The 72,089-nt window shown below is 38.9% G+C and overlaps 1 protein-coding gene across 1 annotated transcript; it reads left to right on the top strand.

The window, feature by feature from the left end:
* The first annotated feature begins 25,542 nt into the window (after positions 1 to 25,542).
* Positions 25,543 to 66,554, top strand: LOC110543005 (T-cell receptor-associated transmembrane adapter 1). Its single transcript, XM_060370993.1, has 6 exons — positions 25,543 to 25,664; positions 34,823 to 34,930; positions 51,791 to 51,827; positions 57,709 to 57,770; positions 60,746 to 60,834; positions 65,832 to 66,554. The coding sequence occupies exons 1-6, from the start codon at positions 25,658 to 25,660 to the stop codon at positions 66,075 to 66,077; spliced, it is 549 nt and encodes a 182-aa protein (XP_060226976.1). The 5' UTR covers positions 25,543 to 25,657; the 3' UTR covers positions 66,078 to 66,554.
* Positions 66,555 to 72,089: the final 5,535 nt, after the last annotated feature.

The raw sequence follows: 72,089 nt of genomic DNA, 5'->3' as shown, positions 1-72,089 counted from the left end.
TCTGTTGCGAATTCTCTGTTTAGTTCAGTGCCCCATTTTCATATTGGGTTATTTTGTTTATTGGTGGTTGGTTTCTTGAGTTCATTATACATTTTGGATATTAGCCCTTTGTAGGATTTAGGGTTGGTGAAGATTTTTTTTCCCCAACCTGTAGATTGTCTTTCATTCTCTTGACAGTGTCCTTTGCTTTACAGAAGCTTTTCAGTTTCATGAGGTCCCATTTATTAACTGCTGATCTTAGAGCCTGAGCTGTTGGTGTTCTTTTCAGGAAGTTGTCTCCTATGCCAATGAGGTCAAGGCTTTTCCCTACTTTCTCTTCTAATAGATTTAGTGTATCTGGTTTTATACTGAGGTCTTTGATCCACTTGGATTTGAGTTTTGTGCAGGGAGATTTCTCTCTGCAACTATTTTCCTGTCTTTTGTTACACATTGTTGAAAACCAGATGTGCTATTGAAATGTAGTCCAATGGGCCTCTAGAATGAGTATGTGTGTGGTGGTAAAGTTGGGCTCATTTTAATGTTTGGTGCATTCATAAGGAACAGAGGCAACCAAGTTCTCTAATTTCATTTCTCATCTCCCCTTTTCATTTCAAGCTCATTGGCATTAATCGTCAAAGTGTGTGTGTGTGTGTGTGTTGCAAGACATCCAGCTGTGGTCTCCTGATAGTCTACTGGAATCTGCTGGGTGCCATAGAACAGTACAAATAAAGGAGAGGGATTACCAGTCTTCAGTTTTAAATCTCAGTCTTTAGTGGTCTTGTGTCTTTGACCTTTTATTTCTTCAAGTAGTTCAAGTGGATCTTGCTGTTGTTGTTAGGACTAATACAGTAAGAGATTTAATGAAGAAAGGAGAAAATATACAGAAACACATGAATAAAAAATACATCGATTTTCTAATGAAGATTCATAGAAAATTTTAGAAAGGTCTTGCATGATTAAAGAGTGAGTATGTTCCCAACCCACCCACAAAAAGACCTGGAGAGGATAGGAGCTCCAAAGGAGACCAACAAAGGCAAAAAAGTGGGTGGGGGGCCTGCAGAGACTGATGAATTAACCAAGGACTATGCATGGAGAGGACCTAGGACCCCTGCTCAGATGTAGTCCATAGGCAGCTCAGTCACCATGGAGGTTCCCTAGAAAAGGGAGCAGGAGCAGTCACTGACATGAACTTGGTTACCTGCTCTTTGATCACCTCCCCCCTGGTGAGGTGGCCTTATTAGGCCACAGAGAAAGAGTATCTAAACAATCCTGATGAGACCTGATAGGTTAGGGTCAGGTAGGAGAGGAGGACCTCCCCTATCAGTGGACTACGAGAAGGACATAAGGGGGGAAGAGGAAGGAAGGAGGTACCTAGGAGGAGATAAGGGAGGAGTTCTACCTTCAAGATGTGCAAGGATAAAGGTAGGGCAGATAGACCAGACACTGAGGGAATGACCAAACAACAACTGGCCCAACCAAAGACCCTATTGAAGACTGCCAACCCCTGACACTATGAAAGATACTCTGCTAAGCTTGCAGACAGGAGTCTGACAGAGTTGTCCTCTGAGATGTTCTACCCAGCAGCATCTCAAAACAGATGCTAAGATTCACATTGGGCAAAGTGTAGAGAATCTTATGGAATAATGGTAGGAAAGAGAAAAGGACCTGGAAGTGACAAGATCTCCACAAGAAGACCAACAGGACAAACTAACCAGGGCCCAGAAGGGCTGACTGAGATTGAAGCATCAACCAAGGACCATGCATGGACTGGACCGAGGCCCCTTACAAAGATCTAGCAGATGGGCAGCTTAGGCTTCATGTGGGTTCTTTAGTAAGGGAAGTGGGGACTGTATGGGACCAGGACTCACTTGACAGGTTTTGGTCACTTCTCCCTGGCAGGACTGTTTTACTAGGCCACAGGGGATGAGGACACGCTCAGTTCTGATGCAACTTGATGAGCTGGGGTGGATGGGAAAGGGAACTCCCCTTTTCTGAGAAATAGGGAAAGGGAGAGAGAAAAGGTGGGGCTGGTAGGGGAGAAGGCATGGGGCTACAACAAGGATATAAATTAAATAAAATATAAATAATAAAAATGTTCTGTATGAAAAAATGTCAGTGGGTTCAAAGACAGGTCAATACAAAATTTCTAGACTGAAATGTAGAGACAGGTAAAAAATCATAAAGGGAAAGAACAGCTAAGGATTGTAAAGACAATTTCAGGAACAGAAGGAAAGAAATAGGAGAAACAGGCATTCAAGCAATATCGCTGAGAATGTTGAGAAGCAGGTGGCTGCGTTGCCTTTGCTCTACTCAGATGAACACTGTCCGTCGGCCAGGACCAGCGATTCTAGTGCTGACCATCATGGGGCTCTGAGTGCCCACAGCTAGACTGGCAGAGGCAGAGCCTTATTTTAATCATCAGTTGCAATTACTGTAATCCTCAGTGGTGAACTTGTTGCAGTAGCAACAAGTACCTGCTGGTCTCACAGCTAACAAGCCTGCCATGGTGTTGGGAACTTCAACTTTTTCCAGCACCTGGTGTTACAGCTATTGGGCCTAGTGTAGAAAGCCTCAGCCTTGGTAGTGGCTACTATCATATCTCTTAGACTACTGTCACAGCTTTGCGAGTAAACTCTTGGCCCTTAGAAGCTGGCACCTCCCAGGAGCCTTTGCTAACTAAGGCTTATAGTTTCTTTATCCTTTGACTTTTCACAGCCTTCTGTCTTTTTCAGCCCCTTCTCTCCACTCTCCCATTTTCCTTCTTCTTTCATTATTTTTCATTGCCTCACCATCACACTGCTGCTATGCCTCTAACTCTGTCACCACCTTCGCTACTGCTGCTGTTTCTGCTACCTCCTCTTGATCATACCAACTTGACCCACTCTACAAATGATGAGGCTCAAAAGCAAGCCAAATAAACAGCTTATTTAAGAGAAGCTTCTTATGTGAATAATATTGCAACACCAGGGGGCAGCTGACTCAGAAAATGATGTGGATAGTGTGCTTATATATCCAGAAGGAGGTGGGGCAAGGGTGTGTGTACCAATCAACCACTTATTTGTGCACATGAAAGGCTGCCCCTCCACTAAGTCCTATGTGGACCTTTTGCTGGGTCAAGTGAGAAACTGTGTTACCAACCTAGCTTGGCTGACTATGACACAGGTTAAAGTTCACAGAGGCTTGAGGCAGCAAGACAACCGGGTGTCAGTAGCTTTACACAGCTGTGGCCAAGTCTCTGACTTGGACTCTGTTGTTTACTTTTAGATCACTTCCCTGTAACAGGGGTGCCTTACCTGGCCTCAGGGGAAGAGGATGCACCCAGTCCTGACGTGACTTGATGTGCAGGGGTGGGTTAGGACAGGGTCAGGAGGATCCCTTTTTCTGAGGAGAAGGGGTGGGGGAAAAGGGAAGAGGGTGGGAGGATGGGACTGGGAGGAGAGGAGAGGGTGTCGGAGATTGGGATGTAAAGTGAATAAATAAAAACCAAAACAGAACAAAAATTGTGGCCAGGACTGTCTTTCTGGAGCTGGAGCTGAGCTTCTATAAGTGTCTGTGGTTGCAATGTAGCTTCCTCCAGCAAAGCTGAAGTGATCAAAGCAGCTGTGCCGAGGAGAAAGCATCCCAACCAGTTGCTTGGTTGAGAGATTCATGCTCAAGGTGGCCATAGTTCCAAGAAACAATGTAACTACTTTCAATTAGGAAGTCATATCACCTGGGATACCAGCTTGCTTTATGGAAAAATATTAGGTTGGTGGAAAATAAATTGCAGCTTCAGACCATGAAGACCATGAATTTAAATCAATTGTACCCATGCTCAAGTAGATCTTTATTTATCAAAATAGGAACCACTACAATCAATACATTTTTTGCCAATGAGAAATAAGTTTATTCCTGTGCATAAAAATCCATGCTTTAAAATTTGAAAGACCCTGGAAATAATTTTCTGCATCATGCTGACCATAGGAGCATGTACTCTGCATTATGGAAAAGTGCCAGAATGCATAAGCTGTAGTTTCTGCTCATATATATCAGTTCAAGAACCTTCACATGCAATTTCTATGATTTTATCCTATAAATCTACAGTTTTTTAAAATCTTCATAAAGTGAATCAGATGGACCTTTGCCATGTGGGGTTTTACTGAGCAGAACATTCATGCATTTTGCTTATTAACAGCCTTGTTCTCTTAACAACCATGTAACAACGCACTGGGCATTGAGCTAATAATTTCATTTTTAAGGTTTATAAAACTAAGTCTAGAGAGATCACTCAGTAGTAAAAAGCACTGGCTGCTCTGCCTGAAGACCCAGGTTCAATTCTCAGCACCTATATGAAGGCTTCCAACTGTCTGTAACTCCAGTCTCAATGATCTGATGGATTCCCTTTTCTGTTTTTTTGTGGGCATAAAGTGCATACATGGTGCCCCAATAAACATACAGTCAAAAACCATATTCACTAAAGAGATAGCTAGCTAGCTAGCTAGCTAGCTAGCTAGATAGATAGATAGATAGATAGATAGATAGACAGACAGATAGATAAATAGATAGATAGATAGATAGATAAAATTTTAATAGGCTTATAAAACTTCTCTACATTTTCTTACCTACCTTAAAACATTTTCTCATGTTTCCTTTGGATACAATCAACTCAGTGTTTCAATACATTGCAGTTCTCTCTCTTTGTCTTTCTCTCTCTCTCTCTCTCTCTCTCTCTCTTTTTGTTTTTTTTTTTTTTAAGATAAGGTTTTCTCTGTGTAGCCTTGACTGTCCTGGAACTCTCTCTATACTAGATCGGCCTCGAACTCACAAAGATTCACCTGTCTCTGTCTTCCAAGTGCTGGGACTAAAGGAGTAAGCCACCATTGCCTGGCTGGCAGTTCCTAAATAAGCTGTAAAATACTAATATTTTTCCTTGATCACAATTCTCATGGTGATTCATTAGCCTTTTCTCTTGCCTGGAAGGTTTTAAATGCTTCAATCTGGCAGGGGTTTATTTGTTTGTTTGTTTGGTTGGTTGGTTGGTTGGTTTTTGGTATCAAATAGGACCTGGATTCCTGAGGAAAGTCTCTTTGCTGTGATTTCCTCTGCTTGGTTCCATTTTTTTCTAATGACTGAGCTCTCTGTGCGCCCCTGGAGTGCTAGCAATTTATTTGGATATTTCTGACATAAACATCACTGATAGAAGTAGGAGCAATCTGTATAGATACTTGTTAGGTCGGGTTAGCAAGGTAAGACTCTCAACACGGAAATCAAAATAGGGACTATCTTGTGAGTAGGACACTCAAGTTGAAAGGGTTTGTTCCAGTGTGTGCACAGTCATTCAGTAAGAACTAAGCAGGTAGCAGCAAGTGCATAACACATACGCTTCTCCCCTCCCTACTTCCCCCCTGCTAAACGTGAGTGCTTGAAAGTTTTCACCTTAAAAACCTGCAAACTGCAGGGCATCCTTGGAAGTTGAAGCAGTTAACACTCGGTGGTGGGAGAGGGTGAGTTTTGTTTGAGGAACATAGTGGTTTTCCACAGGAAATCCATTTTGCAGTTAAACTGACTTCAAGAGCCAGTTAATGAGGTGACAGTTTGCTTAACATCCTGAGTTCCCACACACACACACACACACTTCATTTCCAAGCAAGATGGCAATTGCCAAGCAGTTTCATTGCTATACCATCAAGAATAATTCCACTTTGCAACCCAGCCACTGTGAATACCAAGAAAAATGTTTCAAGACATACGAGTTCACTGTATGTTTAACAGCATAATCACACCCCGTTTCTGGCAAAAATCATTCAGTAGCATTTGTTACATTTGTTGCAGATGAAATCATCAGGAAAATTCTATCTTGAAAATTGTTCTTTCAGTTTTTTTTTCAACAATATTTCAAAAAATACCATGTGAAAGTGGCTGAGTTAGACAGGTATGCTAGGAACATAAGCTAGGATTCCGCAAGAGAGACCTGATAAAGAGCTAAGAGAACTGATAAAATGGGTTACTGTGGTAGATAGAATTGTCACACATTCAAGGTAGAAAATTTATGTCTTTGTTCTTTCTCTACTTTAATATTTGTTTATTTGAGACAAGCTCTTGCTATGCATTCTAGACTGGCCTGAAATGGCCCCACCCACTTGGGCTTGCTAGTGCTGGGATTACATGTGTGTGATATCACACCCAGCTTTTCACTACTTTGTAAAGAGCCCTTATCTTTTAGTGCCCATTTGACTTATTTTTATTTTTCCATAAAATCTGTTCAAAGTGTTCTATTACATAGTTGCATTTCAACTGAATATTGCTACCTTTCAAAAAGGTCCTCCATTCTCAACCTCTTCTCCTCCCATAGACTGCAGTGGATGTTTTGGTTTCTTTATAAACTCAGTTATGTTATATAAATATGTTTTTGTTGTAAACCCAAGGGGGGGACGCAGAAATGCTTTTAGTTTATCCATAGCTGATAACAGCCTCTTGAGAAGGCATCTTTTTCAGCTGAAAACTGCTTTGTGTGGTGGTGGAGTGGGTTGGGGGCATTCGTGGTTTTTGCCAGCTGGAAAATATCTTTGTATAGACTCTGAGAGGTTATAAATGGCAGCAGAGAGAGAGAGAGAGAGAGAGAGAGAGAGAGAGAGAGAGAGAGATGATTCTAGAGAGAAATGCTTCAGAGAATGCTTCAAGGAGGCTGTTGCTGTTCGCTATTTGCTGGACTGTTGGAATCCTGATGACAAAGAGTAGAATCGCCTCAAGGAACTAAGTCTAAAGAGGTCTATATACCATGTCCCTACTAACCTTCTTTTCCTCCTACCTAGAGTTGGGGATATGAAGAGAGGAAGATGTGTTTAAGGACCCCAAATAAAGTAAGTTTAAAAATCTAAGCCTACATATAGATGATACTTCATTTAAGTCTGTCTAAATGAGAAGGGCTAATCTACAGTGTCTACTGGGGCTAAGAAGACTGTTGTTGAGAGGAGTTTTGGTCCTATGATTAGCAGCAAAGTCTCCAGGCATGACTGAGGCAGTGGTTCTGGGAGACTACAATGGTGGGCTAGAGGAAATCTCAGAATGACACCCTTCTAACTTTTGAGATCTCTTAGTCATACGGTGACAGTATTTGTCACACATCTGACAAATGGATGGTCCTAGCAAATCCTGTATTTCATGTTTTCTAGAGGGTGAAGTCCCTATGTGAACGAATATGTGAATAAATGAAAACCAACAGCCACGTGACTTTCTCTAGATCAGAGCTACAGTCATAAACTTGTTCTTCTTTCATGTATCGTAATAGACCGTTTTGAAGAGAGAACAATGTATTTTCTGGGGAAATTTTATACTGTAAAAGAAACTACATGACTGTATACCCTTCAGGAACTGGCTACAATAACTATTTTTTTCTAAATCAATAAATATATTGTGAGCATTTATAATGTGCAGGCCTGTCCCAGGCACAAAGACTGCCAAGACTGTTATGTAAATTTTTAAGTGTGACCATGTTTCAATACAGCTCATTTGAAACAAGCAGATGGCAGAGTGGATTTGGCAACTCTTGTTCTAGAGTATAGAACCAAAAGAAAAGGGGCCAGTGTTAAGATTCAAAAGTTGTGTGCAGTCCAGGCCATAGCCACCCTTAATGGAAGTAAGAAATTGGTATTTTATGCATACCTTAATCATATAAATCTGTTGTGAACTCCCGTTAAGCAAATATGTGACATAATTTTGTTATGAAAGCATGATGTTGGAGACTGTCTGAGAAAAGGTTCACAAACTCCATCCCATGTTAGAAGTGTTAGAAGTAAGGAGGTTATTTGTACTAAGCTGGGCAAAAAAAATAATTGCGCTCAGTCTGGAGGAGCAGCAGAGATGTGATATGAGTGAACAGATAACTCGGATCTTCCGTGTTAAGACATGGAGATGGGAGATTTGCCAAAGTAGCAATATGGATTTTGATTTCTTTTGAGCTACAGATGATAGCACATTTATCAAGATATGGAAGATGGAGATGTGGATCGTTTGGAAAGATTTTATGTCTTCAACTCTGTTAAGATATCCCGTGAGACTACCGAATAAATAAACACAAGTGAAAATGGGCACTTCAAAAGAAAAGCAGAAGAAAGATTGAAATATGACTTCATTTATTCAGACTAGATTACACTTGGAGGGGACGCTCTTGAAAGAACATGATGTATAGATACCATATCTCACAGACAACTCGGGACTTGTCTATATGAACCATAAATGTCATTTTCTCCCTTTTCAGTGTAGAAGGCAGCATATCTCTGTCATGTGTCTCTGCTGCAGCCTGTGGCCTTCCCAGCGAGCATGACAGTGCAGGGGGACTGATTGCAGACAGATAAAAATAACAGGTGGAGAGAGACAGGATGTCAATTGTGACCAGCAAACAATGCTGCAAACACGCTGCAATGCAAGTTTCTCTTGCTGCGCTCTGACCACATCCTAAAACACAGCACATGTCATTATTTCCAAAGCTCGTCACCTTGAGGGAGCGATCTCTCTTTGGCATGTGGAAAGAGAAAGCACTGCCTTTCTTATTTGATGCAATTCAAAGCAGATACTCCGAGAACACTGCTCTCAAAAGCTATCCCAGCAGTAGGAAGTGAGTTAATGGACTCTAAGGTGGGCCACAGCTCAGTGACGCTTCCCAGTCCATCCCATGTTAGTAGGCAAAGTTTCAAGGAGTACATTTTAGTAAAATTATTTAATAAGGTTTTTTTTTCTGAATGAGAAATTTTGATGAACTAGATGGCAGAACACATCAAGGCTTGTCAGTAACACTAATAAGGCTAAGATGCAATATGAAATTCCTGGATGGTAGCGCTTGGGTATTTTCAAACTTATTGAAAACAAATCACAATTTGATAAACCTACACATACATGTACAACACACAACATATACCTATTATAACAAAATCTCCAGGAGAGTGATCATCTCACTGGATAACTCTGAGGCCCGTTTCGATTATGTTTTGTTGTAAGCAACAGAATGTTCAAGTTTGGCCACTTTAGCCTATAAAGCAAGAGACGTAAGAGCAGGTTTATGGCTTTACTCAATTGCTCGACAATATCAGAAAAATAAATCAGAATTTCTGTTGATCATTTCTTCTTATTTGCTAAAAGAATGCTGCAACGTTAAGTGCTATATCTGTAATATGTAATAGTAATAGTCTCAGCATCTGCTCTGATATCACCACACCCTCTGTGGTGGCTCCTGTTCTGTTCCCTGTTTTCTCCTTTTTCCAATGTCCATCCAGTTTGCCTTTCTGAGTGAGGACTGATCATCTTACCCAGGGTCCTCCTTCTTGTTTAGCTTCTTTAGGTATACAGAGTTTAGTATGCTTATCCTATATTATATGTCTAATATCCACTTATGAGTGAGTATATACCACGTGTGTCTTTCTGCTTCTGGGATACCTCACTCCGGATGATCTTTTCTAGTTCCCACCATTTGCCTGCAAATTTCATGATTTCCTTGTTTTTAATAGCTGAGTAGTATTCCATTGTGTAAATATACCACAATTTCTGTATCCATTCCTCTGTTGAGGGACATCTGGGTTGTTTCCAGGTTCTGGCTATTACAAATAAAGCTGCTACCAACATGGTTAAGCAAATGTCCTTGTTGTGTACTTGAGCCTCTTTTGGACATATGCCTGGGAGTGGTATAGCTGGATCTTGAGGAAGAGCTATTCTTAATTGTCTGAGAAAGCACCGGATTGATTTCCAGAGTGGTTGTACAAGTTTACATTCCCACCAGCAATTCCCTTTTCTCCACATCCTCTCCAGCATGTGTTGTCACTTGAGTTTTTGATCTTAGCCATTCTGATGGATGTAAGGTGAAATCTCAGGGTCATTTTGATTTGCATTCCCCCGAGGGGGGAGCAGCCTTACCAGGCCACAGAGGAAGACTATGAAATACAGTCCTGATAAGACCTGATAGGTTAGGGTCAGAGGGAAGAGGAGGAGGATCTCCTCTATCAGTGGACTTGATGAGGGAGGGAGGGTCAGTTTGGGAGGGAACAAAGGAGAGTGCTACAGCTGGGATACAAAGTGAATAAACTGTAGCTAATATAAAAAATTAAAATTCAAAAAAGAAAGAAAAATAAATAAGAAAGTAATAGAAAAAACAGGAAGGATAAGGGAGTCGTCATCTTCATTTGTTCTTTGTAATAAGAAAAACAAAGTGTTTTCCAAAATCCTTATAGCAAATACTGTCTTGGACACATTATCTAGAATCAGGCAATATGGGACACATGAATATAGCAAGGGAGGACAGAGAGAGGCTTTTGGGAATCTGAAAATAATATTTCCATAAGCAGTTATATTATAAATATATATTATAAATATACATATATAATATTTCTATAAGAGTCTTGCAATTTTTCACATCAGCTGAGCACATGATTGTCTCAACAAACCAGACCATCAGAGAAGTAGTATCTCTGCTCTGCAATTGATCTAGTCTGTTATAAACTTCAGTACAAACAAAGGTGTGTGTGCTTCGCTTATTATGCTAAAATTGCAATGGAGACTGTAACATACTTCCCATATCTCTTTCAAAGAATAAAGGACAGATGACCAGTTGTTGGGAAAGTTAACTAAAGTCAGGCCTTGACTTTTCAGCTCCCTGTAGACAATGGTCTACTAGAGTCAACCATCTTGTTGACCTTTTCCCAGGCCACCAATGTTAGGGTAGGATTGTAAAGGTCTTAACACCTTGTTTCTCTTTCCTGGCATTTCCATTCTCTTATTTCCCTTCGTTTTGTCAACGTTCCTCACTGACATGCAAAAAAAAAAAAAAAAAAAAATGGCAGCAGTTTGAGGTACCATGCCTCTACAGTCCTGGTGGGCAGTTGGAGCTTCTGTTGAGACAGCACTGAAGTTTGGCTTCTCACTTCTCCCAACTCGTCCTTCTTTGCCTTCCACAGATGCTGAGCCCTTTGTCTTTATCAAATGTCTTGTGCATGTGCACTCTGCCTGAAGTTTGGCTGTGAGTCTCAGAATCTGCTTCAATACCTCGATCAGTAGAGTCTTTCAGAGGCCCTCTGTGGTAAGCTCCTGTTCTTTTCCCTGTCTTTTCTTGCTTCTGATGTCTATCACATTTACCCTTCTGAGTGAGGATTGAGCATCTTCCCTCGGATCTTCCTTTATATTTAGCTTCCTTAGGACTATAGATTTTAGTATGTTTATCCTAATTATACGTCTAATAATCCTTATGAATTAGTATATACCATGAGTGTGACAACACATGCTGGAGAGAATGTGGAGACAGGGGAACCCTCCTCCGTTACTGGTGGGAATGTAAACTTGTACAACCACTTTGGAAATCAATCTGGCGCTTTCTCAGAAGCACAAACTAAGGCATTTCATTATCAACAATCTAGTACTACAGAAAATACTTAAAGGTATACACAGAGAAGGAAGGATAATGGCCTCACCCACCCAAGAGCACTGGAAAAAGTGAATTTTATAATGATTGCTGAACAGAGACACAAGGAAGGAATCACAGTAAAGCAGAGAATACCTGGCAATATGGTGTTCCCTGCTTTGTAAGTTGTGTGCAAAAGCATATAGTTAACCAACTATCAAACAAAAATCAACAAAATTATAGAAATTAGAAATATATGTCAATATTAACTTTAAATGTAAATGGTCTCAATTCACCAAAGAGATGCAGACTGGTTGACTAGATTTAAGGAAAATAAAACCAAAAAAAAAAAACAAAAAACAAAAAAAAAACAAAACAAAACCGGAGGCAACTATATTTTTGTCTCTAGGAAACACACCTTATTAGTAAAAGTACCAACAGAAATCAGGGGGTAAAATCCTAGTCACAATAATTGCCAAAGAAAACACAGAAAAATAATAAATACCTAGAACTGAACTTAACAAGGAATAGAAAATATTTACAATGAAAACGGTAAGACACTGAAGAAAGAAACTGGAGAAGGCACTGGAAGATGATCATGGATGAGCAGAATTAATGTCATGAAAATGGTTATGTTAATTAAAATTATCTTTAATCTATATTTGAATATTCCTGTGTCTTTTGTTTTATCTCATTCAAATTCCATGAAAATTCAATTGATATTCTTCACAGAACTAGAAAAAAAATCTCCAAATTTATGTGGAACTCCTCTAATCCCAAATGGTTACAAGAATAAAGGGCAATGTTGAAACATTCACAAAAGTTGATCTCAAATTTTATCAAAAAACAATAGTAACAAAACCCATGTACTCCTGGCACAAAAATAGAAATATAGACCATTGTAATAAAGTAGAGAAACTAAAGGTAAGTCCACAAAGCTGCAACTACTTAAATTTTGACAAACTGTAAAAAAAACATTTTTAAAAAAAAAAAAAAAGAAAAAAGCCCAAAACCATACATTGGAGTAACAGAACTTCTAAAACTGGATTTCACTATGTAACATCATTAAACTAGATCCACTCCTCTAATTGTAAACAGAAACTAATTTAAAAAGGGTCAATACTTGAAACTTTCAAAGTGCTGGAGGAAAATAGAAAGAACACGGGACATGAGCAATAGGCAAGGACTTTCTGAGAAGGAACCAATAGCACAGGGAATGAAGTCAGCAAACTGAGAAAATAGCGTAAAACATTCACAGTACAAGAAATAGCCACAGAGGAGGACATTGCAGCCACTCCTGAAGAAACCTGATAAGCTAGGATCAGATGGAAGGGGAGGAGGACCTACCTATCTGTGGACTTGGAAAGGGGCAGGGAGGAGAAGAGGGAGGGAGTGTGAGATTGGGGGAGAATGAGGGAGCAGGTACAGCTGGGATTCAAGGTTAATAAACTGTGACTAATATTTAAAAAATAAAAATAAAATAAAATAAAATAAAATAAAAAAGAAAGAAATAGCCTGCTGAGTAAAGGGACAGCCTACAGATTGGAGAATCATTGTCAACTCCACATCAAACATGGGATTAACATCGAAGGTATATAAAGGGTTATAAAAATAAAACCCCAAACTCAATTCATACAACCCACAGTTCTCAACAGAAGAAATTTTGGGAAAATGTTCAACATCTTCAGAGATCAGGAAAATGCATATGCAAATTATCTTGTTCTAGCCAACCTCATTCTAAGTGGCTATTACCAAGAGAAATATAGCTTCAGTTATTCACAACAGCAGGAAATGGAACCAGGCTGGACATCCATCAATGAGTGAATAAAGAAAATGTCGTACATACATGTAATTTAATTTTGTGGTGCCATCAACTCATGACATCTTCAGGAAAATGGATATAACTGAAAATCATATCAAGTGATATAAACAGATGGAGAAAAACCAATGCTGCATATTTTATATGTAAAACCTAGATTTAAGGTTATAGGTGTTCTGTGTGTGTATGTGTGTGTGTGTGTGTGCGCTTGCGTGTGCACGCTAGCTAGTTTTTTTTTTTTTTTCCAATGCAGTTTATTCAGGAACCTTGAACAATCATCTGACCCTGGGGAAAGCCAGCCCACAGCTTAAATAGCCTCTGGTAGCCAACCCCAGCGTGCTACGTGGGCAATGCAGATAGGTCCACATACATGGAAGCAAGCCAGATCTTCAGCCTTAGCCAAATGTGGAGTTGTTTGTGACAGAGAGCACTCACCATCGGGAAGGTGGAAGGCGGAAACCAGCTCCATCTTTAAGGCACGGCATTACACAGCTCTCTACAGTTCCCCCTTTTTGTTTTAGACCCATCAGGCAAGAGTAGAGGTCTGATCTCTGATATTAGAAATAAATTGGGACTTTGTACTGATGTTCATTTAGGTGTCATCCACCCAAAGAGCATCAGACCAAACCGATACCTTTTTCTCAGAGGTAGGACCTGGGGCATCAACCCGCATGCAATCAGACATGCTCTTCTCTGGGTCCAAAGCGGCTGACCCTGAGTGCAGTGCTTAGCCTCGCATCCTGAGCGTAACATTTTAGCTTTTTATGGTAGCCAACCATGCTTGGGGAGACTGTCCTGCTTCAATGGCTGTAAAGGCCTGAATGGTCATGGCTGCATTACGCTGTTGTGAGACTCTAATCTTGCATATATACCACAGGCAAACCAAGGAGACCAACACCAGAAGGCCTGCTAACGCTCCCATGCCCGCCCATTCCTTCAGATGATTAATGGCTGCAGCAATCCATGATGATAATCCTGTGGCTAGTCCTGTGTCCACTCTGGTAGAATTTACTGTGACAATGGCCACTCTCAGCTGCTCCATCGTAGTATCAAATTCTCCAGTCCAATTACCTAAAATATAGCTAGACAATTGTTTAGACAGATTTGCAGCACAGGAAAAATTCTCATGTTATATGCTAGTGACTCAAAGTCCAGCATATTTTCATTGACAGCCAAGTTGAGCGATTTGCCATAGGGTATCAATTTGCTCCTGCACGAGGTCAATCCTCTGATTGAACACCATCAAGCTTCCTTTTAGTTGAGCATTAATTCCTTTTTGTACAACTAAGGCATGAGCTACATTGGCTAAATGATTATTCAGGGTCTGAGCAGTCTGCCCAGTATGACTCATGGCTAATGCCCCGGTGGTAGCTCCAACAGCCGCCAATGAGATGGCAGTAACAATGGTGGCTGTAGTTCCAAGATCCCTTTTCTGTCTGAAGAGAGTTATAGCGTGAGGGGCATCAACGGGCACAGGCACCCAGCGAGGCATGCGAGTAACCAGGGCATACCTAAATTTACTAGCATTCCAGCATTGGGCAAAAAAGCAAGTATCATTACCACAATTACTTGGCTCTATCTGGCTAATAATGAATAAAAATTGGGGATATAAACAAACAGGTGTGGGCTTATAGGAAATATTATGAGAGTGCTAGCTAGTTTTATGTCAACTTGACATAAGTTATCTGAAAGGAGGGAACTTTAATTGAGAAAACGCTTCCATAAGATCTGACTGTCAGGAATTTTCTTAATTAGTGGTTAATGGGGGAGGGCTCAGCCCATTATGGGTAGTGCCACCTTTGGGTTAGCGATCCCAGGTTCTATAAGAAAGCAGGCTGAGCAAGCCCGTGGTGAGCAAGCCAGTAAGCAGCACCTCTCCATGGTCTCTGTAAGTTCTTGCCTCCAGATTGCTGCCCTGTTTGACTTCCTGCCTCAATTTCCTTCAATGATGAGCAGTGATATGGAAGTGCAAGGCAAATAAACCTTTTTCTCCCAAGTTGCTTTGGTCGTGGAGTTTCATCACAGCAGTAGTAACCCTAATGATGAATTATGAGGGAAGAAGAGGGGATTTCAAGGGAGGCAGGAAACAGAGAGATTAATGGAATGCATAGAAAGCAGAAAGGGTGGTTAAGCTGAGGGAGGAAACCGCCTTGAGGTAAGGAACGGATGGGAAGAAAGTATGATGATACACATGCTAACCTAAAAGTATTAAGCAAAATAAAAAGTGTCAAAAATTTAAATGTAGCCAAGGACATGCCTGAAGGAACACAGGAAGTAATTCTCCATGCTAAGCTACCCTGTGAGATTCTCTTCCCTAACCACCCCTAATACCCACCTCAATCTCTCTTTCTTACACACACACACACACACACACACACACATACACACACATGCCAGAATGTACTTTTTAAAAATTGTGGCTTGCCAGTTTGCCAGAGAAGTGTTGTTATTGCAACATTGGCAAGTGCGGAAAAACCATTTGCCATCTGCACCAACTGTTTGTATCCTAAATTGAATAAACATCTGATTTTATTTATAAAGATTTGGGGTTTTTTGGAAGTAGTTTTTAATTAAAAGTTAATTACTACTCATTGCAAAAATTCAAATCAAGTAAAAGTTTAAATGAGAAGAAAAAAAATCACTTATTCCCTAAACGCATGCCCGTTGTTAGCCTTTGAATGATGTCTGTCCAAACTTCTAGAGTTATCTGTTCCTTTGGACTTTGGTTTAGCCTCCGAAGCGCCTAAGAATTGCATCATGGTCTATCCTGTCTGCAGTGTTAAGGGAAGTCGTTTTTAGGAATTTAACAGTGTAATACATATGGAAAGAGAATTAAAAGGAACATGGGCGGGACTTCCTAATGAATGAATAGCTACCATTAGTGGGGTGAAACTGGGCCTCCACTCCACTGGACTGAGTCTGCACTCACGCTCCTGCATGACTGATAAAGAATGGGCATGTCAGGGAACCCAGAGCTAACGGTTTCCTGAGTTGAGATATTTGGAACATTTCTCAGCCTCATTTCTCAAGTTGGGTGTGGGCAGGATGAGATCACACCTGTGATGCTGCTGTGAATAGCTGTTTCTTGCACGCTTTCTTCAAATTAAATAAATGCCGTGGGTGAAGACTAACGTGCCTCACATGTTGGTTAAACTGAACTAAGAACTACCGATGTTGTTGAACTAAAAACAACATGTCTGTTATCACACAAATAATTCAATACCAGATATTGGTTGTAGCAGATTTAGATAACATAGAATACTATAGTATTTCCCCAGAAACTTCGTACTTCCTCATTTACAATTTGAATTTAATTTTCAGTTTATATATATCTAGTAAGATTTTCTCTTCTAATTCAGGTTTGGCAATTTGCATAATTTTCACAATTTCATTTGTCTAAGTATTATCATTATATGTATTCAGTTGACCATATTTTAATCAATATTTATTTTCTGTAAAACATGTATTTAATATCTATCAGTTTTGCTGATCATTACAAAGAAAGCACAGCTTTTCATTCCTCTGATTTTTCTCTTCTTTTTCCCCTGTTTTCTTTTTTGACCTTTATTTTGTCTTAGTATTAGCATTGTATGCATCAAATTGATCATGTATCCTTGTCAAAATTTATTCCCCATGTATTTAATTTCTATCGGTTTTGTTAATCATTACAAAGCAAGTAGAGCTTTTCACTTCATTGACTTTCCTCGGTTTTCTTTTCTGGCTTTTATTGTTTACTCTTACTTTCAAGTTTTATTTCTTTTTTTAGTTGCATTTTATTTTATTTGCATTATTGTTTTGCCTGCTTGTAGGTATTTGTACCGTGTGCCTGCTTGATGCTCGCAGGGGCCACAAGAGAGCATTGGATCTCCTAGGACTGTAATTACAGATGATGGTGAGCCACTGCTATAGGTGCTAGGAATAAAACTTGGTCCTCTGAAAGAGTAGCTAGTGCTTTTAAACACTGAGTCATCTCCTCAGCCCCGTGAGTTTTCCTCTTTTATTGCTTATCACATAGAAGACAAGATTTTGACTTTTCTTCCTTTGTGATGTAAGTATTTTATGCTATGCAATTTAAAACTTACTTATCTAGAAGTAGAACCTTACTACACTGTCTAGTACATTCTGGGATGATGTAATCCTTCTCTTTCAGTCTCTCTAGAGGGTTGGAGCTATAGAAAGGTACCAACATATACAGTTATTGAATTTTCCATAAAGCATTGTTTTTAGGTGCATTCCATAAGCTTTAAACGTTGTTTTTCCTTTTATTTATTTTTTTTCACTTATACTGTGGTTTGTCATCTAGAAAGCTCTGACACTTGATTGATTGCAATTTTCACAAAAATACCAGAATAAGTACTTCTCTGTGCCTTGTTTTAGGAGATAGATGATTCTGGTTTATTCCATCATTTGTGGTACTGATGCTTAGTTATGATTAGATTGGTGATATTGGATTCTTAGTTACGGTTACATCCACCCATTTTCTCTACCCTGAAGCTAGCAGATTTTCCTTTCAACATTATACATAATTTTAAGAAGAGATTTTGAGATTAAGTATTTCTTTGTTCATCCATCATTCTTCATTTACTACTTTAATGTCTACTGAAGGCATTCCTTTGCATCAGTTATTAGTGTATAGTTGTAAAATGGTGAACTCTTTAACTCCATCATTTCTTCTACAACTATTAGCTAACATTCTATTCTAAAAAAAATAGCATTTCCTTTTCAATTATTCCTTCATTTATCAACATGAACTCTTAGGAAAGAATCTGAAATATGAAAAGACAAAAATAGTCTGAGAATTCATGTTGATAAATGAATGTATATTTTCCTTTTCTCCTTTCTCCCCACCTTTCCCTTTCCCCTTTCCTCTTCTTCTCCCTTTCCTTCCTTTCCTCATTTTTTTCTCTTTTTTCTTCAGTGCTAGACAATGAGCTCCCTGTTTTGTGCTTGATAAGCAAGTATACTGCAACTAACCTAATTCCTCACTTCTCTCTCTGTATTTTTAAGGTGAGATTTATTGAGATACACTATAAAATTTAGCCTTTAAAGATACAACCTCCACATTTTTAAGCAATGGGGTAGTATTCAGCTGTTTAAATTATGAAATTTATAGGTAAATGGGTGGAGCCAAAAAAAAAAAAACATCCTGAGTGAAGTCACTCAGACCCCAAGGACAAATGTGATATGTATTCACTTATATGTGTTTGTTAGCTTTTCAGCTTTTCCGTGGGCATGCTACAACCTGTATAAACACAGAAGTTAGGTATAGAGTAAGGGACTGTGGAGGAGGAGATGATTATTCCAAGAAAAGGAAAATAGAATACATAGTTGTGGAGAGACAGGATGAGAGGATTAAATGGGGAGATGGTGAAGCCCTAGGGCTGAAGACAACACTTACATAGCTAATTGAACATGGAGAAGTCAAGTTGGTACCTAACTAGAGCCTTTACCTACTGAGTAGTGTAATACCATAAAGGAGATTACACGTTTTTAGTTCATCTAGCAAACGACAGTGATTGGTTTTGAAATATTATTTTTTTTTGCATTTCAGGAATAATCCTCATTTAGTCACGACTATCTTTTTAACATGTTTCATGATTGTAGTTGCTAAAACTTTACTAAGAATTTTCTGTCTGTGAAGATGAGAAACAATTTATGCTTAATTTTTTGTTGTTGTTGTTTTGTTTTACAGTGCCCTTTAGAATTTGAGATTAGGCTAACAGCATCAATGTCCTATGCTAAGCATTTCATTGCTACTAGATGGTATCCTAAGTAGTTCACATGTTATGTTCAAACTTCTATTTTGACATAATTTTGGACTTTAGAAAACTACTGTAATAATAATATTAGTTATTCTCATATACTTGTATTGATTCCACACATTTAACTGCCTGCTACCCAGATACTGTTTTCTTATTCCCTCACTCTGATGCTTTTTGTTTTCATGACTCATATTTAAAACCCAGGAAACCCATTGTATATTTTCCTTATAGCCCCCTTTTATCATTTTTAGAGTCATGGGGTTCTATCCTCAGTTTTTCTTGTTTTTCTATGCAGAACCGTGTTCATTATTTAAGGCAGCTCGGATCTTATTTGAGAGTCCATAAAAATTTACCCGATGAATTTGACTGAAAATCTCTAGGTGAATTACTGTTCTTTACTCTGTGGTGCTCTTGAAGATAGTTCTGTTTATGACACTATGAAGTCCATATCTGACAGGACACATAACAAGTATTTAAAACTAACTTTCTCACTGAAACCGCCTCACATTTTTATCTCGCTAGACTCATTGTCTTTTCCTCCTTGTCTCTCAGAGACAAGGCTGAATTCTAAGGACTACAACCTCATGACTGCCATTCTCTGACTATGAGTTCGAAAGGCTGAAAGCAGAGGAAAGCAGTTCTCTTTTTGCCTGGTCATAGCATGGCACTGAGTGTTTGTTACTCATATCTATACCTCCTGCCAGGCAGCTAGGAAGCTCACAGGGCGTTCTTCACTGACATTTCTCTGATACTTTCAAGCCCAGGATTGGCGTGTACTTTTGCTAACTCAGAAGTCTTTTACTCTCCCTTACCCTTTTCTGTGTGATGATTAGTCTGGTCCATTTGACTGGCTCGAACAGTGCTTTGAAGATTTCGGTAGCACACCTCTAGGTGTCCTTGTAACAATATTTCTGTTGACAAGTTGTATCATAAGTGCTCTGATCTCATGAATGGATTCTTCCACTTGATAGGTTAAAAAATTGGCCAGAATATTGGAAAATGATAAATTATGTTTAGTAGGCCTGGTTAGAGGAAGTAGGTTGCAGGAGGTTATGTGCTTGAGAATTAGTCCTGTCTTTACTATCCCTGCCCCGCTGTTGTGAATTCCTCCATCATTTCCTCCTTGCCACAATGGACTGAAACAACGATCAAAGTAAATCTTTCCTTCCTTAGGTTACCATCATCCCATAGTGACAATAAAACTGACTAATGTCCCCTACCTACACCTCACTAGTCTCCTTATTTAACTCTTTTGACTCCCCTTTGATGTTAGCACTGTTCCCAGCCAGGACTCTTGTGTGCCTATCAGTTCTCCATGCTGCTTTTGCTCTCCGCTTCCCCGCTCAAGAGTCCTCCCACTAGCACTGCTTTCCTGGGAATACTCTAGATCCAATCACCTCTTATTTTGATCAAAATTTAATCTACTGCATGTCTTATTTGGTTAAAGATCAACCAAAAGAAGATTTGCTGCTTCAGCTGCTCTGAAGTTGCTACTTATGTTGCAGATGTCCTGAGGCATTTGGAGTTTGGGGGCTTATTCCTTTAATCTCAAGAAAACTGTTTTTTAATGAGGAAACTTCGTATTCAGATGATAAAACATATATTATCATACTGTCCTTCAAGTAAGCCAAGCCCTGCATGTGAACGCAGCTCAGGAAAAAGAAAGTGCTCAATCTAGTTTTTCCTAAAATATACTCTTCAGAACAATAGCCTTGCACAATGGTTAAGAATAAAATGATGGTTACTTTTGCTCTACAGTTTTGAACTTGGTTTTGATTTCTTGTCTGAATGAGTAAATTTGTCAGAGGATCGCAATCTAAATCTAATGAAGTTCAATAGAAATGTGAATGATCAATATGATCTAACCAGATACAATTGTAGCTCTGTAGGAGTTTTCAATAATTTAACGTTTTGAAATTGTATGATTGCAAGTAGAGGGCGCTCTCCCTTCCTGTTTCGCATAAAGCTGTGTTTGTACTTTGCACCAGCTTCAGTGTGGCTGAGTGAGTTTCAATAACAAAGAAAATTTCACAGAGAGATAAATTTTATTTCCATAAAAGAAAGTAAGCTAAAGAGCTTTTTATTATTTTAAAAAACTTTTTTTTAACAATTTATTCATTTTTATATCCCGATTGTAGCCTCCTCCCTCATCTCCTCCCGGTCCTATCCTCCCACCCTCTCTCCCCCCATTCCCTTCCCCTAGTCCACTGAAAAGTGGACGACTCCTCCTCTGCCACCTGACCCTAGCTTATCAAGTCTCATCAGGACTGCCTGGATCCTCTTCCTCTGTGGCCTGGCAAGGCCGCATCACCAGGGGGAAGTGATCAAAGAGCAGGCAACCAGGTTCATGACAAGAGGCAGCCCCTGCTCCCCTTACCCTGAAACCCACATGGAGCCTGAGCTGCCTATCTGCTATATCACAGCAGGGGGTCTAGGTCCTCTCCATGCATGGTCCTTGGTTGGCTAACGATCTTTTAAAATAGGAGATATTACACAGTGCATTTTATTTTAAACACTTTAAATGAGAAGTGCAACTCTAAAGTTACCATAATGCCTATTTTTATATATTTAGAACCTCTTGAGATAGATAGATAGATAGATAGATAGACAGACAGACAGATAGATAAACAAGTTTAGAGATATGTGAAAGTATGTATACATTCAACATAAATATAAATATACCATGCTAATAAGGGAAAATTAATTATAGAAATGATAAATGACTATAAAAATAACCTAGCCAAAGTAGTCCTATTTATTTACCTTATGACCTATTTTTCGAATGTTCTGTGTATGGAACTTGAGCAGCATCTGTCATTGTATGTTTTTCACTTTTGGCAGCAAAACTTCAATTTTCTCCATCTTAAAATTCTCATTTCTTGACAGGTACTCATCAAAACTTTACCTATTCTTATAACAGGCTTGGAGTGCATCAGGACATTTCTGCTTAGTCAGGCTATCTTTTAAACTTCGTTTTGATAACCCATCTCATTAGAATGGAGTCCAGAGTCCTCATGTTTATTTATTATTTGAACACAGCTCATGAAGCTATTATTCAAATCTGACTATACCCACTAATATACTTCACAATATACATATATCCATGGACTTTTTTGGTATTCTAGTAATGTCTCTATTAGCTATCCATCTTTTAATGAAAAGCTATTTATTTTCCTGGAAATTAAAAAAAAATGTAGCACTCTCTGCTGCACAGTTGTAGGCTTTCCCTGTGGTTTTGTTAACTCTGTTATATTGTCCTACTGCATAAATTTAAGAAATGGGTCGCATTGAAATACAGATCACATTTCAAAGATATTGCAGTCATTAGAAACTGTCAAACAGAATTTTTTGCTATCTTTTTTACTTCCGAGGTCCCAGTCATGCTTTTGGGAGATATATTTACTCTTTTAAGCCATTATGTGATTCTCTTCTTGAGCTAGAGCACATCTGCCTGGGTCTGGTGCTCCTGGTTTTCAGTTCCATTTAGATTTATAATGTAAAGTCACAAGGTTGAGCCCAGGAAGCCCCAAGGCAGCCACAACAAAGGGTGAGTTTCGTTGGAGTGTCTTTTAAGTTGTTTTGTGTGTCTAGCTCCAGCAACAGAATTCTAGCATTCTTGCCCGCATTATGCTTGCTGTTGACCTGTGAACCCAAAGCCCGAACACTGTTGTTGTTTCTGGAACTGAAATTTCTGGATGACTCAGGGTGTGAACATCTTTCTTTTTTTCCCCTCTTCCTGTGTTCAGGAATGTTTGTTCTGGTAAGGGATGTTTATACCCAAATGTCCAAATCTGAGACTTTTTCCAGTGTCACTTTTATAAATCACATAACAAATGCTTGTTTGGTCAACTTGTGCAGTTCTGACTTGGACCCATAGCTTCAACCCTCCCTGCCTGTTATCTCCCTTGAGGACTGACTCCTCAACACCATCCCACAAAGGCACCCTGTCCTTTCGAACTGAAGTTTCATGTAGATGCCTGGGTTCTATCCCTTCAGCTGTCTTGTCTACATCCTAATGTTCCCTCTAGTTCTAGAAGAAACCTTCTAATTCTTCAGTGCTTTCTGAACTCTACATGAACCAAATACTATTATTTTCCTGAAGTATTGGACTGTGGGCATCCAGGTCTGCTCCACAGAATCTATCATCCTGATCGTGGCTGATGAAATAGTTCTCTGGTCAAATGAGTCTGGAAGAAGCACTGATGGAAAGATTAGTTTTCCTTTACGCAGAACTGTCCAGCCTACAATAACCTAATATGCATCCATACAGGCGAAAATAAGATTTTTCTCCAGATACATTTTTTTAGGAATATTGTTTTCTGAGTGTTAGAACCACCCCAACCCCCACCCCTGCCCAAGCCCACCTTCAGTAACCCAGCAACATTGGCTGCCAAAATGCAACACCTTTCCACTGTTGCCACAAGTCTCAGATTCTCCAGTGAGCATGCTCTATACCCCTTTATTAAGAGGCAGTGCCTTCACTGCCCATGCTTCCCCCTTCCACCTTCACTAAGAGGCAGGCTGTGTATAAACCTCTTGCCTGAGATCTGTTGCATGATGTGATGTTGTGGCATTCGTTGGCTCCAATCAGCCAAGGTCTCTTCCACCTCAAAACCCTAACACCAAGAGCTCCTTAAAGCTGAGTATTCGGTAAAACATTTGCAAAATTGTCGTTGTTGTTATTTGTGTGCATGGGTGCACTGTTACATGCCCATGGGTAGGTCATGGGGGCAAATATTGGGAGTCGGTTTTCCTTCGACTGTGAGTTCTAGCAGAGCAGTTGAGATGGGGAGGCCTGTGGGACAAGTACATCTACACACTGAGCCATCTGGTCCACCCTAGAACATACCTTCAAGGATTAAATTAGAGAACCCTTCAGTGTTATTCTTCGGTTTTAGAGACTGGTTCAATTATTCATAGTAAGTATTCTGGAGGAAAGGAAATGAAGTGAAAAGAAAAAAAGTTCCTAGTGTTTAGTCAGCTCCACCCAAAGAAGCAAGAACCACAAACATGATACTTTGGCTCCTGTGGAGTTATGATATATAGAGGAGCAAAGATGCTTCAGAAGACTCCACTCCTTCGCTATGTTTTTCAACAGTGTGGTGATATTTATTGAATTCTGAAGAGGGTCAAGCGTAATTCTAGGTTCTAAAGTTGTAGTGGTTAATTAGGTTAATTCTCTCTGGTATGTATGAATTTCTCAAAACATCATCCTGAGAACCTGTATTCAAATTAACAAGGACATGGAATCCACCAATAGGTCCACAAACAACTGAGCATATATGCAGATGTACTGTATACTAAACTGAATGTTCCATCCGCAATTAAGAAAAGTGAACATCCTGTATGTGGACACAATGGTGTTACTTTGTAAAAGAGAATGAAATATTGTCTTTTATGACAACAAGCTATAGGAAGGTATCACACACATTTAAATAAATAAGTCACAGAAAGACAAATACCCCCCACATACATTCATAAATGGTAAAAATAGAGTCACAGAAGTAGAGGTCAGTGGTCACTGGAGGCTAGAAAGAGGAAGGGACAGAGTATGGCTAAATAATAAGAAGCAAGATACGTTTAGTTAGAAGATATTAGTGTTCTATGTCACAGTAGTATGATTGTAGTCTGTAACAATTTATGATGTATTAAAAAATATCTGGACAAATCAGAAATGATAAATGTTGGGAGAGATGAAAGCTAATTCCATGGATCTTATCATTATATGTTGCATATGTGTGCTGAAATATGCCATATCCCATAAATATGTGTATATACTATGACAGTTACATTGCTTTTTTTTAAAACTGAAGAAACCATTTTTAGATAGTAAAAAATACTATCAATTAAATCCATTTAAGATAAATCTTTCCTTTTTTATGTTAACAGACTCATATAAAAATATAACAAAATAGCCAGGGCTGCTCCATGCCGAAAGTTCTGATTCCATGGGGTTCAGGATTATGCACCTTAATTACTGCTACACAGCACACTTACAGACAGATGTTTAAGAAATTCTGATACTGAGGTCAGGGTGGCGGTAGAGCTTGTTTTTTTGGTGACCTTGACTTACATGGAGTGACTCATTCTGGTTCCAGTGACGGCTGTCGGGAGTAAGGCAGGCACCTGGTCTCCTGGTATGATGATGCCTTTCTGACAGGCCTCTGTTACTCAGTGAGCACACAGAATTTGATAATTCTTTTCTATTCATCAGGTCTCAAAGGAAGGAGTGAGAAGCTAAGCACACACCAGGGCTTGCTTACGACTGACTCCTAAGTTTGCTGGATTTCATTTCATTTTCATGTGCATTCAGATATGAGGAGACCCCTGGGTTTTCTCAAGAGATATGGTGGGTTTCGTCTTCATTCGTTCACACCTTTGCTTTAATTCTTCAGTTTTAAATTAGACTTGGGTAGTGATAAAAATTCACCTTTTGTCATACAGAAGCACAGGGGATTTTTCTTCCCGCGTTTCACAGCTGTTTAAGTCGACTTGTTTCAGACCTAAAGTCTAGAAGCCTCCATCACCACATTTCCTGTTTATAACTGAACAAAGTACACACAAAAGAGTTAAAGAAACAGAGGAGAAAAACCAAGTACTGATAAAGACATATGCCAGTGCTATACTGCTTCTAACATAACAGAGCAACGGTGCTTAGAGGGAAAAAAGCTGGTGGGAGAATTCTTAGCCTCCCCGTCTGTTTCATGGCTGCACGAAGGGGCTTCTGAAAAGACAAGCATGGGAGGTGAGTGGCACTCTCAGTTCTTTTTGGATTTATTTGTTTTGTTTTCACTCCTATGCCTAACAGTTCATTTAGTAATTTCTAAGTCTGAACAAAGAGATTTATTTGTCCAAATTTACTTGTAGGGAAGTAAATTGGTTAGCATGGTATTTTTTATTAATGCAAATGATGTTTATTGTGATCAGAAAGTGATTCCAAATTGCATTAATGGGTATGTTGATTATTTGCTCTTGAAAGAAAAAAGTAGGCAGTGTTTTCTAAAACTAAACCACAGTTATTGATGAATGTTCATCAATAATTGTGTCATTTGAAGATTTACTGTTTTTACAGAATCTTTTGTTGACTGTGTGTATTTCTCTTCACTTGGTTTAGATAGAAAACAGGATAGGAGTAGTTAATTGCTATTGTCTAACAATTAGACATCATAGTTTCCCCACAGGAATTGGTAGAACTGGAGATGAAAACTTTGAAAAAGCCAGTAGAAATCTCATGGTGAGATCGAGATGGGAGCTTAGATCAGTTTGCTGCTATAAGTCCAAGTCTGTTCTGTCCTTCATTCCCCCTCTATTCTTGATATGCTCTTTGTTTCTTTAATAAATGTTTTTTACAACAGAAAAAAGTATACATTATATAAAGAAAGGGCATTCTGAAATAGAAAAATTATCTTACAATCAAACATTTAATTACTTTAAAATGCAAAATATTGAGATGAATTTTCTTCAAATTTTCTATGCATTCCATACAGTTTACCTTTTATAACTAGAATATTAGCATGCTTTAAATCATAGATCCAGCTTTGTGACCAGCTCTGCAACATAACCATTTCTTTTTTCCTTATGGCATCTGCCTTGTCACATTAAGCAGATGCAGAATCCATTCATTGCACTAATTAGAATTTTTCCATTCATTCATTTATTGATAGATACTTCTGTTGTATCCAGTATTTTTTAAAAACAATATTTTAAATGGCAGGAAAATGAATGTCTCTTAGGCCATTGTGTATTGAGAGCTATTTTCCAAAAATTATATCTAGAATTAAAATTGCCGAATAAGATATTATGGGTATTTTCAGTCTTGTTCCTAAATTGCTTCGTCAAGGCTGATGACAATTCCTTCACATTCTGGAGTGTTGTTTTTTTTTAATAGCTGCTCTCATTTAACAATCTTCATGACCACAACATACTAGCCCACTGCCTAATACCCACGACTTTGGTTACAATGAACTTGAACTCCAAATAGTCTGCATAGGCTTTTAGGCTGTTTGTAATTCTTTGGTTTTTACCTTTTCTGATCATATCTTACACCTAAATGTTAATGTTGTTGCCATGTTTAATAGCAGTGTGTTTTGACCAGGAGTAGAGTAAAAGTATCACATACTGTAATTTCTGAGGGTTTGCTTCCCAGAATGTTACCCGAAGGATTTTTTAAAACATCTTTTGTTTTGGTAAAGCACAGGAGTTGCAAGCTAACACATGATGTTTATACATGCCTTCTTTTTCCCGGTTCATAGGAGAGCAAAAATGAAGAGAATAGTTCTCATTTTGCTAGGATTGTTTAAGAAATGGACAAAGCAGTATTCTGCCCATGCTGCTGCTGGAAGCTTGGGAAAGGGGAAGTTCAATGAATGTGATGTTCAACTCTCTGTGGAAGTTACTAGTTCTAAATTAGAAGAGTTGTGATACATACACTGCACAGTTCAGCACTCAGGCACAAGGCAGCAGTGCTCTCCTTTCCAACAAGGCCTTCCCAAAACAGAGGTGAAAGCGTTTGCCATTAAAGCCTCCTTAAAAGCCAAAATGATCCCCACCACACAAAGTGCAATATGAACAAAGGGAATCCGGTGATAACATTTTCTACGTTTAAACAGATGAAATAAACATGTTGATACAATAACTATGCTTCTTCCTCTACATAAAATGAGTATTAACTGGATTAAATGGAGAAATATGTTCCTCTGGCCCATCATTTAACTAACAATGGTGTTCACCTATTTAGTTCACAGAACTAAATGTGTTCATTCAGAACACAACACTTTGTTGTGTTTCACTGTGAGCTCCGCAGGGTTCCCACTGTCTTTGCTCACTGGAGCGTCAAGTACATCTCTGAGTGGAGTGAGACTCTTGTAGAGACTAGGGCTGACTAATTGTGAATGGCCTCTTAACTTCAGGCATTCTTTCAAAGACCCAAAGTCAGTTTCTTAACCACATAGTTTAAGTAATAACTGTCAGTAAATTTAAGACAGGCTATCAAAAGGAAAAAAACAAAACAAAACACACCATCACTTGAGGGTCACAATTATGAAAAAGCAAATGCACTCAATTAATAGTTAATAATGGGTCATTATTGTACAATTCGCTACACATTTTAAATTTTATTTAATAATCACATCATTTCTTAATTGAAAGAAAATAGAATAGGCCTTTACAGAACTTTTGACTCCAGTATTTGATGGGTTATAAGGTCCCATAAGGCCATGCTCCTCTCCACAGTCCTTTCACGTTGGTTCTCTAACAAGAGTGTGTGTACAAGATGAAGTAAGTAAGCGAGGAGGAGCAGCAGCTCATCTACAGCACTTCAACCCCAACAGCATCTGTGGAGTTTACCAGTCTCAAACAATGTTTAATTGCAAGTTTAACTGCAAAAGCAACCAAGCAATCTAGCACTGGAGAAATCTGTGGCATGCAATCTTAAAATCTGCCATATATTCATAGGCATCTGTGCGTTTTCTTCAGTTAATTTAAATGCTGACTAGGAGGAATCCACATGAGTTAGAAGGAGGTGGGCCTGATGCAACAAGGATGAAGTCGGACACTCTAGTTTGACAGCTGGCTTACTGAGAATCAGTGATTTGCGCAGGGGAAGTCACACAGCTTCCGGAGGCCTACTCTTGTTCTCATTCTCATGTTGTGCAAAAGTAGACGTCTCAAGGGTTATATTGCTGTTTTGATTCTCCCCCATGACTCTGTGATTGATACCATTCAAATCTCAGATACCCTCTACATTTTGGGATTGGTGAGTTTCAAATTTTGCAATAAAAACAAGTTATTTACTTGGAAACCTGGAACTAATGTGAGAACTCTCCTCATGCTAACATCTGTAATTCTCATGCCCCTTGTTGGAGATGCAGGGCCTAGGTGGTGGAAGTTTAGAATATAGACATGGTGATAACATGCTATAGCCGCCAAATAAAAATATGCTGTATTCAACACAACTACCACCACACTGAAAAAATAATTTCATGAGTAGACACATGGGGATTGTAATATCAATTCATTTTTTTCAAAACATTTAGATGTGTCAAATAAATGTGCACATTTGTGGAATGCAAAAAAGATGTTCATTACTCTAACAGAGTTTATAAGCCAAAGGAAGGCACCATGAGAGGATGGCTCTATGTGTTAAATACACATACTTGTCCTAGTTAAAGATAGTCTGAAATATGTAAAGAATTATGTTTATTTGTTTAAGTGAAGGTTTCTGCACTAATAAAGTCTGCTAATAGAAAAATATTACATTTGCTTAGCCAGATCTTCTTCTAGAACACATGCAACTATGAATTCCATATACAATGCCTGCCAATACCTGTTGGCTTTAAGGGAATCAGAGATCTTGCAACTTAATCCGCCATTATTAACCCTTGGAGATTGAAAACTAGTTAGAGATTCATGTAATTTTTTTGTATTTGTCATTGCCTCACAAAAGATTTTTCCTGAGCCCTTTGGCTTCTCAATGATGTAAGTAGCCAAAGTAGGAGTTCTTTTTAAGTCAATAAAACTATATAAATGAGAGTACAATTAATAAATAACTCTACTAAAACATGCTCTTGTTGAACAAATGTTGTTGAGTACAAGAGTGAGCACTCTGCACACATAGAAACTCAGGGAGATAAGGAGATATTTGCACTGCACAGTAATAATGGAGAATTACTAGACAGAGGAGGGCATTGTGTGTGTGAGTGTGTGTGTGTGTGTGTGTGTGTGTGTACACATATGAAGATCTGTTAAAATGGTCTGCTTAGTTACTTAATCTCTACTCTTCCATGTGTGTGTTTTATTTTTCAAAGTGACGGTAGTTATTGCTAGCAATCAAGAAAATGTTTTCATTCCATAGGGTGGCCGGAACCTGAAAACTTAAGGTTTTTAGGTTCAAATGCTGAAAAGAGAAGAGCGAATCACTTGACAGGTTTCTCATCTTATTACGTCACTCATCAGGAGGTCATTTCCACTCACAGTGAACTCTTCAAGACTTAACACGCTGGCTTTATACAAGTAGACCTTTTCTGTCCTTGCAGCTGGCTTCACGGCCTAGCTCTACTCGTAACAGTGTTCAAACCCCCTTTTCCAGACCTTTTATTACACCAATCAAACTCCCTAAAGGAAGCAGATTGTATGTTGTGGTGGACCCACCTATCTGTTTGATCAGATGACTAGACATCAGCACTAACTGCTTGTTCCAAGTTTTCTGAGAAACACCAGCACGTTTCTTAGTAGTGATAGACTCAGAGCAGACAGAGGTCCTTAGTTCTGTGCATTGTTGATGAACGCTTTTATCAAAGCTACAGAGGCCAGGCTTATTACGGTCTCTAGCACTGGGTCTGGTGCTGCTGGGAGGTTGGGCCTTCTCAGCAGAGTTAGTGTTAAGCAGAACAGAATCTGTGGCATCTCTTCCTGGGTTGTGGGTGTGTCTAAACCTCATACTCGGTCAGAACCTTTCTGGGAGGGGGATCTGGGGCATTATGTTAATTACCCTTTCATTTTCCAGTTATTGAGTGAGCTGAGAGTGCTTGAGAGAAATGACATTCTCCCGAATTTATAGCAGAAATAACAGAATACTCAAACAGTGAGATAATAATGTAGCAAAGATAATATTAGTATCAACAGCTAACATTAATTGATTATTTTAATAGTAACACTGTTCTGAAAACCTTCTCAAATGTTTTAAAACAAACCCCATAATAATAACCATTATTACTTTCCTTTTACAAATGGAGAAATTGAGGTATAAAGATGACTAGTAAGTTCACAGTGTAGATTGGTAGTGAAATTAGTGCACAAATGATAACAGAATGTTTGTTAAAGTGTAAAGAGATGAATAAAAGCCTCAGAGAAAAGAATGTTTATTTGGTTTTGAATTAATCCCAGGAGAAAGCATTTCAGGTTAAGGAATTATACAGAAACACAAGAACATAACAAGGTATGCTATCTATTGATGACTCTAAGTACTTCAGCATGATTGGAGCTAAGTACCAAAAGAAGTGCACGAGATCTGAAGTATCATTTTGTGTGAAGAGTTAGTGATAAAGAATAAAAGTCGATGCCCTCTACTTTTGGCCAGAGACAGGGACAGATGTTACCCTGTGTCTTAGACTGTGGAGAGCATTCAAGAAGAAAAGGCTGGAACTGGGGAGAGTGCTCAGAAGGCAAAGTGCTTGTTGCTCACACATGAGGGTCTGAGTTAGGATCCCCAGAACCCAAGTAAAAGGTGGGTGTGATGCCATGTATCTATCTGCTACAGGGCAGAGAAAGACAGAACCCAAAGGCTTGCTGACCAGCCAGTTTAGCTGAAATAGTGAAATTCTGGTTCATGGAAACCCTGTCCCAAAAACTTAATGTAGACCAACAAGAGAAAGACAGCTGAAGCCAACCCCTGGACATTACATCCCCACATTGACAAGTACAGTAACATATACATCTACTTGCAGGTATACAGCACGCATACACAACATGAAAAAAACCCACCGACTTTATCCAGAGGTCAGTGGGGAGGAGAACATGTGGGGCCAGATGGAAAGCTGGTGTTTCTGCCAGGAGTGTTGGGTAACATGGTGGGATCAGCTGAGACAACAGTAAACCCGATGCTGCCTTCAAATGAGCACACACAGTAACAGAGCCGAGCTAGAAGATGGGATGTTGTGTTTTAAAACCTTGGGTGTTAGGATATAAAAGTCCTTTCTATTATATATACATAACTTTAAAAACTTTTTTTTAAAAAATCATGTTTATTTATTTGTGTATAGAAATCAGGAGACAGCTTGCAGGAGTGGGTCTTTCCTTCCACCATGTGACTCCAGAGATGCATCTCAAGGTGGCGGGGCTTGCCAGCAATCTTTCTAGCCTCAATATTATACACACTTTCCCTTGGTCATTCATCTAAACAATTTTGAAGCTAAATATATTAAGAGTGTATAGTTTTAGCAGCCAATACTTCACCAATCTCTCCAGACTCTTTGTGCCTTTATTTTTCAAGCAATTGCCTATATAGAAATCAATAAATGCTGAGCATGGTAGCATATTCCTGTAATTCCAGCACTAGTGAGTTCAAGGTCAGCCTGGATTACACAAGATTGTTTCAGACAAACAAAAGCAAGCAAGTTTCATTATATATATATGTGTGTGTGTGTGTGTGTGTGTATGTATACACAATGTCATGTGACATGCAGAATTTCTTAGTTTATTTGATGTAGTTAATATATTTTATTAATATATTATTATAGAATGCTTATAAATACTTGGAGTTTTCTTCATGAGGAATATATTGGTTCATGTATCACAACAAAATTTATTGTTTTTAATAAAATCATTGCACAGGGGATAACATTATTAAGGCTTATAATGTTTTTACCTTTTATGAAAAATAAATATTCTCTCAAAAGAAAAAAGAAACCCACATATTTCACTATAATTATCAGTTATTATTTTTCCATTATTAATTAATCCTTGAAATTCATTTTGTAAAGAACACATTAGAGGTTGTCACCAAAGGAAGTCAGAAGTAGCCTTATTCTCAATTGTTTATGGTGTCCTGAAGATATAGAAACAATAACAGTATGAAATTAAGTAGCAAGTAACAAACAGACAAATACTTCTGGCTTTAAATGAAGTTCAAAACAATAGATGTGAACGAGTACGTAATAATCAGGGCTGGAGAGATGGCTCAGTGGGTAAGGAAACAGGAATACCTGGTTCTGATCCTAGCATCCTCAGTAAGAGGCAACAACAACCTAACAATTGGGTGTGGACTCATGCGAGTCTGTAAAGCCAGCACTGTTGAGACAGGAGGATAACTGGAGCTTGTTGGTTGCCAGCCTAGCTCAAAGTCTAGTGAGAAATTCTTCCCAATACCCCCTCTGGTCTCCATGTGCCCATCCACACCCATTCATGCACATATACCACTCTCACACATACAAATAAGTTATATGTGTGTATGAATGTTCATGTCTATATCATAATACATATGAAGTACATCTAATTCTTAAACACAGGAGCATCTGATGGTGACTAACTAGCTCTCAAAGTGTCAATAAGAAGGCAAAGAAATAGTCAAGATCCAAATGTCATATCTGAGATACAGAAAACATTAGAAAAGCAAACATGTTTTCATTGACATCCTGAATTCTCTAAGTACTTAAAGATAGCCCAGGGAACAAAACAAATTTCTTTTCTGTGTTAACTAGGTGTTTTGTGGAACTCTTATCGGTAGTAGTGGGTTGTCTCTGACTCTTTTGTCTGCTTTTGGGACTCTTTTCCTCCTACTGGGTTGTCTTGTCCAGCCTTGATATGTGCCTAATCTGATTGTATCGTGTTATGCCACATTTGTTGGTGGATATCCCTGAGAGACCTTCTCTTTTCTGAATGGAAACAGAGGAGTAGGGAGCAGGAAGGAGTATAAGGAGTGGAGGTCAGAATGTATTGAAAATAAAAAATAAATAAAAAACAAAAAAGTTAATTTTTTAAATTATTTATTTATTATGTATACAATGTTTTGTCTGCATGTGTGCCTGCAAACCATAAGAGGGCACCAGATCTCATCACAGATGGTTGTAAGCCACCATGTGGTTGCTGGGAATTGAACTCAGAACCTCTGCAAGAGCAGCCAGTGTGCTTAATCTTTGCGCCATCTCTCCAGCCCATAAATTAATATTTCAAAAAGTTTTTAACACTGTTTATTGTGCTTAGCTAAGTGATATTTTATTTTCCTGAAAGGTTCCAAAATGGCCTCTGACCTGGTCTCACAGTGAGAAAGTAGGGACTCTGAAGGTCTGTGATTGCTTGTGGCTACTCTCACATGCAGGCTATTTACAGCCTGATGTTCTAATTATACACGTGATATTTGTATTCCCCACAAAAGAGCTTCTTGAAGGCAAAGCTGCTGTTGCTTGGTTGTTTTTTGTTGTTTGTTTGTTAGTTTTAAATCTTTGATTCTTTGGTATCGGGCATAAACTCTACACAGTGAAGATATCTAACTGATACTGGTTATAATCAGAGAATTACAAGTTGCTCTTCTGGGATCAGTGTATGACATGAGTTATGTTGGCATGACTACCAAGAAGTACCGAGATATACCAGAATATGTAGGTTGTCTTCATGGTTGCTCATGAATGTGTGGAGGTAACCGTAAATCATCTGGGGTAATTGACTAGAAATAACCTAACTCATTTTATCACTCAGAAACAAACTGAAAGGAGAGGCCTTCACAGCAGTGACCTCTCCCCTGTCCATTAATAGGACGTTCAGTAGAATGAGGAAAGGTCCTTGCAGCCCGTTCTAATAAAACTGCTACAATGATTCCAGAATAACTGTTTCATGCCAATATCTAGCATGTTACAGTCCTGGGGCTGATGAAAAGGATGAAGCAATTTTTCTTAAAAAAAAAAAAATAGCCTGAAGAATAAAGTCTGGGAGAGTCTAAGAGAAGAAGACTAGGGACTAGGGGTGACCATGAGAATCCTGACTTGGACTGAATAATTATAACCAGTCACCACTTGTCACCCTTAAATAGCTGAATTTATCTCTCATTTTATTAACACTAAAAATATAAAAAGCTTTCTATAACCGCTCTGAATTCAAAACTTATCATCACTTTGAAATCTGCAAAAATCCGGTTGTCGATGCTTACTAATCTCACACATCTGTCATTCATTGCAAGTAAAAGAAATTAATTAATTTATTTCTCAATCTTGAGACAAACCCTTATTTACATAGCCCAGGCTCGCCCAGACTCCTAGTATTTCTAGTGTTTTAGCCTCTCACGTGCCTCACTGTCTGGTGTGAACTGCCTGCCACACTCCGCTAAGCATAGTGGTTCCAACTGTGACATTAGCTGAAGTAAAACTGACGTGTAGTAAGCCGTGGTATCACAGACATATCTACTTTTGTTCCCAGGAACTGAATGCCCCTTTTTCTTCTGGGGACTTCTAGCCTTCTTGGCCACAGCTCTGATCATGTCCTTGATCTTCAATATTTCCCACTGTGTAGAGAAGCAGCGACGAGGTAAGACCTGACAAATCATTTTACGGCACCTGCTCCAACGTAGACCCTAGCAAACCTCTGGCGTAGACCGTTAGGAAATGTTATTAACTGCTGTTGTAACCAGGGGAAATCTAGTATTGTTTTCACCCCAAGGGCTCTCTTAATTTAAGAATTAAATCACTTTAGAGATGTGAGAAGAACCTCCCAAACTCAGTTTTATCTCTGTCTCAGGACTGACAGCTAGAAGGAATTATTCTGGTAAATAGGCTTTTCTAAATGAACAAATCAGGAAATGGCGATCTCTTGAGACAGTGACAAAAGGGAAGAGTTGCTCCCTAAGGCTCTACTGAAGTCCTTCTGTCCTTCCAAGCTTTAGCCATGGGAGTCAGCACTGATTAGAAAAGCCACAGGCTGAGCCTGGGCCTGTCATCAAGTCTAAAGCAGGTCAGAGCATCTGTCAGAGCCACTGCTAGTTAGGTCTTATTTTAGCCAGGTGACCTTGACCTACACATGCCATTTTTAAATCAGTATAATGTGCGCAACCTGTCCACAGTGAGCATGTCTGAATACATGGATCAGTGCACAATAAAACCAAAGCTCAACCATTTCTAGGAAGTGCCTTAATATTCAAAGGGAAATTGCAGCAAGACTGCAGTAAAGAAAAGTCAGGAAAGATTTAAAAAAAAAAATGATAAAAGTACTTTCACCCAACTGATGAAAAGAGCTAAGACTCAGTTAGCACACTAAAGTTAAAAACAGCACATGTCTAAGAAAGCCTGCATGGAGCTGATGTAAATGCTGATCAAGTTGTAGGGAGTGTCCTTGATCCACTTAGGAGACACTTCCTATGTGCTGATAATGCAGCAACAAGTGTGGCAAGAAAGACGTTGTCGTGCAGATTTTAAATTCTGAGAGGTACTTGACAATGAGTGGCGTAGCTGAGGTCACGTAATCATCCAATATCAAAACTGTGCCTGAGTCCCCAAAGTGTACATACACTAGTTTTTCATATTTCGGTGTAAGCAGGTTATATAATTTTCACTTTTGGTGCTTTGGGCCATTGGATTTTATTTGTTCACGTCCAGATCATTTTCCATCATAGAAAAAGAAGCGGACCCTTTCCATTTAGTTGTGCGTGATAGATTGGGGTTGCCTTTTTTTTTTTTAATTATATAAGCCATTGTTGCTTAAGCCTTGCCATATATGGCTCTGTTGTTTAAAAGTAGTATGGTGGAGAAGAAAGGTCGAAAACAGGAAATAATAAACTCAATGTATGATGTCTTTCTTTTGATTAATACCAGACATTTGATTCTTAACAGCACAATTTAAAGCAAATCAAATCCAATGTGAATGAAAATTCACTTTGATTTTGGGTTTTGGCTGTCAGATCTCATGCAGATCACACATTTTCTAAGCCTGGAGAACACTGAGCAGACTATGAGAGTCTTGTGAGAAAAAGACATGTGTGGATATCTTAGCAGAGTGCTGGGGACTTAGCAGGTTGGTTGTGTATCAGGTGCGATCCACATTACCCATACCTTATGGACCTGCTGCTTTTTTCCCTCTTTCCATGGTAATTCCTTCCTTTTTTCTGCAGTAATCACTAAGGGTCTTCCATGGCCCCACATCACGCCCTTTCACATTCTGACTTTTTGTCAGTAGGTGGCAGTTCTTCAGCTTCTTTGCTGCTCCAACCACGTCTCTGTGCCTGTGGATCCTCTATAACTCCCGGTTCACTCGCTTTCCCCATCTTCATATTATTTAACAAGTTAACAACACCCAGGTCTTCATCAGTCACTACCATGTTCCTGTAAGTCATGTTCAGCCCCATTACAGCAGGTTTTCTGGAGCTTCTGTGAGATTGGTTCCAAACATCAGTGGCTTACAGATTATTTTATTTGATACACACATCTTAGGTGGAACATACTTTATAGATTCCTGAAGACTCGAGGTGATTAGCCTTGAAGCAGCTTCATCAGCAGACTAAGAATGCCAGCAGTTCTCATTCCACCTTCCCGCCTGTACAACCCCTCCCGACAGCTTTCCCTGACTGTGAATGTTTACCCTGCCCTCTTTTCCAACTCACGGGAACAAATAATACTGTTCTTCTCTCCCAGAGACTGCAGGCAGTTTGAGTATTCTCTGCAAATGATCAGAACCTTCCTGATCCTGAGGATTCTATGTGTCGAGCAAGACAGGCTAGGAGAGAATTTGTCACATCGGGCAGCTTTCTCCCACGTGGTCTGCAATTTTAATGCTGCTGCATTGGGCCTCATGTCACTTTTATGTTCGCATCTTTGTGCTCCTTTTTTGTGGCTAAGAAATTTGCAAGATATGACTCCTCCTTGGCCAACAGTCAGTGAAGAAACTTTGGGGGTGTATTAAATAGCTTACAAAAGGAACTCTCCTTCCAGTGACAGTGTAATATCTACACATTTAATCAGATAGACAAGCCTTTTCTTTATGCTTTCTGTAGCAGCTAGGTAGAAGCTTTGAAAATGAGTCCTCTCTCTGCTTTCCAAACTAAATCTTTATTTTTACTCAAGGCATTGTCTAGATCTATTCTTTAGGAGGAGTGTGCTCATTTCTTTTCCTAATCAGAATGTATTTTCTTTTTCTTCCACTAAATCCAAAGAATATTACTTATTCAACTATTCCTCTTTGACTTGAGAAGAACGAGAAAGTATGTGGTTTGTATGTGTATCCATTTTACTGGTGAAACTTCTTTCCACTAGACTGCAGCATGATTGGAAATGAATCAGAAAGATTCAGTATTAGAGTTTCAGCCAGGTGCTGCTGTTTCTTGCTGTAAGAGAGTGTGCTGTAAGAGAGAAGAGAACAACCTAAAGAGGAAACAAAAAAAGCAAATGTCTTTGCATCATACCCTATCAGATACACACCAACCACAAGCCTTGCATTTGTGTCACAGAGGAGCATGGAGGAACCTCAGCTACTTCTGGCTCATGATCCTGCACTCTTTGCTGCTCTGTAGCAGAGCACAGTTTTCAATTTGGTCATGTAGCACTGAGAACCAGGCAGCATTTAAATCATGCCATTTATTCTTAAATAAGCTTCTAAGTCTTTGGGACAGAGAAGGTCTTTGCAGGTGCTGAGCTTGCTCACCTTCATGCTTAACAAGAGATCCTTGTCTATTAACCTGCTTAGGAAGGAGTGTAAAACTAAAATTACCCAAGTAATGATGGGTTAGCTCCCATCTAAATACACATCTATTTCCTAAGACCCATGCAGTATGTGGTGTCCTTGGACTTTCAAAGTCGTCTTTCATAGTGTTTCTTCTGCAGTTTGTCTGATGCATAATGTCTGCTCTCTGTTCTTTTCATATTGTTTTGGTCCCCTTTCGTTTTATTTAAGGGCCACATGCTATTAGATACTATCTTGTACATAGTTGTCTTTGTTCAACTTTTCTCACACTTTATGGACTTGTTTTCCTTTTTATCCTGGGGATGAAACATCCAAATGTATTTCCCTACTTCAGAGTTATTCTTTCAAACGTTACATGAGTATGTTTTCTAGGCACCAACATTCGTATTACAAGTATAACATTTTTGCCTTAAAAGTACTTGTCTTATAAAGATATTTGTCAATTTGAGAAAATATTTTATGGGACACCTAATTATCCTTATTCTTATTACTAAGTGGAATTCTTTTTCATTTAGTTTGGTGTTGAGATCAAGTTTCACGTAACTCACGCTGGCCTCAAACTTACTATACAGTACAGGATGACCTTGTTCTTCTGTTTCTATTATTTTGACCATCAAAATGATGGGATTAGGACATGCACCACAATGACCAGTTTATATGGTGCTAGGAGCTGAACCAAGGAATTTGGGTGTGCTAAGCCAGCACTCTACAGACAGAGCTACAGCAAACCCAATATTTTGCATTTTTATTCTCAAATGCTTTATTATAAGCAAAATATGTTCAACTAGTGTCAATCCCCTCTGTAAAGGTGAAATTTCAGTGATTTCCTTTCAAGTCAAACCTTTCTGGCATTATGTATTTCACTTCACTGACTGAGTAATATTAGTTTATTTCCAGTTAACTTCTTTATGAGGAAACTTTCCAATTCAATGAGCACAAATTGTGGTTTAAATTGATATGGATTTAGACCACATGACATTGATAAGTTGCTTTGTCATTTTATGAAATATTCTGACATTGTTTTAATTATTGTCTGTATCCATTCCATGATGATAGGTTTTGTTATTCTATTCCTTAGATGGACTGATAAACACAGCTTTAGAATAATTTTCATACTGTCACATAGTAAGTACCCTGCAGAGCTGGTACCAAATCCAATATTAGCTGATTCCTAGCAATGAATATGTTCCATGATACATCATCCTGGAGTTTACTTTCTTATATATCTACTTAAATTCCAAGTGTACTAGTTACTTTTTCTCTTATTGTATAAAACATCATTACCAAGACAACTTCTAATAAAAAAAGAAAGAGTTAAGTTAGAGAAATTCAAGTCTGTCATGGTGGGGAGGCATGTCAGCAGGAGCATGGAAACCCAAGCATGAAGCTCACATCTTTCTTTTTGTTATTTTTCCAAGGTGGGGTTTCTTTGTGTAGCCTTTGCTGTCCTGGAACTCACTCTGTAGATCAGGCTGGCCTTGAGCTCACTGAGATTCACCTGCCTCTGCCTCCCAAGTGCTAGGATTAAAGATGTGTGCTGCCACCACTGGGCCTTGAAGCTCACGTTTTCAAAGGCAACTACAAAGCAGAGAGAGCTAGTTAGAAGTAGGTAGGGTTTTTACTCTAAAAAGCGCACTCCAGTGACATATTTCCTTTAGGGATGCTGCACCTCCCAAACCTCTTAAAACAGCGTGATCAGCTGGAGACTGAGTATTTGAATGCCCAAGACTTTAGGAGACATTGCTCATTGAAACCATGACACCAAGCAAATCTTAAAAGTAGCTAGTTTAGGGGGAGCCAAGATGGCGGCGCCGGGAAAACAGCGCATCTGAGCAGCAGGACATCACTTTCCGTGCAGAGACCAGGAGACTGAACTCGGGGCCCTGAAACTACATCGATCGTGTTTCCCAGGTGAGGGGAGGCTCCCACAGCGGGGGAATCGGTCCGGTCCACTCACTGCTACCCAGCCAGAACCCGAAGAAATCCCGGGTAACGCGGGCTTTAGGTCTCCGGGCTGGAGCTGCAAGCAGGCGGGTCCAAGCCACTTTCCCAGGCTGATCCGTGGGCACAAGGGTACCTGAGACTGGGAGTCCCAGTCGCGGGGGGACCCCACAGGGAATCCGGGTTGCGGGTCTGATTGCAGGTCACCTAGTCTCTCCCCGGAAAGTCTCTGCCGCCATCACAGCCGAGCTCCTGCCGCTCGCAGAGAGCTTTGCGCTCAGCTCAGTGGTACAGACAAGCTGTGCGCCCCAGTACAACAGGGACTGGGAACACCTGTCCGGAGAGGACCCCACAGGGAAGGAAGAAACCGTGCTGCTGGGGTCACCTAGGGAAAGTCTAGCAGACTGCAGATTGCAAACAGAGAGAACTGAGTGCCCCAAGACACCAGAGAAGTACTCACCCGCCACAGATTACCGCAGCTGATCACTAAATTTACAGCAAGAAACCCAGAAGGAGGGCAGCTGCCCCCAGGACTTCTCCCGGCGAGAGGAGAGCCCTCTTGACTAATCAGGACCACAGTTATCACCCAGGTCTCTAGGCCTGAGGTGAGCTGTAGCAACTCCTAAAAACAGCGGACATCCAGGGACTATACCCAAAAAGCTGGGAAGGCTTCCTTCAGGAAAAAACATCTTCCTGCCAAAGGGATTCTCTCCACTACAAGAGTCCAGGAACAACCAGAAACTAAATTCAAACAACTAAGATAGCCCAATGGGTAGAGGACAGCGTAAAAGTTCAACCAACAAAACCCAGAGCATTATGGCATCTCCAGAACCCAGTTATCCAGGGGCAAATAGCCCTAGACACCCCAGCATAAATGAAATTCAAGGAGACAACCTAACATCTATGCTCAAGAAGATGATAACAGAGGAAACAAATAAAATACGAAAAGAAATAGAAGAAGCTGAAGCCAAAAAGTATGTGGCCTTTAGAGAGGAAATGCTTAAATCACTGAATGAAATAAAAGAAACAGGGGATTGTTCAAACAAACAGCTGAAGGAATTGACAGAAAAACATGAAAATACAGTCAGACAGGGGAAGGAAACCAACAAAATAGCTCAAGACCTGAAGATAGAATTGGAAAAATTAAAAAAAAAAAAAAACACACACAAATGGAAGAAATTGTGGAGAGAAAGAACTTAGGGAAGAAAGCAGGAACTACAGAGGTTAGCATAACCAATAGGCTATAAGAAATGGAAGAAAGAATCTCAGGTGTGGAAGATACATTGGAAGAAATAGATGTATCTGTCAAAGAAAATGATAAATCTAAAAAATTCCTGACACAGACCGTCCAAGAAATTCAAGACAACATAAAAAGACAAAACCTAAGAATAATAGGAATAGAGGAAAAAGAAGATTCCCTGCACCAAGGCCCAGAAAATATTTTCAACAAAATCATTGAAGAAAATTTCCCCAACTTAAAGGAGAGGCCAATAAGAATACAAGAGTCCTATAGAACACCCAATAAATTAGACCAGAAAAGAAAATCCTCCTGCCACATAATAATCAAAACGGTAAGTATACAGAACAAAGAAAAAATACTAAAAGCTGCAAGGGAAAAAGGCCAAGTAACATATAATGGCAAACCCATTGGAATCACACCTGACTTTTCAACAGAGACTATGAAAGCCAGAAGGGCCTGGACAGATATCATGCAGACCCTAAGAGAACACAGATGTCAGCCCAGGCTACTATACCCAGCAAAACTCTCAGTCCTCATAGACGGAGAAAACAAGATATTCAATGACAAAAACAAATTTCAACAATACCTACAAACAAATCCAGCATTACAGAAGACACTGGGAGGGAAAATACAACCCAAGAAAGCTAGCTACATTCAAGAAAACACAGGAAATAAATAACCTCACTTCAGTAAAACAAAAAGCAACCAAGCACACAACTGTCTGACCACAACCAACATCAAAGTCAAAGGATTTAACAGCCACTGGTCATTAATCTCTCTCAATATCAATGGGCTTAATTCTCCAATAAAAAGACACAGACTAACAGAATGGGTGCGTAAACAAAACCCAGCAATCTGTTGTATACAAGAAACACATCTAAGTCACAAAGATAGACATTACCTGAGGGTAAAGGGATGGAAGACGGCTTTTCAAGCAAATGGAACCAAGAAGCAAGCAGGAGTAGCCATTCTAATATCTGATAAAATAGTCTTTCAACCAAAATTAATCAAAAGAGATGGGGAAGGACACTTCATACTCATCAAGGGAAAATTTCACCAAGAAGACATCACAATCCTGAACATCTATGCCCCAAATACAAGGGCACCCACATTTGTGAAAGAAACATTGATAAAACTTAAACCACATATAGATCCCCACACACTAATAGTGGGAGACTTCAACACCCCACTATCAACAAAGGACAGGTCAACAAAACAGAAATTAAACAAAGAAACAATATCTCTGACAGAGGTCATGAATCAAATGGACCTAACAGACATTTACAGAACCTTACACCCAAACACAAAAGAATTTACCTTCTTCTCAGCACCTCATGGAACCTTCTCCAAAATAGACCGCATAGTTGGTCACAAAGCAAGCCTCAACAAATACAGGAAGATTGAAATAATCCCTTGTATCCTGTCTGATCACCATGGAATAAAGCTGGACCTCAGTAACAACAGAAATAGCAAAAAGCCTACACATACATGGAAACTGAACAACTTGCTACTAAAAGACAGCTGGGCCAGGGAAGAAATAAAGAAAGAAATTAAAATCTTCCTAGAACTCAATGAAAATGAAGACACAACATACCCGAACTTGTGGGACACAATGAAAGCAGTGCTAAGAGGAAAGTTCATAGCACTAAGTGCCTTCAAGAAGAAATTTGAGACAGCGCATTCAAGCAACTTAATGGTTCACTTAAAAACCCTAGAAAAAGAAGAAGCAGACACACCAAGAAGTAGCAGACGGCTGGAAATAATCAAACTCAGGGCTGAAATCAATCAATTAGAAACAAATAAAACAATTCAAAGAATCAATGAAACCAAGAGCTGGTTCTTTGAGAAAATCAACAAGATAGACAAACCCTTAGCCAAGCTAACTAAAAGGCAGCGAGACACCATCCAAATCAACAAAATCAGAAATGAAAAGGGGGACATAACTACAGACACTGAGGAAATCCAAGCAATCATGAGGACTTACTTCAAAAGTCTACACGGAACAAAATTTGAAAATTTAAATGAAATGGACAATTTTCTTGATCAATTCCACTTACCAAAGCTAAATCAGGACCAGGTAAATCAATTAAATAGTCCTATATCCCCCAAGGAAATAGAAGCAGTCATCGAAAGTCTCCCATCCAAAAAAAGCCCATGACCTGATGGTTTCAGCGCAGAATTCTACCAGACCTTCAAAGAAGAGCTAACACCAATTCTCTTCAAACTATTCCACAAAATAGAAACAGAAGGAACATTACCAAACTCATTCTATGAAGCCACAGTCACCTTGGTACCTAAACCTCAACAAAGAAAGAGAATTTCAGGCCAATCTCCCTTATGAACATTGATGCAAAAATACTCAACAAAATACTCGCAAACCGAATACAAGAACACATCAAAGATATCATCCACCATGACCAAGTAGGCTTCATCCCAGGTATGCAGGGATGGTTCAATATACGGAAATCCATCAATGTGATCCACCATATTAACGAATTGAAATAAAAAACCCACATGATAATCTCCCTAGATGCTGAAAAAGCCTTTGACAAAATCCAACATCCATTCATGTTTAAAGTATTGGAAAGATCAGGGATACAAGGCACATAGCTAAACATAGTAAAGGCGATATACAGCAAACCTATAGCCAACATCAAACTGAACGGAGAGAAACTTAAAGCAATCCCACTGAAATCAGGGACAAGACAAGGCTTCCCACTCTCTCCATATCTCTTCAACATAGTTCTGGAAGTCCTTGCTAGAGCAATAAGACAGTTGAAGGAGATCAAGGGGATACAAATTGGAAAGGAAGAAGTCAAATTATCACTATTTGCAGGTGATATGATAGTATATGTGAGTGACCCCAAAAACTCTACCAGGGAACTCCTACAGCTGATAAACACCTTCAGCAAAGTGGCCGGATACAAAATTAACTCAAAAAAATCAGTAGCCCTCCTGTATACAAAAGACAAAAGGGCTGAGAAAGAAATTAGGGAAACAACACCCTTCACAATAGCCATAAATGACATAAGGTACCTCGGAGTAACCATAACCAAGGAAGTCAAAGACCTGTATGAAAAAAATTTCAAATCTCTGAAGAAAGAACTAGAAGAAGATATAAGAAGATGGAAAGATCTCCCATGCTCATGGCTTGGTAGGATTAACATAGTAAAAATGGCCATCTTACCAAAAGCAATCTACAGATTCAATGCAATGCCCATCAAATTACCAACACAATTCTTTACAGATCTGGAAAGAAAAATTCTCAACTTCATATGGAATAACAAGAAACCCAGAATTGCTAAAACAATCCTCTACAATAAAAGATCTTCCGGAGGTATCTCCATTCCTGATCTTAAGTTGTACTATAGAGCAACAGTTTTAAAAACTGCATGGTACTGGCATAGAAACAGAATGGTGGATCAATGGAACTGAACAGAGGACCCAGAAATAAACCCACACACTTATGGACACCTGATCTTTGACAAAGACGCCAAAACCATACAATGGAAAAAAGATAGCATCTACAACAAATGGTGCTGGTCCAACTGGATGTCTACATGTAGAAAAATGAAAATAGATCCATACTTATCACCCTGCACAAAACTGAAGTCCAAGTGGATCAAAGAACTCAACATAAAACCAGACACATTAAATCGGCTTGAAATAAAAGTGGGGAATACCCTAGAACTCATTGGTACAGGGGAAAACTTCCTGAACAGAACACCAACAGCACAGGCTCTAAGAGCAACAATCAATAAATGGGACCTCATGAAACTGAAAAGCTTCTGCAAAGCAAAGGACACTGTCATCAAAACAAAGCGACCGCCTACAGATTGGGAAAGAATCTTCACCAACCCTTTATCTGACAGAGGACTCATATCCAGTATATATGAAGAACTAAAGAAGCTGAAAAGCAGCAAACCAAGTAATCCACTTAAAAAATGGGGAACAGAGCTAAACAGAGAATTCTCTGTAGAGGAATACCGAATGGCAGAGAAGCACTTAAAGAAATGCTCAACCTCACTAGCCATTAGGGAAATGCAAATCAAAACAACCCTGAGATTTCACCTTACACCCATGAGAATGGCCAAGATCAAAAACTCAAGTGACAACACATGCTGGAGAGGTTGTGGAGAAAGAGGAACCCTTCTCCACTGCTGATGGGAATGTAAACTTGTACAACCACTCTGGAAATCAATCTGGCGTTTTCTCAGACAACTAGGAATAGTGTTTCCCCAAGATCCAGACATACCACTCCTAGGCATATATCCAAAAGAGACTCAAGCACACAAAAAGGAAATTTGCTCAACCATGTTTGTAGCAGCTTTATTTGTAATAGCCAGAAGCTGGAAACAACCCAGATGCCCCTCAACTGAAGAATGGATGCAGAAAATGTGGTACATCTACACAATGGAATATTACTCAGCAATGAAAAATAAGGAAATCATGAAATTTGCAGGTAAATGGTGGGATCTGGAAAGGATCATCCTGAGTGAGTTGTCCCAGAAGCAAAAAGACACACATGGTATATACTCACTCATATAGACATACAACATAGGACAAACCCACTAAAACCAGTGCATCTAAAGAAACTAAGCAAGAGAGAGGACCCTAACTAAAATGTCCAATCCCCATCCGGAAAGGCAAAGAGGATGGACATCAGAAGAAGAAGAAAACAGGAAACAACCTAGGAACCTACCACAGAGGGCCTCTGAAAGCCTCTGCCCTTCAGACTATCAAAGCAGATGCTAAGCCTGATGGGCAACTGTTGGGCAGAGTGAATGGAATTTTAGGTAAGAACTGGGAAATAGTAAGAGCTGGAGAGGACAGGGTCTCCACAAGGAGAGCAACAGAACAAGAAAATTTGAACACAGGGAACTTCCCAGAGACTCATACTCCAACCAAGGACTATTCATGGACATAACCCAGAACCCCTGCACAGCTGTAGCCCAGGGCAGTTCAGAGTCCAATTGGGTTACATCATAATGTGAAGAGGGACTGCCTCTGACATGAACTGACTGGCCTGCTCTTTAGTCACCTCCTCCTGAGGGGGAGCAGCCTTACCAGGCCATAGTAGAAGACAATGCAGCCACTTTTGATGTGAACTGACAGACTAAGATCAGAAAGGAGAGGAGAACCTCTCCTATCAGTGGACTAGGGGAGTGGCATGCATGCAGAGGGAGGAGGGAGGGTGGGATTGGGAGGGGAGGGAGGGGCTTATGGGGGGATGCAGAATGAATAAAGTGTAATTGATGAAAAATTTTAAAAAAAAGGGAAAAAATAATTTAAGAACCTTAAATGACTTTCAAAAGTGGAGGAAAACATGGAGTTAGTCAATTTACATGGAGCACGTTTCGCCCCTGGGGGCAATGGTCTCCTGAACCTACTCAGACCTCGGACACCAACACTGCTAGTTCTAGAACTGATGCAGGATGTTCCAACGAGGGGGTTAAGGCTTCTCATAATATTTCCTATAAGCCCACATCTGTTTGTTTATATCCCCCATTTTTATTCATTATTAGCCAGATAGAGACAAGTAATTGTGGTAATGATACTTGCTTTTTTGCCCAATGCTGGAATGCTAGTAAATTTACTAGCTGGTTACGCGCATGCCTCGCTGGGTGCCTGTGCCCGTTGATGCCCTCATGCTATGACTCTCTTCAGACAGAAAAGGGATCTTGGAATTACAGCTGCCATTGTTACTGCCATCTCATTGGCGGCAATTGGAGCTACCACCACGGCATTAACCATGAGTCATACTGGGCAGACTGCTCAGACCCTGAATAACCTTTTAGCCAATGTAGCTCATGCCTTAGATGTACAAAAAGGAATTAATGCTCAACTAAAAGGAGGTTTGATGGTGTTCAATCAGAGGATTGACCTCGTGCAGGAGCAAATTGATACCCTATGGCAAATGGCTCAACTTGGCTGTCAATGAAAGTATGCTGGACTTTGAGTCACTAGCATACAACATGAGAATTTTCCCTGTGCTGCAAATCTGTCTAAACAATTGTCTAGCTATATTTTAGGTAATTGGACTGGAGAATTCGATACTACGATGGAGCAGCTGAGAGTGGCCATTGTCATGGTAAATTCTACCAGAATGGACGCAGGACTAGCCACAGGATTATCATCATGGATTGCTGCAGCCATGAATCATCTGAAGGAATGGGCAGGCATGGGAGCGTTAGCAGGCCTTCTGGTGTTGGTCACCTTGGTTTGCCTGTGGTATATATGCAAGATTAGAGTCTCACAACAGCGTAATGCAGCCATGACCATTCAGGCCTTTACAGCCATTGAAGCAGGACAGTCTCCCCAAGCATGGTTGGCTACCATAAAAAGCCAAAATGTTACGCTCAGGATGTAAGGCTAAGCACTGCACTCAGGGTCAGCCGCTTTGGACCCAGAGAAGAGCATGTCTGATTGCATGCGGGTTGATGCCCCAGGTCCCGCCTCTGAGAAAAAGGTATCGGTCGGCTCTGATGCTCTTTGGGTGGATGACACCTAAATGAACATTGGTACAAAGTCCCAATTTATTTCTAATATCAGAGATCAGACCTCTACTCTTGCCTGATGCGTCCAAAAAAAAGGGGGAACTGTAGAGAGCTGTGTAATGCCATGCCTGAAAGATGGAGCTGGTTTCCGCGTTCCACCTTCCCGATAGTGAGTGCTCTCTGTCACAAACAACTCCACATTTGGCTAAGGCTGAGGATCTGGCTTGCTTCCATGTATGTGGACCTATCTGCATTGCCCACGTGGCATGCTGAGGTTGGCTACCCAGAGGCTATTTAAAGTGGGCTGGCTTTACCCAGGGTCAGATGATTGTTCAAGGTTCCTGAATAAACTGCATTGAAAAAAACAGTAGCTAGTTTAAAACTGGGGTACAGACCTTAACAGAGAATTCTCAACAGAGGAATATTGAATGACAGAGAAATACTCAACATCCTTAGTCATCAGGGAAATGTAAATCAAAACAACTCTAAGATTCCATCTTACATCCATGAGAATGACTAAGATAAAAAAACTCAAGTGACAAAACATGCTGGAGAGGATGTGGAGAAAGGGGAACCCTACTCCATTGCTGGTGAGAGTGCAATTATAAACCACTTTAGAAATCAGTCTGGTGCTTTCTCAAAAAATTGGGAATAGCACTACCTCAGGATCATGCTATACTACTCCTGGACATATACGCAAAAGATGCCCCACCATTTAATAAGGACATTTGCTTAACTATGTTCATAGCAGCTTTATTTGTAACAGCCAGAATCTGGAAACAACCTAGATGTCTTTCAACAGAGGAAAAATGGATGCAGAAATTATGGCACATTTGCACAATGGAATAGTACTCAGCTATTAAAAACAAGGAAATCATAAAATTTTCAAGCAAATGGATGGAACTAGAAAAGATCATCCTGAGTAAGGTAACCCAGAAAAAGAAAAACAGACAGGGTATCCTATATATAACCTGTATATAATATGGGATAGCCATACTAAAATCTACAGATATAAAGAAGCTAAACACTAAGGAGGACCCTATGGATGATGCTTAAATCTCATTCAGAATGGCAAACAGGATAGATACCAGAAGCTGTGGAAGAGAGGAAACAGGATGGGTGCTTACTATAGAGGGTCCACTCAACAGGGTATTGAAGCAGATGCTAAGACTCATAACCAAACTTTGGGCAGAGCTCAGGGAGTCTTGTGGAAGCGGAGAGGAGTAGAAGGACATAGAAGGACAAGAACCCCACAAGGAAATCAACAAAGCTAAACATTCTGAGTCCAGGGGATCCTGCAGAGATTGATGCACCAACCAAGGACCATACATGGAGAGGACCTAGAACTCCTGCTCAGATGTAGCCAATTGGCAGCTCAGTCTCCATGTGGGCTCCTGAGTAAGGGGAGCAGGAGCTGCCTTTGTCATGAACTCAGTTGCCTGCTCTTTGATCACTTGCCCCTGGAGATGCAGTCTTTCCAGGCCACAGAGGAAGAAGATCCAGGAAATCCTGATAAGCCTTGATAAGCTATGAGCAGATGACAGAAGAGGAGAACTCCTCCTTTCTGTGGACTAGGGGAAGGGGATGAGGGGAAGAAGAAGGAAGGATGGGGCTGGGAGGAGTTGAGGTAGAGGGGTTCAAACAGGATGTATAATGAATAAATTATGAAAATACATATATTAAAAAACCACATAGTGCTTTGAGTCTAAGTGGTTCCTTTTTCTAAATATAGTTATAAAAATGTATTGTGTCATTTATGTCATTATATAGCATTATACCATTTATATCATGCTTTATTTTTTCAGTTTATAATTTTCTGACCTTGTTTTCTCTGTGTTTATTGATATTAGTTATGTTTCTGATGATTTCTGATTTTGCTCCACTTTCATTAACTTTTGACTACTGTAATGTGTCCTTTTTGACCTTTCTAGGTTCCCACCAGCATTCATCAACATCATATTCAAAAGACTAAAATGAAAGCAGATGAAAGTAACTCCTTACTTTAGATGCAGTTATGGAAGGACATTTCCTGGAGGCTAGGACAAACTGTACTTCTGACATCACAAGGGAGTTACTTCCATCCTCTTGGGTTTTGCAGTAGCTTAGTAGACAAGTTCTGCAAGAACATCCCTCATTTGTTTATCCTCACAATCCCTCCCCAAACACTGACGTGGAACATGTCCATTTCTTTCACTTATGTGACCACACTTATAAATCCTTCAGCTGATGTTTATGTCATAGTTTACAGCCTCTCTAAAGACGAAGTCTACACCATGACATGAATTTACCCAAAAATAAGGTTTTTTTTTCCAGTTGTTTGGTGGTTGATTCAATTATTTTAAATGGTTTCTGATCGTTTTCTCCCAAATCACAGTGTTGCCACATATTAAAATTGTAATACCACTTACCTTCTGCTGTCAGAGATTGACTTGGAACCAATACTTATTCTTATAAAATAACCTCAGCAAGACTGCATTTTTATTCCACGACACAATAAATAATAAATTCAAATATAACAAATGTAATGTCACATATATTCCTCTAGTTTAGTATATAAATCTCGATTAGTAGGCAATAAAATTTTAAAAATAAAGTTGATATTAAACATCAAAACTGTACTGGAATATTCTTAAATCCATTAATTTCAATAATTTATTGCAAAACTATTACTTCACAAAATATTCCTCAAAACCTACACTTTCCCATCAGTTTTAAGTAGACAGATACAGTTAGCAAGTTATCTGTGTTTGAGCTGCCACCTTCAAGGTTCATTGAGAGCTATTTCCTGAGAATGGGGGCATACTTTCTTCCATGGTTTGATCATCTTACATTAATTACATCTCTGGTCAATCTAGAAGCTACTCTACTGGGACTAAGTTGCAACTTTTTCTCATTGTCTTCACTCCAGGACTGTCACCCTATGGATAAAATGGAATTATAGCAATGCTTCTTCATTATGTCACTTCCATGTGGCTGACCAGATGCCAAGAAATTTTTTTTTAATTGGGGGAATAGATACATGATAAATAGTGACCTTTCTTATAAACAGACAAAAAAACAGACAGACAGACAGATACATGATAGAGACCTCTCTCATAGGCAGGCAGACAGGCAGATAGGTAAATACATGATAGAGACCTCTCTTACAGATAGACAGACAGAGAGAAAATAAACAGAATTTTTGTTGTTGTTTGTTTGTTGTTGTTAGAAAGGTCTACTATAACCAACATAAGAAAAAACAGAAATAGCAGAAAAATCCGGAAGTGCTGGTGGAACTCAAAGACAGAAACTATGTCCAGGTTTCACGATGGTCAGGAACAAGAGTGACAGGAACACAAGTCCCAGATTTTTCTCATTGTCGCCCGTGCCCAAAATACTCATGCATCTGGCTCAGTCTTATGCCCAAGGTGTCTTACTTTCATCTCAAATTACCAAGACAGACTTTGGCTCAGAAAGGAAGATGTCTTTACCCCTTATATTACTACAGCGAAACATCAAAGGCAGTTAACCTTAGAGAGAAAAGGGTTTTATTTAGCTTATAATTCTGAAAGTTCAAAGCCTGGACAGTTATGACACAGGCTCTCCCCGCCTATGCTGCCTCATATCAGAGAGCAGTGCAGAGGTTCATGTTAGAGTAACTGATCACATCTCCAGCCAGGAGACAGAGGGCGCAGTCAGTTTTGTTCCTATTCATGACTATCATCCAAGAGTTACCAAGCAGTCACATGAGAAACTGCTTAATCCCTTCTGAAAGCAACATTCTCAGGGATTAAAGAATTTTCCCTTACATCCCACTCCTAGAAGTTCCCGTGCACCCCCTGATACTGCCATTCTGAGGAGTAAACCTTAGCACAGGGATCCCTCAGATCCCCTCAACTCATCTGCAAATCATATCTTCCCTATTCAATTAACAGTAGCCTTTGTGGCTTGATCAAATTTGTGAATTTACAATGAGACTTAGCTCTCCTCAGAACACTTGGTGAAGTATCTTAAAAGGGGTATTTTAAAATTTCTAATTTGCATATTTTTAATATTTTTCAGTTAAAATGTACAGATACTCCGAAGACTACATTCCAAGGTATGTTAAAACTGAATAACATAAAAAACCCGAATAATGCATTGATTTTCAACTAATAAGGATAGTAACAAATGCTATATAGCTTAAAGATTTGTCAAAGATGTGACCACTTGGGCTAAAAGAAAATGAAAAGTAAATTACTATTACTGAAGATTGGAAGCCATAACATTATCATCCATCCCAGTTATTAATCCATCAAGTTAATCAAAGGGCTGAGTGAAGAATAAAAAGACAGTGTAGCCTGTATCTATAAAACTCTCATTGATATCTGATATAGATATCTATATTGTAATGAAGATGAAACATTAAGAGCACAGTTTAACTTTTTATAAGATCATATAGCACTTCAGACTGTAGAGCAGAAAGCAGTCTATAAAACCTCCTAAGACTTAAGATGTTACCAGACTAGATGGATCATGCCAGAAATCCCAGCAGTGGAAAGAGTGAGACGGAAAACAACACAGATTATGGCAAGCCTGGGCTGCAAGTAGTTAATTTCGAGGCCAGCATGGGATATATAGGGACATTGTCTCAAAAAATAAAACAAATAGAAAAGACACACCCATATGTGAGTGTGCAGGCACGTGTGAGCATGTGTGCGTGTGTGCGAGTACATGTGCGCACACACACACACACTCAATGGCATGGTATCTATAAGGATGATTTCAATCAATAATGAAATGTGATTAATTGATACTGTGAAATAATATTTAATTCCAGCATCTCGTTAATATTTCTTGGCTTAGTTATAGAGGAAATGTAATGTACACTTTTCATTTTTTTGATTTTTGAGAAAGGTTCTCCTACATAGCCATGGCTATCCTGGAATTCACTATGTAGACCAGGCTAGTCTCAATTTCATAGAGATTCACTCGCTTCTGCTTCTCAGTTGCTGGGATTATAGACCACCATGCCAGCTTGTACAAGATATCATTAAAAGAGCATCTGAGGCCATTTAATTTTTTCTGGATGATATATGATATCATTATATTGGATATCATTATATTGTGTATCATTATATTAGATATTTCACTTAGGGATGAAAATCCAAATAAGAAAGATTTCCAAAATGGTGACCTTAGAAACCTTTGAACCAGCTTTCTAGCTGGACAGGTCAGTGCAGGACAAGACAGGACAGGATTTAAAGCCCTTGGGCTCTAAGAGGTCTTTTTATCATAGTTTCTACTCAGTTTAGAAATGTCTCTTACAGATCCAAGATATGGTTGCAGATAGACTCTCTGCATACAAATTTTTGGAACTGTTCCTCCTACTGGAATCTTTAACTTGCAATAATTTCAGGCCATCGAGGATGATTTGCTGACAACAAATGAGAATGCTCATCTCTTTTCTGATGAACTTGATTCTTGATGTTTGAAGGGCAATTAAGATACGACATGCCAGGTGTATCTTGGTGGCGGTACTAAACTTATTCCCAGGGCTAGAGATCAAGAAAGGAAGGTCTAGTCAGAGGTTTTGGCTCGCCTGGCTTGCATAAATCGAACCTACCCCAAAATATAAAAGATAAGAAACAAAATGAAAAAGGTACAGTGCCATAAAGTCTTGTGATTTGATCATTTAGCTAAAGACTCAGTGGATGGCTTTGGTATTAGCCTGAAAAGGATTGGAAAGGAAAATTGGTTCAATATGCATCTCGATGTAAATGGGCTTTTATCTGTAGTATAGGTGGGAATGAGGCCGGTTCTTACGTAACATTCATCCATTTAACAAATAATCAGTCAAGAATAATCACTACACTAGGAAATTCTCAACTACATTCACTGATCCCCAAAGAGTAGACTGCCCCTGCATGGAAGAAACTAAAAATCATCACCATGCCAATCATCAGGAACAGAAGTTTAAATGCCCCAACCCACTGCATCTTGAGCTCCACTTTCTTACCTGCTGTGTCTTCTGAGGAAGACACTAATATGCACATGTATGGAAAGAGTTTATCATTTGCAGTGATAAAGAGTTTACCATTTACAATGCAGCAAGGGCCAAAGAGACCTCCAGGTCATCGTGAGTGGGCCCCAGTGGCTAGGACAACTGCCTGGGGCAGAGCACCTCATCTGCATCTGTCATACGTGTAGAGGTGCAAAATCAGAAATCAGCCAGTGTTTGCTTTTATACCCAAGAGGCAAAATGACAACTAAAGCTGTGAAGGCTCCTGTCTCTATAGAGACTGCAGCCAAGCCCAGGCTTTTCTCACCAGTTCCTCTTCATCCCATTGTGTTTCATCTTCTGCTGTGTACTCTGGTTATCCTTGAGAATTACAAATGAGACAAGGGTGTTCCAAAGTCACCTGGAGAACAGTCATCCAAAAATAAAACTACAAAATGGAAAGAGTTAGATATTTCCTCAAAGATTTAATCATCTATTGCCTGTTAATAAATACCTTAAATATCCATTGCCTGCTGTCATTGTTCTCTCTTTATCCCTGCATTTCTTGTAGGCAAGGTAATTTTTTGGATCAAAGCTTTTGTCAGTGGGTTATTGTTCCCCTCCTTCCACGAGTCCTGCCTGGCTAGGAGGTGGTCATTTCAGTCTTCATGTCGCCTCCTGTTAGGAGTCTCAGCTAGAGCCACAACCATATCCTCCCAGGACCCTACCCTGTTGCAGGCCTCCAGCTTGACAAAGAGATGTCCTCCCTCAGTTTTCCTTCTTGTTCCCAGCCCTCTCACCTCCCACCATCTTTTTCACCACATCTGATCCCCACCTTTTTTTCCTCCCCATTCCATCACCTGCCCAGTTCCCTGTCTTCTGCTTCTACTGTGTATTCTATTTCCCCTTCTGAGTGACATTCAGGCATCCTCCGTTGGGCCCTCCTTGTTATTTAGCTTCCCTCTTCTGATGTCTATACTGTTTGCCCTTCTGAATGAGGATTAAGCATCTTCCCTAGGGTCCTCCTTGTTGTTTAGCTTCTTTAGGACTATATATTTTAGTATGTTTATCCTATATTGTATGGCTAATATCTACTGGCAAGTGACTATATACCCTGTGTATCTTTCTGGTTCTGGGTTACCTCACTCAGGATGATCTTTTCTAGTTCCATCCATTTGCCTGCAAATTTCATGATTTTCTTGTTTTTAATTGCTGAGTAATATTCCATTGTGTAAATATACCACAATTTCTGTATCCATTCCTCGTATGAGGGACATGTGGGTTGTTTCCAGCTTCTGTTGAATGGTGGAGCATCTTTTGGTTATATGCCCAGGAGTGGAATAACTGGATCTTGAGGTAGCACTACTCCCTATTTTCTAAGAAAGCACCAGGCTGATTTCCAGAGAGGATGTTCAAGTTTGCACTCCCATCAGCAATGGAGGAGGATTCCTTTTTCTCCACATCCTCTCCAGCATGTGTTGTCACTTGAGTTTTTTATTTTAGCCATTCTGGCTAGTGTAAGATGGAATCTTAGAGTCACTTTGATTTGCATTTCTCTGGTGGCTAAGGACATTGAGCATTTCTTTAAGTGTTTCTCAGAAAAAAAAAATAAAAGTAGTTTCTTATACCAGCGAGAGTCCCGTGCATAAAACTAAATTTTCATTTGTCAGTGGTTATTAACTGGGAACAGATTCTGGATTAGGAATGAGGACGTGTGTCCACTACTTCTTTAGCTCAAGGACACCGTCTGGTACAGACCCATGTAGGCCCTGCGCATGCTGCCTCAATTTCTGTGAATTCACGTCTGTTGATCCTCTTGATTTAGAAGGCTGTGGTATCCTCCATCCCCTTTGACTATTATGCTCTTCCTGCCTCCTCTTCAACGGGATTTCCTGATCCCTGAGAGAAGGGCTTTGGTGGAGACATCTCACTTAGGGCTGAGTGTTCTGAGGTCTCTCACTCTTTGCATATTGTCTGGTTGTGGGTCTCTGAATTAGTTTATCTCTGCTTCAGGAGGAAGCTTCTCTGATGATGGCTGAGCAAGGCACTGATCTGTGTATGCAGTAAAATGTCACCAGGAATCATTTGATTACTATGTTCTTGTAGTAGAACAGAAATATTTAGTCTTAGGACCCTGAGGCATCTAGTCTCAGGGTCTTGGTCACCCAAGCAGTGTAGGCCATTGGTTGCATCTCGTGGAGTGGGCCTTACATCAAATCAGATTTTGGCTGATTCCTCCCACAGCTTTGTGCCACCATTGCACTAGCATGTCTTGAAGGCAGGGCACCATTGTTGATCAAAAGGTTTGGTGCTGTATTCGTGTCTACGTTACTCCCAATTCCTTAAAACAGCTTTATTAGTTTTGCAGCAATAACTTACCTTTCTCTTTGAATATTGTGACTCTATATTATATCACGAAATTTGGAGGCTGAGAAGAATTTTAATACCATTGGTTTAGAGACAATGCAGTTAGAACTTGTAGATCCAGGTAGAAGTAATGTGTTTAATTTTAAAGAGTAATTTTTAAAAATCTGCTTAGATCACAAAGCATTTGAAGTAAATAAAATAAACACATTTTTACAATAATATATTTTACAAATTTCAAGAGTCTGTAAATACACCTAGTGGCTAGGGTCTCTCTTCAGACATGCCCAGACCAAGCATCTGATTTGACCCCAAACTCTGGCTAAATTATTCTCTCAGCCATACGCTAACTTATTAACTTTCTTCAAAAAAAAAAAAATCATTGTCTTTGTTGGGTATGTAACTCAGAGGAAGAACACCTACTTAACATGCACAAGACCTGACATCTGATTCCCAGCATTGCAAAGGAAAAAAGAAACCCAGCAATTATTGTAATCTTCCACATAAAACATTGCCAAACATTTGTTGTTGAAGTTTATTACATGTCTGCAATAAGATGGAGCTATTTGGCATTGCTAAGTAAAGACACGCTTTTTAATTTGTTCGTTAAGCAGCTGCTCTTGAATAATAGTTTATTTGAGGCGATTAATCACTTGAGACCTGCCTGCAGACATGGGACACTGCATTATAAATCACATCTTATTTTCATTCATAGGGAATAGAGTGATATTCATTTTTTTGGACATGATTTATCATTTGCAGGTTGTGGCTGCTATCTCTGTGGGCTGGGAAAATGGATGGCTTGTCTTATTAGAAGTCTTCACCTTTTGCTATAATATTTTCTGCATATCCAGAATAAAACCATGCTCAAGTTCCAGTATTAAGGCGTAGTGGATGGAAAGAACATTATTTCAGATGAGTTTATTTACTATCAGTTAAGTGAAATGTGAGCCAGCACCTGGACTTTTCAAGCCATTTGTGCGGGCATCTTCTGAACTGTTACCTGTTTAAGGAGACCTGCTTAGTATTTATATATAAACTGCCTTCTTTAAGAAGGTTGGGAAACACTTTGGTGTCACACCTTCAAATGAGTTCCTTTTTCTTTGGATATAATTCCTTCCATCTCTCTATGATATGTAATCTCAAAATGAAAGCAGTTGGTCCTGTTTCATCAAATGCCACTTGCTAAGTGATATGCTTCTCTGATCCTATCCTGCCAATATAAAATTTAGCTATCGGGGCCATTGTCATAAGCATGATATTAGTAGGGCAATCTGGAAATTATGGTAATGTATTTACTGTAATGATAGCATTATTCACATAAAGCAAGAAGGAAATTTAATCAAATAACAAGAACCAATACTCTTGTCTCCCTGTTAGCTTAACTAAAGAGGCAGAAAACTATGTTTTTTATATGACCTTCTAGACTTTTTCCCTAAAACCTTTGGCTTATGTGTCTTTCTGCTTGACTTCCTTAGAATATAGTAGAGCATAGGACTTTCCAATCAAATTTACATTGTGATCCTAGATGTGTTATTAATTTTCATTTATTAGTTAACCAGTTATTACTTAGTAATTATATTTTACTAAGCATAAAGTGGATTTTATCTAATAAAAATTATTTCCCCTGTTATAGAGTTGATGAATATTATGTTGAAGATACTCCAATTTATGGTAACTTAGATAATATTATCCCAGGTAAGTTTTGTTTTGCTATAATTAAACATGTCAAAAACCTAATTACTTCTACAATCAATTTGAAGTGTCTCTTTTTAGAAACCGTCACAGTTAGAAGGATCTAATATACATTAGATCTAATATACATTAGATCTAGCATATTATATAAGATATGTTTGCAAGGGCCACACTGTAAATTACACTATGATATTCAATGCAAGCCAACAGCTCCTCTTTTTTATGAGCTCTTTATTTCATTCTTGTGTAACAACAATACACTAGTAAAAACAATATAAGGTTTAATTTTTATGAATTTTGACACACAGAATATTCTATAATATATATCCATTTCGAGGGGGTGTGGGAAAAAAGAAATAAATCCATTGCTGGAACAGAATATGATCCACAGGAACAGTATTTTGTGATCTGTGTATGGAACCATGACTACAGTTAATGAACACCTTCTCCAGTTTCCTTTGTTTTAACCTGTTCCGTTTAACTGAAGAACCTGGGGCTGGATTGACAGCATGTGGGGAGAAATGAGAACCAAGTGGTTTGTGGCTTTATTTTTCTACAAGTGTTCTCCACTTGAACCTTCTTTCAAAATGAGACACTGTAAAGTCCTCAATCCAAGCAGCTGGGATACAACGTCACTGCTGAGTTCATGAGTGGGGTCTCTGGGTTTATTTTTCTTGCAGATCTCTGAGTCAGACACATTTTTCTGTGATCCAATAATACCATAATATCTACACATCCAAAAAATATATATTTTTACAGTTAGAGATATGTGAACTTTATAAGATTTACAGATTTAACACAGTCTTTTTTCCCATTATGAATGTCCGCTAACTTTCTGCATTGTAACAAACCAGAAACTATTAGAAATATTAAGATAATGCTCCCTCTTTTTCATGTGGCAGAATTATGATCCATCCTATTTAAGTTCTTATGAATTCTAATGTCTCAGGGCCCACTAGACATGTAATTTGAAAATCTACCACAGAGGGCCTCTGAAAGACTCTGCCCAGCAGGGTATCAAACCAGAAGGACCTCCTCATCAGTGGACTTGGAGAAGGGCAGGGGAGGAGATGAAGGAGGGTGAGTGGGACCGGGAAGGAATGAGGGAAGAGGCTACAGCTGGTATACAAAGTGAATAAATTGTAAATAAATAAATAAATAAAATAGTCCTGGGAAGGAGGGGCTTTGTAATCTGAGATGGTCCCAGGTTTTCTTCTGTTTTAAACTATGGCAAATAATTCTACTATTATTTAATATGTAATTGTACTGCTCTACAGAAAATAAAATATTGCTTAAAATTTAAAAAAAGAAAACCAAAGTATACCAGGTGCTTATTTCCCAGACTCTGCCCTCTCATGCTCTGGGCTGGGTTTAGAAATCTGCTGCTTAACAAACAAATACAAGATTATGGTGCTAGTTTCATATGGACTGTGATTTGAGAAACACTTCTCTATGGATTCCCATGTTTCTTTTCAGAGAGAATAGAAAGATTATTAGGTATCTTTTGGTATAATAATTATATCTTCCTCTTTGAGGCCAAATTGGTGCATTGTACAGTTTTGCCAGGTAAGTGGCTGCTCTATGCAGGCATATGTAGAGATATGTTTGTGAGAATAATTATACAGATTAGGATGGTTCACTAAGCATGATGGATGAAGCTGGTACAAATATGATGGCTTTTAGATACCACACAAAAGCTCCAGATCCTTAGAATGGCACTGAACAATCTTGAGATCTTAGGACAGTTCTGTTTAACTAAGATCCCACTGATTGATGTAGCACAAATAATAGTCTGAAAAAGAATTTTAATCCAGTAACATGTCTGCTCTGGCAAGGAATCTCATTGGAAGACCTTCTAGGGCTGTGTGATCTAGATGGAATACAGACACTCTCTGGATTACAGTATGATGCGTTTATTCCCAAACCATGAAAATAAGGTTAGCTTGTAGAAGAAAGCAGCCATGTTTGGAAGTGACATCTAATTGAAGGGCAGATAAAGTGATGATTCAGAGAAAAATCTGATAGAATGAGTCAGAGATAAGATACACCCAACTCGCACAAGAACAGTCAATAAGGGAAAGGTACTGTAGAGCAGTGCAGTATGGGGTGTGGAGTATGGGGGCAGTTTTAGTGGGACAGTTTTACAAAACAGATGGCATAGAGAACAAGTTAGACACAGGTGAAGACAGAACAAGCTAAAGAATGAGAAGGTGTCAGAAGATTAGAACATATTGCCAAAGTTAGTATAAGGCCAAGCAGCGCAATCAGTCAGAAGCCAAGAAAAGCTGGATTGAATCAGTAAGCCTGGAAGATTAGATTGCACAATGGCTAGAAGGTTTCAGGCCTAAGTCTAGGGATAATTAGAACAGAGAAAGAAATGTCCTGGGCTCAGTCCAGGCCACGTAGGAACACATCTTGTTTAGGGCTCTCATCTCATCTCTCCATCTTAAGAAATAAGAGTAACACTTACAAGAATCTAAGTCATTTAATTCAAAATTAAAATGAGGTATCTTGAATACCTCTGAAAGTAACTTCTTATTCACGGAATGAATTACAAAACTGTAATCATTGATGGGTGATGTTCCAAGTACCTTGCTTTATGCCAGTGTTCCACGTACAGGCACACTATGTAGCAAGTTACATAAGCATTACTTTACCTCTGTCGTATCTGTAGATCATCTCCAATGGTAGATTAGATGAGACTTCCACATACTTCTGTGGGACAGAAAATCTCTATGACACAGTCTACATCTTGAGCTTCTTTATGTCATTGATGTGTGGGGAAAAGACTTTTCCGTCTGATCTGCAGGTAACAGTTTGTCCTATCATAGACTCTTTGCATGCCCATCTAAAAGACTACTTAAATAACTCTTGAGGTTATATATTGTTAGCTAAGTATCATTTGGATCAGGCATTTTATTTATACCAGCACATTTATTTTTTTTTTCATGGAAATATCAATCTCTTCTGCTCCCAAGAACCAGTGGAGGAATGCTGCTATGAACAGATGAAAGCTCGACCACAAAGATCTGCAAGTGATTCACATGAAGTGGCTGCATCTGAACAGGTGAGTTTCCTGCACGAGCTAAGTGTACTCCAGTGCAAAGCACCAGGACATGTTTCAAGAGCGCAGAGAGTGTTGTATGATACACGTTCAGAGTAGCCCGTTCAAAAATTTGCAGCATGGATCACATGTCAGGTCCAGAGACCAACCCTACAGGGAAATACAGAAGCAAGAATAAAACTGAAACCATACCCAGACATTCAAAAATAAGTATGGTTCAAAGGACAGTAGATCCTGTCTGCATACACATACATACACACACACACACACACACTCACATATATATATATATATATATATATATATATATATATATATATACACCTGTACAGCAACAAATCTGCACGCATGCTTTGAAAGCATCAAAAAGTTCAGTTAAAGTATTATTCTTTCTTCTTCAAAATCTTTTCTTTTATATCCTTTCAGTACTCCCTAGTAATACTAGAGATGACAATTCCTAGACAATCATGTGAGTCTTGTTTTGTGTACCTCACATGCATTATCTACTTATATTTGCATGAGAGAACAGGAGCTCCACAAGGACCAAATATATCTGGGCACAGGGGCTTGACTGAGACCGATTCTCCAACCAGAGACCATGCATGGATATAACCTAGAACCCCTGCTCGGACATAGCCCATGGTAGCTCAGTATCCAAGTGGGTTCCTTAGTAAGGGGAACAGGGACTGTCTCTGGCATGAACTTAGTGGCTAGCTCTTTGTCCTCCCCACCCCGTGTGAGAAGCGCAGCCTAGCTAGGCCACAGAGGAGGACATTACAGCCAGTCCTGGTGAGAGCTGATAAGCTAGGGTCAGATGGAAGGGGAGAAGGACTTTCCCTATCAGTGGACTTAGAGAGGGGCAGGGAGGAGATGAGGGAGGGAAGGTGGGATTGGAAGGGAATGAGGAAGGGGGCTACAGCTGGGATACAAAGTAAATAAACTAATTAATATAAAAAATAAAAATTTAATTTAAAAAAAATAGTGCAGAAGAAAAAAAAGCTTGTCTTGGAGCACTCAAATACTACACAAAGAGACAGAATCTAAAGGGTAGATCATCTTTCATATAATATTCTTGTGTATTTGGGAATTTCCCATTGTGGTAGAATTTTTCTCCTTTTCACCACATGAATTTTATAAGAAATCAGACTTTTTTAACAATTCTTCGTCTTCATGTAGGACTCCTAACAGTGGGAGCAGGGGCTGTCTCTTACTCTGTTGCTGGCTTTCAGAACTTCTTTCCCTACTGGGCTGCCTGGTATAGCCTCAGTAGAAGTAGATGCACCTGGCCTAGTCTTACTGAAACTTGATGTGCAAAGTCTAGTTGATATCCATGGGAGGCCTCCCCATTTCTGTGGAGAAAGGGAGGAGGAGTGGATGGGAGAAAGGGCAGGGGAGAGGACTGTGAGGAAAGGAGGGAGAAGAAACTTCTATTGGGATGTAAAGTAAATAAATAAATTAAATAATTAAAAAATTTAAAAATCAAGATGTGATATTTGAAAAAAAAAGTCACCACAAATATAGTCAGATACTTGATTAATTATAAAATTTGCTTTTAAGGGGATGGAGAAATGGCTCAGTGGTTATGTAAGTGGTTATGTTTTATGTAAGACTGGGGTTCAGTTCCCAGAACTCACACTGGAGTGCTCCCAAAATACATGATATAGTATCTTCTGTTAAACACACAACAATGAATTTATGAAAGAAAAGCTCTTGAAGGTGATTAGGTTGTAATTACACCCTCTAGAAATGTTTTAGTTATAAATATACCAAGAATTTTCAATAGAAATTATGACTAAATACATGGGAATTGCACACAGTAGCTTTGTTTGAGCTGCATCTGGTTTTTATTCAAGTGGAAATGATGAAAAATTGTGTAATATTTTTGAGTCTGCTCTTTTATGAATTCTGTATTTAAAGATGCTATTCAGAAGACTAGTTTTTATTCTATTACATTCTTATGAATTTAGTTTCACACATTAGAGCCATCCCTTCCTAATTGCTCAGTTTCACTTTATCTGCATAATCATGGCCAATTTGCTCCTCTAGTACTCTGCTACACAGATCAATCACAGAAGTGTAGGAAATTACAATAACATGCATAAGCTGGAGGCAAAGAGGAATACGAGGGTCCTTCCCTTGTCCTTTGAAAAACGATGTATGTGTTTCAGAGACTGTAATTTGAGTGTCTAGGTCTACATCAAGAAATTTAGTCTACTCCTAGGAGTTCATCAGAAAACGTAAGAATAAGATTAATCCCCAACTGTTCCCATATCCTGTAAACTTGAAGGACATACATATATGATGTTCCATTGATTGATTGATTGATCTCAGATCAGTGCTCTGACTCCTTAATCAAAAGCATCCTCTTCCTTCCCATACCAATACTTACTATGTTCTTCACTATTTCTCCTGAGGCTTTCAGACTCGTACAGCTTTGACTAATTCCTCTGTTTTCTTTCTCTTCTTGGAAATAAATCATTATCTGCCTAGCATGTGTGTAAATGATCTCAATATTAAAAAATAAAAATTTTAAAATCTTACTTTGATGTGCTTTTCCCTATAATTTCTCAACTAGATGGAAATTAGATGGGTTCTTTCCATCCATTGTAGTTTCTGTTTCTTTCTAGAGACTCACATTCTTTTGCCCTTTCCTCTATGTCCTCCCACTCCCAATTCACTCAACTGAACCATAGGAGGTTCTAAAGTATTTAGGAGGATTCTAAAGTATTTAACGTACATCTCTGATACTTCCTAGAGACTCACTTTTTTTTTTACCCTAGAACTAACTGATAAAATGCAATAGCTATTGGTCAGCCACATATTATTTGTAGTGATCTCTTATAAGTGCAGATACCGAATTCCAAACACGTTGGAATAAAAGGGAAATTATAGCCCCATACAATAGACAGAGCTAAGAGTGCACTTTGTTTTTGAGATGATTGAGGAGAGAAGCTCTCCTCATTCGCCTCATGAACTTACGACTTCCTTCTATTCTGTTGTCAGCAGACTCCTCCAGGGAGGCTGGGCAAGCCACTAAAGGCCTGTGTATTTTTCCTCTTGACTCAAGGGAAAAATACCTTTTCTATTCTTGAGAGTAAATATCAACTTTAGAACCAAACATTCCCATTTCTGGTCCATTTTCTTGGGCCCTGTTGCCAGGAAAATGGGAAATGTTGAAGAATATCTTGTGTGTGTTTGAAAACTTCACCTGTCAAAAATAAATCTGAAGGCCTATAGCTGGAGCAGGAAATAAGAGGCAGGGCCTCCAGCAGGATTCTGGGGTAGAGCCAGGCTGGAAAGATTCAGCAGGCAAAATATGAGGAGCATGGATGCATAGCATCTGGGGTGAGGAAACCAGCTACATGGCAAAATGTAACGTAGAATAAATGGGTTACTTTAAGTTATGAACTGTTCAGAGAAGAGCCTCGCTATATGACCAAGGTACTTGTAAAATCTATTTTGAGTCTCATGAGTCTTTAGTCTGTGAGCTTGGGGTAAGGAGGAAAAACGTCTGCAACAGAGAGGTAATGGGAACTTGGTCCAGCATAGGTCAGTTGCTTAGTCTTGTTAGACTTGGGTATAGCACTCCAAGTATGATATGGCAGGATTTACCAAAGAAGTTTTTTTTTTTTTTTAGAAATGCTTAAAGAATAGCAATCCTGATTTAAAAAACAAAACAAAACAAAACAAAACAACAACAACAACAACAAAAACCCTAAAGATCATGTAAATGGAACCATCCTTTTTCCCTAACATGAAAACACAAGACATTTGTCTTATGCCAATAGAGATATACTTGGCAGATACTCCTACGCACTGGGACTTTGTTCATCCAAACATTACTTCCTCAGCCTCCGGCCTCACTGATTGATACGATTTTTGACCTGGTCTAGAAAGTATATCCTGAACATAGATAACTACACTATATTCAATGGAAATCCTTCTATTTTAGTTTGAAGCATGTAATAATCATAATGCCATCTGCTTTGAACATTTACAGCTTCTACATGTACTTTCTCTATTTACCAATGATTTCAACACTATGAGATCCATATTACTGCTTTTTAAAAGTAAGGATGCTGAGACTGAGCGTGGTTTTAAGAAGCTGCCCAAGGCCCTATACATAGTACAACTGAGACTTAAGCTGCAACACAGTCAAGGTCTGGGCCTCAGCCTATCAACCTGTTGTTTCCCAGTGTTGCGTCAGTCTCCTGTCCTCACTGACACGGACGCAGCTCTAGGATAAAATGGAAGAATGACATGTTCCATGCTGTCTTAGATGTCAGTTCTGTAAAGAGATCTGTTTGCTTTATTGTTTTGTTTTGTTGTTTGTTTTGTCTTTTATTGTTTTGTGTTTTTGTTTTGTTTTGTTTTGTTTTGTCTTTTGAGAAAGGGTTTTTCTGTGTGGCCCTGGCTGTCCTGGAACTTACTCTGCAGACCTATAGACCAGGCTGGCCTCTTAACTCAGAGATTTGCCTGCCTCAGCCTGCTGAGTGCTGGGACTCTGTTTGCTTTATTCTTATGACTCTTTTAAAAATGTAAAGTAAGAGGCAGAGGAAGGATTTTTGGGTCCTTATAAAATATCAAACCACTAATTATTAAACACATGCAAATCACACCTTATGATGTGTTAAATATCTCCCTATCATGTTTTTCCCCTCATAAGCAAAACTTGGTAGGAATGCTGAAATGCAGGAACTACTTGAGGTGAAGATGAAGATAGAAAGCAGTGAGAAATGATCTAAAATGTTCATGTAAGTTTTGATGACGGGAAATAAGATCCATGAAGCTTCATCTAAATACTTTTCTTTTTTAACTCAAAAGTTTTTAATTGATTACTGATTTGTTGTTGCTGATTTTAACCATCAACTTTGGCAAAATAAGGTAACTAAAGCCAGAAAACAAATTATTTGATTTTTCATAGGCCATGGAAATGTATAGATGTCTTGGAAATTAAAGAATAGGCTAACAATAGAAAAACTAACTTACCTGTTTTTCAGGTACCTGCCGAAACTCAGTTGTGCTACGCCTCACTGGATCACAGCGTCAAGGGGAAACATAGAAAGCCCAGGAAGCAGAATGCTAATTTCTCGGACCGGGGAAAGGATGCAGTGGATGCCAACATTTCTCAGATCAATTTGGTAGAAAGTTTCCCGCCAGATAACCAGGCAGTAGACGAAAGCATTCACGATGATCCTGCTCGGCTGTTTGGATTGATCCGTGCCAAGAGAGAGCCTGTCATCTAGCTGGACTGTGATCCAGCTCAGTATTAACGCCCTATCAGAGATGGCGAGGGAAACAAGATCCTCATGTGGCACGCTAGGACTGGTAGGATGACAGTCTGCACATTTGTCTGTGGGATGGTAGCTTCCTTTTTTTCAGAGATTGCCTCTCACACACTAAATCTAATGCCGTTAAAATTAGATATATGAGTTCAGTTAAGAAAATCTCCAAGTAAGAAAAGTAAAATAATAAAATCCAGTTTGTAAGTTAAATTACTTGATAACAAAGTCAGAATGTACAGTAACACCTAATGAGAACAATTTAAAAAATTTAAGTACGTGTGTGATCTAGGACATGTTGAATGAAAGTAAAAGCCAACATCTTTAAAAAATTTAATCAGTCATTTCCTCTTTCATCAACATGAGTAAATAGTTAGAAGAAAGTTCTGATTGAAAGTATATTGCCAAGCAAACTAGGATAATCTTGAGAACTTTTCCAAAATGTAAATAACATCATTAGTTTAAGAATAAATTCATGTTCTTTACAACAATTTAAAAAAAAATAAGAACTTAGATATTCTACTAGCTACAGATATTCAGTATAAATAACTTTGTGTTTGTGGATATTTTACTAGATATAACTATACAAATGTAGCAGTTGTTCCTTTTTTCTATTTTAACTTAAAAGTAGAGGATTATGCATCTTATTTAAGATGTCTTTATGTATCAAGAGACTGGCTTGATTTCTACCATATTGACTATATCAAAATGTATTTTGTCTTTGGTAATGCTGGGAAGAAAATACACGGTCTTTTACATGAAAGACAAGTGTTCTACCACTGAGCTCCAACCCAAGTCTGTCTCATAATTTTAGTGTCTGCATTGTATTTCATTTGATTAAATCAAAATTCATTTAAACAGTTTTGAAGACTACTTACATTAATTCATGCTTTTATTTTGTGTGTTCACGAATAACATTTTAATGAGAATGTTTCAAGACATGTCTGGAAACTCATCAAGTTTCTTCTTTTTGTTAGGTGTCTAGAAGGGAATTAAATATATAAAATATGGGTTTATGTTGTTAATCTCCATAGGACAGATCTCTGCAAGGTCAGAAATTGGCACAAAATATGCATACAATATAGATTCTAAGAGATTGCCACATTGTCTCCCAAACAGTTAACTCTATAAACTTGAGCTTGGCAAGAAGGTGCAGAGCTGTGATTCAAGCATGCAGGATGTTGAAGCAGAAAGAGAGAGCATTGTTAGTTCTAGACCAGCTGGGCCTGCAGATGAATTCCTGGTCAGCTTGGGCTAAGAGTGAAACCATGTTTCAAAAAAAAACAATCAGAAACAAAATAACTTCTCTTACCCTCCAATGAGAAAGAAAACTTTGTAATAAACATCGCTAACTCTTCATAATCTATATTTTTTAAATGCTACTTTGACAGAGAAACTTTGACACAACATACTTTTCTTTCTGGCTGTGTGCTATCGATTTTATATATATATCACATTTTCATAATACACTAATTTTAAGTTTTGATACAGTTATATAATGTCTACCTTCCCTTTCCTTCCTCCTAAACCTCTGCATGCATCCCTCTTGCTTTCTGTCAGTGACCTCTTTTTCTTTAATTGTTACATATATGTATATGTGTAATTGTAGAGCTTTACCTAGAGAAGACCATGTCTCCAACTCTCAGCATTTCCCAGTTACCCATGCATTTTGTCTAGGACTGAGGCCCTGCAAGCTTTCCCCTCTCCATGTTGGCATGTCCATTGGCATCATCGTTTAGCTCTTGTTTAGTCAATCATGTTGATGAGACTTAGTGATTTTTATTTAAACTAACAATTATTTTTTTAAAAAATATTGAAATAATAAAAGTACCTTCATAATTTTTCATGCCATTAGAATATCTTGACATCTCGAGTTCTTTGTATCCATGCAGGATTCTGTCTTGTACCCCACATTTCAGCTTAAAGGATGTCTTTAAGTATTTATACAATTCAGGTGAATAGTGATAAAACTCTCTTGGCATGCTGTGCATCTGAAAAAGGCATTGTTCTAATTTTTAGAGATACTGTCACTGGGTAAAAAATTCCCCAAGTTGAGCTTCTTCAATCAATCTGAACTGTTCCTTTTTTGGACACATAGATGCCATACAAAAACTTCCCTATACTGTTTAACTGTTGTGACTTGCAGAATCAGTGTTGATGGATTTGAATCAAGTTGGCTACCATTTCCATCAAGCCATTAAGTCATCCTTGTAGATTTGAGAATCAGGACAAGCAAAACCTGTCCCCATGCTAACATTGTGGATGTATTTTTCACCCAATAAAATTTGAATTTCAACCAGAGATCCATTCTCCTGAATAACAATGTACAAGGGGAAGTGTGCAGTCACTTCATCTTGTAATTGAACTCATTGTCACAACCTTAATTGAACATGTCTACAAATAGTTTGGACAGTGTCCAGTTTTTTTCCTGCTTCTCCATCATTTGTCAACCTGGAGCCTCTTCTTTTTCTCTTTAAGGAAACTCAGCTCCACACTGGTGTGATTACAGCCTCTCCAGAGGGCTTCTTCAGGGCCCTTCATGATACCTGTGTGCTGCCTCAGAGTAATGTTGACATTTTCTGGAATGTCAACAGTCTGACTGGTGAGAATGTTCTTCATTCTCACAGAAGATGTGGCCAAAAACAAAACAAAACAAAACAAAAAACTTTCTGCTTCTTTAAAAGATAACATTTTATTGAATAAAAGATATTGTGAATTGTACTTTATTTAATGATGGATATTTTTTAAACTATTTGACCATTTCTTGTAAAGTGTCAAGTTATTTGGACATGATTTGATATTTTATATACTTATTTTTCTAATAACTTTTTTAGCTAGCATACAAAGTAATGAGTTTTTCAATGATGTGTGTGTGTGATTATACTTTGCTCTGATTCATTTCCTCCCCCCACTATCTTATTTATATCACCTACTCACTGTGGATTAATACTCTTTCCTCTCCCAGATTGTCACTTCTGCTTACACATCACATGTGTTCCATTACCGTCTTTTTCCCAACTTACTTAGGAATTCTTTCTTCCTCTCTCATGAGTCCCTTTCATGACCTTCACGCAGACATACACAAGAAAGTGCATTCATACAAGCACACACGAGAAAGAGAAACACACACACACATATATAATTACAAATCTAGATTCTGCATAATAGAAAAAAACATGCAGCATTTTCCTGAGTCTGACTTATCTTGCCTAATATAATGATCTCAAGTTACATCCATTTTCTTGTAAATATCATGATTTAATTTTCTTTATGGCATAAAATTTCATTTGTGTATGTACCACATTTTTCTTTGTCCATCTTTGTCATCTTTTGATGGACAAGGAAGTTGGTTCCATATCCTGTATACTGTGAATGGTCCAGCATTTAACTTGGACACACAAGTATATGTGTGGTATAATGATGTCGCATCCTTTGGGTATATTCCCCGGAGAAAAATAGCTGTCTCATATGGTAGTTCTAATTCAAATACTTTTTATGACCCCTATACTTATTTCCATAATGGCTGCACGAGTTTAGAGGCCTACCAGAATGAATAACCCCTCCACCAAGTGATGCCATTTGTTATGTTAATGATAGCCATTCTAATGGGAATGAAATGGATCCTCAAAGCAGTTTTCATTTGCATTGTTCTCACAGGTAAGGTGAGTGTTTCTAAGCCATTTGTATTTCTCCTTTTGAGGACTGTCAACACATTTCACTACTCCGTTTGTTAACTGGACTGTTTCCGTTTTTTATTTAACTTTTTGCAGTTCTTTGTATTTCCTGAATATTAATCCCTTCTCTGATATGTGGTTGGCAAAGACCATTTCCTATCCTCGTCACTGAGATGATTATTTTCTTTACCATGCAGAAACTGAACTTCATGTACTGCCACCACCTCATTTTTGGCATTATTCCCTGGACTATTAAAATCCTTCCCAAGTGTTCTTGCCCGTGCCTTTTTAACTGCAGGTGTTTTGTTTATTTTAAAGTTTCAGGTCTTACATTAAGTTCTTTGATCCACTTTGAATTTATTTTTATATAGTGTGAGAGATATAGATCTTTTGTGTAAATTCAGTTGTCCTAGTTAAAGAGACTATCTTCAAGATTATACCATAAAGCTTTGGCCAAAATGCTGTGGCTACATCTGTGAGGGTTTATTTCTGAGTCCTCTGTTCTGCCCTATTATTTATAAGTCTGCTTTTGTGCACGTACCATAGTGCTTTTGGCACTTTGGCTCTGCAATACACTCTGGGATTAGCTATTGTGATATCTCTAATATTACTAATATTACTCTTTCTGCTAGGGATGTCTTTGTTTTGGGGGGTTTTGTGCTTCCACATGTATATTAGATTTCTTTCTCTCTAGTTCTGTGAAGGATGTCATTGGAGTTTTCATGGAGATTTTGTTTGATCTTAAAGCAGCTTTTGAAAATATAACTATTTTCACAATATTAATTCTGTAAATTCATAGTCAAGGGCAGTCTTTGCATCTCCTAGTGTCTTTTTCAGTTTCTTTCTGTGGTGTCATAAAGTTTTTATTGTAGAAGTCTTTTACATGGTTACCATGGGTAACCGGGATGATGGCAGTAGCCTGTATTTGGAGTCTTCTGAAACCTCACTGATCAATAAATTGTAGGGAGATTTTCTATTTTCTCGTTTGCTTATTGAGTGAGTATTTGAGGAGTGTCCTTTACATATCTGTAGAAAATACTCTAGAAATTACTCACTCTCTCCTATGTTTTTTCTTCTTGACCGATTTTTCTCAGTTCCCATGATACCTAAGCAACCTCCACCTATGAGAGCATGTGAAAACATCTGCTAGAGCAATAATTCTCAACCTATGGGTCACGACCCCTTTGGGGGTAAAAGATACTTTTCACAGGGATCACCCAAAACCATCAGAAGATACAGATATTTACATTAGAATTCATAACATCAGCAAAACTACAGTTATGAAGTAGCAATGAAAAAAATTATGATTGAGGTCACCACCACATATAAAGATAAAGGGTTACATTGTTCTGCCCAGTTCATGAACCCCAAAAGACCAAGAATAACTAGACTCCACTATAAATACATGAGGTTCTTTTTATTGTAAATTACAAGCTGCAGCTTGGACCCACACACCCCACCGCCGAAGCGGTGGGAGCTGAGCGCTTTGTGACCAGGTTAGTTGGGTGATTTAAAGATTCTAGTCCATCCCAGCATGCCCAAGGCAGGGGCAGTTCCTGCCTGGCAAGCAACTATTGGTCAAAATGCAACATTTTGAATCGATTGGCTGTAGGAAGGTTCCCAGACCATTAATGACCTGGTGTCCCTCCCTAGGGGGATGGTCCTGTTTCCTAGCAACTGTATCTCTAGTGGGTGGGGAAAGAATGCAGTGAGGTGGCCCTTCCCCTCAGGGCATTACTGTACTTCTTTACCTACCTAGCTCAGGCCTTAATAATAGCTGCTAATTTATCTTTTGGCCTCCCAACATCATTAGGAAGGTTAAGAACCACTGCTCTAGACAATAATGTAGAAAAAAAAGTGTTCAACTCCTTTGTTTTCCATATTTCCAGATCATAATCCTTCATTGCTTAATGTTCAGTTTCCTACATACCACTGATTTACCAATTTTGTCTGGAGTTTGCTTTTTGCTAAAATTAGTCTTCATGTTACATCTTGACAACAAGATAGCAAGCCACTTATATCATGTTATTATAATTCTTCTATAATATAATTAATATTATAGAATATTAGTATATATTAGTATATATAATATATATTAGTAATATATATATTATATATATATATATTAGTCTAGTTCTTGGATGTTATAATAAGCTTTGACCCTGTAGCCATCAAGTAATAATTAGGCAAATACTTCACCTGCAGAAGTGTTTAATGTTCCAAAAGGAATATCAATATAAACTCTTCTAATTCTGCGGAAATGTACAGAAAAAAGCCAAGAAAAAAAATCATCAGAAGAAAA

The sequence above is a fragment of the Meriones unguiculatus genome, chromosome 17 (genome assembly GCF_030254825.1).
Source record: "Meriones unguiculatus strain TT.TT164.6M chromosome 17, Bangor_MerUng_6.1, whole genome shotgun sequence".
NCBI lineage: Eukaryota > Metazoa > Chordata > Mammalia > Rodentia > Muridae > Meriones > Meriones unguiculatus.
The sequence above is the reverse complement of the archived record's forward strand: the minus strand, read 5'-3'. Positions and strand labels throughout refer to the sequence as shown.

Bases quoted from the DNA above. Each gene is read 5' to 3' on its own strand.
- LOC110543005 (XM_060370993.1), top strand. The intron at 34,931-51,790 runs GTAAGACCTGAC...AATATTTTTCAG, and splicing joins TGTAGAGAAGCAGCGACGAG to TTAAAATGTACAGATACTCC. The intron at 60,835-65,831 runs GTGAGTTTCCTG...CCTGTTTTTCAG, and splicing joins AAGTGGCTGCATCTGAACAG to GTACCTGCCGAAACTCAGTT.